Here is a 72,089-nt window from a genome sequence, read left to right as displayed (position 1 = left end):
AGAGGTTTCGTGCCGTCACACTTTACTGCAACTGGAATGTGAGGGTTGTTTTTCTGTGAGAATCTGATCTAAGAGTCTGTCTACAAGCAGTCACATTCCTCAGAATAAGGAGTGTACGTTCTGTTAAAATGAAATCGAACTGGTTCGACATTCCAATGTGACCAAAGTAATTTAAATTATGCTTAGCGACAGGTAAGGTACCGGAGGATTTGAGTTCGCTTACGAAAGGCTCAGAGACTCAGCCAAGTAATTACAAGCCAGTGCTCCTGACATCAGTGGTGGGAAAGTTATTTGAAAGACCGAATTTGTGAGAATTTCAATAAACAGAATGGATTGGGTATAACTTTGTGTATTCATGGCAATCTTATAGAGTGTTTCGAAGAGGTTACGAATAATACTATTCAGAACTTTGATGAAAGCAAGGCAGGGTACATTGTTTATCTGTACTTTATCAAGAAATTCAACAAGTTGCCGCGTGGGAAGTTTGTCAACAAAATCCTCGTTATTCAAGATGAGGTGGTAAATTGGAGTGGACATTGAAATTGTGGGAGATGGTGGATAGTGCTATTGAATGGTTGCCTCCCTGACTAGAGGCCCGTGTATAGTGGAGTGCCAGAGGGATCGGTGTTGGATGCATTGTTTGTTACCTATAGGAATGCTCTGGATGATAATGTAATTAATTGGATCTGTAGACTTGCCGATGACACTAAGATTGGAGGTGTAGCCAACAGCCAGGAAGTCCATCAGAACTTTCAGCAGGATCTGTACTAGGTGGGAAAATCTGCTAAAATTAGCAGAAGTAAAATTAATGCAGGCAAATGTAGGGTATTGCACTTCGGTTCGACCAACTAGGGTAGGTCTCACACATTAGAAAGTAGGGCAATGAGGTGTGCCGTAAAGCGAAGTGATTTAGGATTACAGGTTCAGAATTAATCGACAATTGCGGCATAGGTAGATAGGGTCGTAAGATAAGCTTTTGTCACACTGGCCTTCATAAGTCAAATTATTGAGTATACGAGATGGGATGTTATGCTGAAGTCATATTACACATTGGCGTGGCCTAATTTGGAATATTGTGTGCCGTTTTGTTCACCTACCTACAGGAAACATGCAACTATGGTTAAAATAGTACAATGAAATTTAAAAGGATTTTGGCGGTATTGGAGTACCTGGGTAAAACAGAAAGGTGGAATAGATTAGTTTTTTATTCCTTGGAAAGTATAAGATCTAAAGGAGATTTGATAGAGGTATACTAAATTGTGAGCGGTGTAGGTAGGGTAAATGGAATAGGGGAGTGGAGAGAAAGGTATCGATGAAGGCGAGAGAGGAGATTAAAGAGAGGGAAGACAATGGAGCGAGAGGGAGAGAGAAATTATAGCGGGGTATGCAGCCGTTGAAAGAGGGGTGCAGGACCAGAGTTGGAGTGCGACGGGATAGTGTAAGGGGCTCGAGCAGGGAGCGAAAGCGAGGGAGACGTGCAAGAGTGTGCTAACGAAGCTTACGGAGTGGCAGAGTCGGGGAGATGGTATGCAGATGGAGAACACAAGTGTGATGACTGTTTTAATCATCTTCTCCCTCTCCTGCCCTTCTCTTTTCACACTGCACCTTACCTAGACTCTGACTGCTCTCCCCTCTCCACTCGCCGTGCCCCAGGACAAGGATGGTGATGATCGACGCTGACCAGTCCGAAGGCTTGGCCCTCAACAACAGTTTGTCCAGAAAGCCAGCCAGCTACTCATCTTCCCTTTGATGCGGCCTGGTTATGACACCTTTCCAGCTCTATGGCCTGTAAGGGTCAGTGCTCCATTCCATCCCGGGTGCCATTTTAAAACCACGCGTCACTTCTACCCTGCTAACCATTTTAAATTGGGATATCAATCCTTTTCCGACTCCCATTTGTAATCAGGACACAATTCCTTCCCTGGTGATCATTTTCCATTAGTACGCCATTCCATCCCAGTCGGACATTTTAACGTAGGTGCAAGTCAGTGAAGAGAATACTTCAGAATGAAAGCAGAAGTGTCATCGAAGGCCTGCTGTTGCCTTAGCAGACAAGTTGAAGGAGAATCCTAACGGATGCTACAGGTATGTTCAGAGCAAAGGGATTTCAGGGTCAGAATGGGTTCTCTGGAATATCACAATGAGAGTATAGCCAATCCATATGTGGAGACAAAACGGATGATTATTTTTTGTACATCTGTATTTACTCAGCAAACAGAGACAGAGTCTATAGAAACACCGTTTTCACAGAATCTATACAGATTACAGAGAAGGATGTGTCTACTGTCCTCAGGCAAATTCCCTGGGCCTGGACAGTTGTTCACTAGGACACTATGGGAGAAAGAAGTTGCCGGATCCCTAGCAGAGATGTTTATATCATCCTTAGGCCAGAGGGCTGGATGATAGCCTATGCTGTTCAGCTGTTTAAGAGCGGCTTTAAAACAATCCAAGAAATTATAGGCCTCTGAGCTTGACATCAGTAGAGAGAAGGTTATTGGGAGTTATTCTAGCGGACCAGAAGTATGAGTGTTTGGATAGATAATGGCTGATTAAGGATACTCAGCAATTCTTCGTAAGTGGTAAGTCGTGTCAAGGAAGGTACCAGGAGTGTGGATGAGGGCACGGCAGTGGATGTTGTATACATGGATCTTAGCAAGGCATTTGACAAGGTCCTTCATGGAAGATTTGGTCTCTCGGCTTTGAGAATGAGGTAGTAAATTTGATGAGACCATTGGTTTGAGGATGAAGCCAGAAAGTGGTAACAGATGGTTGCCTCACTGATTGGAGACCTATGAGTAAGGGCGTACTGCAGGGATTTGGAAATTTTAAACACTATGCGGAATAGATTTACCGAAATGCTACTTAATTAAGAGAAAAAAAAATATGAGGAAACGATAAGGGATCTCTGGTTTCTGCCTCTGAAGAGGACTATGATAAATTTCTTGATAGAAGACTATAAGGTAATAGGAGGTATTGAGAGATTGGACAGCCAGAGATGATCGAGGGCTTAAGTGGTTAATAGGAGACACATGAGTGAAAGTAAAACGTAAATGGTTAAACGGAGAGAATGGTTTCGTTGATCTTGGAGTCGACTGCAAAGAAATGAAGGTACTAGTCGCTTTAGCGGGAAGGTTTACTAGGACTGCTCGAGGTGGGTGGGCGCGGATGGTGGGAGGTGGGAGGGTAAAACTAGACATTGAAATGATGGGAACAAGACTACCGCGGAACAGAGAGTGGAGAGGTTGTGGAGACAGAAGCTGTGAAGGCCTCAGACAAAATCAACAATTTAGATGTTGACCATGGTTCGAATAATGTCCTCAGCTGCAAATTATACAATGTATTGTATGAACGGCGAAAGAGCCTAGGGCATGAATAAGCACGTCGAATCGCTATATTTTCGACGTTAGTGAGAGGGTTGGAGGAGGAGCAGGCCTGGCAGCGGAGTACTCCACCTCTCAGTTGTTTTAGATAAAGCGGATGGGGAAGCATTGAATGAGAAGAGGTGGCGTTAATAGTTAAGAAAGCTGTCACAGTCCCGTTGTGTCATAACGGGGGCGCTGGGAGCAGACGCAAAAGCAAGACACAGACACAGAAGTATCAGGAACAGGATTACGTATGCAAAGAAAACGGGGTAAGTGGGGAAGAAATGACGCTGGACGAGACTAAGATACAGGACCTAGTCTAGGACGAGACTAGGGAAACGGGATCAGGACAAGGAAAAAGGAACTTGGAACGTGGCTGGAACTCCGAGCAGGAGACTAGACAAGGACCCAGAACCTGGATCTTGACGCGGGCTCGGACCCCGGAACTAGGCGAGGACATGACGTGGCTACAGAACAGGACGTGGAACTCCTTCACAGGACGTGGAACTCCTTCACAGGACGAGGCACATGGACAGTACGAGAACTCAAAGCCTTGACTTGGACAGGACGAGGTTCCCAACTCAACGATAGACAGTTCCTTATATTGACACAGCAAAGCTCCGGTTACGCTTCGGTGGTGGAACTTGACAAGGTTGCCGGGCAAGGCTCCGGGCAAGGCTTCAGGCAGAAGGTGAAAGGGAGGTCCAGCAACTGCAGCGGAACCCAGGAGCTGTTTATGTAGCATGCCCAAAACCAGAATCATGTGCCTCAATTAAAGCACACAACAGGACAAGGGAAAACCGGATAACCTGGAATATGGATCGATGGAACGGACCGTGAAACTGAATGCGGACTTCATGGACCGGACCATGAGAGGTTGGAGTGGAAAACTAAACTAGTGACCCGCTCTATGTGGAACGGAGTAACAAGAAAGTTATGTCTATGCTGAAGGATCTTTGGCTTTGGAGAGATTGTGTTTGATGTTTATGTTACAGGTCATTAAGCTTATCTACAGTCCACAGCCCGAAGGAGTTAGGGAAATATACTTGAAACTAAGAAAACATAACTTAGTTATATAACGTGATTTTAAACTTCCAAGTTTTATTTCAGACTCCCACAGTAAAAAAGGACAAGATGCAGTAGAGGTTGTCAAAAATCTACTGGAAATTTCTCATAAAGAAGACGATAAATGTCCTGAACGATACCTGATCTGTATTTACAGAATGAGAGAGGGCAGTTGGCAGAAGTTCGTGCAGGGAAGATTTTGCATCTGGTCGTCCTAAGGACATCAGTTTCAAATTAAATAGGCAATTAAAAATGCGCTTGTGCTTTGCAATGCTTATGTTTTTTTCACTGTTGCTTCCCTTAGTGACCGAGCTATTCCCAAAATATGTCCACAATTCGCTTAAAGGAGCTAAAGCAACATTTCCATGTTTTTTTTTATGTGCTCACTGTTTATTAATTAAAGAGTATTTGTCGAATCTATTTTCTAGACGTTATTTGAAACTACAGTACCTCCCCGAGTTGGCGCAGTTGGCAATAAACTCCTCTGGGGCTCAGAAAATCCAATGAGGTTCCTGAATTGATGGACAAGTTGTAGGGATTCAGATTGGGGAGAAGCAACAGGTCAGATGGAGTCCAATGTAGGAAATGAGTTCACCCAGTTCTGTAGAAGAGGCAGAATTGGTGGAGGATTGAGGTGGTGAGGGAGGTGTTGCAATGAGGTAGCTACTGGGTGATAGCAAAGTAAAATGCATATAATCGAACCTTTATCGGGTATACGAATGGTAATAACTTTCCTCCGTTATTTAGGGCTTCACTGAGATTACATTGCTTTTGGCACATTGGTCTTCATAAACTAATACTTTGAATACAGGAGATGGGAAACATGTTTGAACCTATATGAGGCATTTCTGAGGCCGAATTAGGAGCATCCTGTGCATCTTGGTCACCTACCTACAGGATGTTTACAGTAACGAGAAGAGAGAAAAATTACTGGAAATTTGCCCAGAATGGAGGACATGAGCCATGAGGAAATTTTGAATAGGATCCGAATTTATTTTTTGGAAATCAGAACAATGAGGGACGATTTGATAGAGGTACATGCAAAGATGAGTGGTAGTTATAGGGTAAATGCAAGTAGGTATTTGCATTGAGTTTTGGGGGCCTTACAATCAGAGCTCAAGTGTTAAGTGGGGAAGGTGAAAAGTTTAATGGGAACATGAAAGAAAACTTGTTCATACAGAGGGTTGTAAGATTGTAAAAATAGCTGCCTGAAGAAACGGTACAGGCCCGCATGTCCGACAGAATAGGGAGTGGCCTTTCTGCTGAAATTAACTCCACTCTCACTCTCATTCACCTGCGAACACTGTCTTTAACATTGCAATTAACTACCTCTGCTGCAGGGAAAAGCGTTATAACTTTTAACCTTATAAAGAAAATTTCTCAGAGTGAGAATATGCATTTTCTTTCTTTCTTTTTAAATCTTTTTATTGAATAAGTATACAAAAAGGTAAGCCATATAGGCACTAATACACTGTTAGAATATAATAAAATCACAGGAAATATTAATAAAAAAAAATACAAACAATGTAATTTAAACATAACATACCAAGATCACATAACAGTATACTAATTTTTATATCTATCAATAGAGAAAAGGAAAAAAAAAACACAAAAGAAACCCACCGTGCAACTAACTAAAAGCAAAACAAAGCAATGGGCTAACTTGAAACCAAATAGAGTTAAAAAAACTTAAAATCACGTCCTCAATCCCGACCTCCATTAAAAACAGTAAAAAAAAAACAAGAAGGGTATATATTACATTAAATGAAAATATTGAATAAAAGATCTCCAAGTTTGTTCACATTTAAATGAAGAGTCATGAAGGTTGCTTCTAATTTTCTCCAAATTCAAGCATAATATCGTCTGAGAAAACCAAAAAAAGGTAGTTGGAGCATTAAGCTCTTTCCAATGTTGTAAAATACATCTTTTCGCCATTAAAGTAAGAAATGCAATCATTCTACGGGCTGAAGGAGAGAGATTACTGGAAATTTTAGGTAGTCCAAAAATAGCAGTGACAGGGTGAGGAGAGATATCTATATTCAATACCTTGGAAATAATATTTAAAATGTCTCTCCAAAAAGTTTCCAGAGTAGGACAAGACCAAAACATAGAGTTAAAGAAGCTATCTGCCCCGTACATCTATCACAAAAAGGATTAATGTGAGAATAAAAGCGAGCTAATTTATCTTTGGACATATGTGCTCTATGAACAACTTTAAATTGAATTAGGGAAAGTTTAGCACAGATAGAGGAAGTATTGACTAATTGTAAAATCTGCACCCAGTCATCCACGGAAATAATAGATCCCAATTCTTGTTCCCAATCTGACCTAATCTTATCAAATGAAGCTTTCCTAAGTTTCATAATAATATTATAAATAATAGCCGATGCACCTTTCTGACATGGATTAATGTTAATTATAGTATCTAAAATGTATGTAGGAGGAAGCATTGGAAAGGAAGAAAGTATGGTACTTAGGAAATTTCTAACTTGTAGATATCTAAAAAAATGTATTCTTGATAAATTATATTTATTAGATAATTGTTCAAAAGACATAAGGGAACATCTAAAAATAAATCCAAAAACCGTGAAATACCCTTAGACTTCCAAATTTGAAAAGCACGATCCGTAAAAAGAGGGAGGAAAAAATATGTTACCTAAAATAGGAATCGCTAGCCCAAATTGGTTAAGATCAAAAAATTTTCTGAATTGAAATCAAATACGTAAGGTATATTTAACTATCGGGTTAGACACCTGTTTAAGGCGTTTCAAATCAAAAGGAAGAGAGGAACCTAAAATAGAGCCAAGTGTATACCCCTGAACAGATTGTAATTCCAATGCTACCCATTTAGGAATGGATAGTATATCCTGGTCAAGTAGCCAAAATTTCATATGTCGAATATTAATTGCCCAATAATAAAATCTAAAGTTAGGTAATGCTAAGCCTCCATCTCTCTTAGCTTTCTGTAAATGTATTTTACCCAGTCTCGGATTTTTATTTTGCCAAATAAATGAAGAAATTTTGGAGTCAACTTTATCAAAAAAAGATTTTGGAACAAAAATTGGTAATGCCTGAAATATATATATAAAAGTTTTGGCAATAAAAAACATCTTAACTGCATTAATACGACCAATCAAAGTTAAATATAAAGGAAACCATTTAGATGAAAGTTGGTAAAAAGGTAATCTTAAATAAATCTTTGTATTTACAAGTAATTTTAATCCCAAGATATGAAAAATAATTTTTAATCAATTTAAAAGGAAAGTTATGATATAAGGGAAATTGTTTATTAATCGGGAAAAGTTCACTCTTACTAAGATTTAATTTATAACCTGAAAAAAGACCAAATTGTGCTAATAGCTCTAAAACAGCAGGGATGGATTTTTGGGGATTAGAAATATATAAAAGTAAGTCATCAGCATAGAGTGATATTTTATGGGACTTTAAGCCCCGAGTTATCCTAGTAATATTTGGATATTCTCGAATGGCAATTGCAAGACGTTCTAAGGCAATATCAAATAATAAAGGACTAAGAGGACACCCTTGTCGAGTACCTCGAAAAAGAGAGGAAAAAGGTGAGCTTAAAGAGTTAGTACGGACCGAAGCCACAGGAGAATGATATAACAATTTTATCCAGGATATCAATTTCGAGCTAAAATTAAACATTTCAAGCACCTTAAATAAATAAGGCCATTCTACTCTATCAAAAGCTTTCTCAGCATCAAAAGAGATAACACACTCATGAACATTTTGTGAGGGGGTATAAACAATATTTAACAGTGTGCGAATGTTATAAAAAGAGTAACGACCTTTAATAAAACCCGTTTGGTCTTCCAAAATAATAAAAGGAAGTACTTTTTCTAATCTATTTGCTAATAACTTAGAAAAAAACTTTAGAATCAACATTTAATAAAGATATTGGTCTATAAGATGCACATTGAGCAGGATCTTTATCCTTCTTTAATATTAGAGAGATTGACGTTCTATTGAAAGATTCAGGAAGTTTACCAAGTTTTAATGAAGCCTCAAAAACCCTACAGAGCCAAGGGATTAATGAAGGTGCGAAACATTTATAAAATTCTACAGTAAACCCATCAGGGCCAGGAGCTTTCCCCAAATTCATAGAGAAAATAACATTCTTAATCTCATCTGTGGTAATGGAAGTATCTAACATAGAAGACATATCCTGTGAAATCTCAGGGAAGTCTAGATTATCTAAAACATCATTCATATATTTAGAATCTCGAGGAGACTCTGATTGATATAAGGAAGAATAAAAATCACAGAAAGTTTGATTAATCCCCACATGGTCAAGTATCAATCGGTCATTTTGGTTATAAATCTGATTAATTTGAGATTTAGCATAATTAGACTTCAGTTGATTAGCCAACAGTTTGCCAATTTTGTCACTGTGTACATACAATTCACTTCTTGTTTTCTTTAATTGGTTTACAATCGAGGACGAAAGTAATAAACTGTGTTCCATTTGAAGTTCAGTGCTTTGTTTATATAACTCCTCAGAAGGAGCCATAACATATTTCTTATCAATTTCCTTCATCTTGTCCACGATTACCAACTCCTCCTGCTTCAGCTTCTTCCTCAAAGCAGCAGAATACGAGATAATCTGACCACGAATATAAGCTTTAAAAGTATCCCAAAGAATGTTCACAGAAATATCCTCTGTATAGTTAATTGTAAAAAAAAAGATCAATCTGTTCATTCATAAAGTTAACAAAGTCCGAGTCCTGAAGCAACAACGAATTAAAACGCCACTGTCTATTATTTTGTGTATTGGCCTGAATTTTAATAGAAAGCTTAAGTGGAGCATGATCCGAAATGGTTATAGAGTCATAATCACATTTAATCACTGAAGAAATAAGACGAGAATCAATAAAGAAATAATCAATTCTTGAATAAGAGTGGTGAACATGTGAGAAAAAAGAAACATCTTTTTCCTGAGGATGCAAAAAACGCCAAATATCAGTCGACCCAGAATCAGAAAGGAATGAATTAATCAAAGTTGCAGATTTATTAGGTAAAGTCCGTACAGGAGCCGAACGGTCCAAAGCTGGAGATAAACAGGTATTAAGATCTCCGCCCCAGATCAATGAAAACTCATTCAAATTCGGGAACTGATCAAATAATGATTTATAAAATTCTGGACAGTCCATATTAGGAGCATAAACATTAACCAAATCTACCTTTTTATTAAATAGTAGACCACTAACCAGTAGAAATCTACCATTCGGATCAGAAATAATATCATGTTGTATAAAAGTAACTGAGGAGTCTATAAAAATAGAGACGCCTCGAATCTTAGCGTTGGAGTTCGAAGAAACGGTTTACCCTTCCAGAATTTAAAAAAAACGTAGTCTGTCCCCCCTCCGCACATGGGTCTCTTGTAAAAATAAAATTTGTGCTTTAAGTCTCCGGAACACTTTAATTTTTTTTTTTCCTTTTAATAAGATGGTTAAGACCATTAGTATTCCAGGAGACAAAATTAATAATAGACTCCATAAACCCTAAAGTCAACCCGCAAAAAGGAGGATTGACGGTAGGCTCGACGCACGAACCCGGAAAGGGAACAGAACAAATAAGAGATACCGGGAAAGAGAACGCAACCAATACTTCAATAGTGTACATAGCCCAAGAAGAACAAAACTAAAACGTGAAGCCCCTCCCACCACCCCCCACCCCATGACCCCAAGGCTAAATCTAACACAGACCAGCCAGAAAGAAGCAAGCACTAAAACTACCCCCATGACTTCCGGTATACGCTCCCTAAAAAAAGTGTAAATATAAAAAAGATCAGCTAATTATAAAACAGTAAAAGAATAAAAAAAGGTAAATCAATTAAAACAAACACTTAATATAACAGAGAAAAAGCCAGAAAATATAAAAAAACACAACAAACCCCATACCCTATAAGTAAACAAAACAAAACCAAAAAAAATTGAGATTATTAACATAAACTAGTTACAAAAACCTACAAAACAAAGTTGATTTAAAAAAACTACAAAATTTAAGGCCACAAAGGAAATACGTAAAATGACGATGAGGGAATAACCACCCAGAATCCCCTGGGAAAAAGAAAGGAATGACGCAGTTGAAAGGAAAGTTTAGCAACCATATTAAATAATCAAAAATAAACTTTTCTGCCCATATAGGACACAAAAAAATTAAGACTGACAAATTCACAATCTCCGCTCAACGGAGATAGTTAAAAAATTACGATTAAGATGTTGAAGGTGAAAGTTGATCGAGATAACTCTGGGCATCCGAAGGAGAATCAAAAAAACGGAGGGCTCCATCCAACGTACGAATCCTTAGACGTGCAGGGTAAAGCAGCGCTGGTTTAAAATCCATCTTGTAGAGTTCCGACATCACAGATCTGTAACGAACCCGTTGATCCCGGATTGGTTTACTGAAATCCTCCACGAATCGGAACTTAAGATCCAGAAAATCAATATAACCTTTAGATCGAACAAAACGAAACAGTTTCTCCTTGTCTTCAAAGTAATGAAAACGTAAAATGACATGTCGAGGCTTATCTGACCTAAGCGAGTATGATGGAACTCTGTGAACACGATCCAATAATGGTGGTTTGTTAGGAAATACAGTAGGAAATGCATCTTTTAAAAGTTGAGAAAAAATACTTCATAGGGTTATCAGATTCAACAGGTTCACGCACCCCAATCATTCGAATATTCTGCCGTCGCATTCTGGATTCTAAGTCAGAGTTTTTAAAGCTCAGAAAGTCGAGTTTCTTCTTCATTACATTAATTGTTTCTTCCATTTTCTCCATCTTGAGCTCACTTTGTTGCGTGGATTTTTGAAGATCAGATATAGCCGACTATGCATTTTATTTTAAACTCAGACTCCAATCACCAGCAGTTGTTTTTAAAAATATTTCTTACGGTTCATTTAAATAAATCAGGCAACTGCATTCGTAACTCTTTGCCAGTAACATATTAAATGAACTTTATGTGAGGTTGAGGGGAAGAAGGAATCAAAAGGAGAGTGGAGGGGTAGGCAGGGCGGCCGGAAAAGGCATAGTGTTTATAGAAGCTGGAGAATGGGAAGCTCAAGTTCTCAGAGTGTGTGGGAGGAATAGGGGATAGTGGAGAGATGGACTGAGAAGAAAGAAGTAGTGTTAAAGAGAGAGGGAAAGGGTGAGAGACAGAGGCTGGAAGGGAGACAGCACGTTTGAGTGTGAGAGAGAGCGCGAGGGATGCGGGAAAGGCTCAGAAATGAATCATGGAATCCTAGGCCGGTGCTCCTGACATCAGTAGTGGGAACGCTTTGGAGCACTGTATGTATGAGTATTTTAATAGACAGGACAGTCTAGAGATAGTCAGCATGGTTTTGTGTATCCCACGATATGCTATAGAGTTTCTTGAAGAAGTAACGAAGAATGTTTCCAAGAGAGTTCATGAAGGCACTGCAGAGGATGATACCTAAATGGACATTTTCAAGAGATTTTATCAAAGATCCGCATCGGAGTTTTGTCAAGAAAATCCACGAGCTTTGCATTCAAGATGAAGTAGTACATTAGAGTAAACATTGGCGTAGTAGCAGGAGGCAGAGAGTGGTGGCAGATGGTTGCCTTTCTCAGTAGAGGCCTGTGACTGTTGGAGAGCAGCACGTTTCGGTGCTGGGCATGGTAGCACTGAGGCCATGTCCATGTTGCTGGAGCAACAAATTTTGTTCCGTGTGGGTAACCTCAGACATGATTGTATGAGCATGAATATCTCGAACTTCCTGTAACGACCCCTTCCATTTCACTATTCCCCATTCTCATTTCCCTTTTTCACTTTTTCTGCTTACGTTCAAACCCAACTGCTGGCGGTGCCAAAAATCGGAAATAAAGCGCATCTCGTCTGGAGATTCGCAGACGGGCAGAGATGATTGTGATTTTAATTCAATTATTGCTACAACGAGAAAGTGGTAAATATCTGTTATTATTTGTCAGCCCACTGTCAAATCCAAGCTATTGGATTCAGGATTGAAAGCGGAGGCTAATATGTTCTCGATCGGTCAGAACTTCACATTTAATTGTTGAGCATAGTGCGATTAATGTGCACAGCAGCAAATACATCAGTGTAAGAATTGTGCCATATGGCATAAAAGAGCACGTGGATTTACAATATTTTCACCATTAGTGAGACGGGTGCAGTAGGAGCAGGACTGGCAGCTCAGGATTCCACCGCTCCGCTGTCAAAATGAAGCTGAGGGGGAAAGAATAAATGAGGAGGGGTGGCGTTACTAGTTAAGGAAAATGTCACATCAGGCTGGACTGGTGGAACGCCCTAATAAGTAAGGTATGCCCATGCTGAATGGACTTTCGCTTCGGAGCGATGGTGTATGATACGTGTATTACAGGCCATCACAGCCCATCCTACAGACCGAGGGATTTAGAGGAACAAATTTGATGAGAAATTGCAGAGAATTCCAGGAAACATCAGTTTGTTACGGAAGCTGACTGTTTATTCTTTTCTAGAGATGCTGCCTGTCATGTTGACTTCCTTCAGCATTTTGTGCGTTGCTCTGGATTTATAACACATATAAGGTCTCTAGTCTTTAAGTATTTGCGACATTGCCAGAATCTGTATTTGAATTGAGTAAGATCACGTTATTTCTTTTTTTTTTCTTTGCTTCTGCTCTTCGTCCGATCTTTCAGGAAACGTTTTATTTATTGGTGCTTATTTTATAAAATTTCCAACTGTATTACAATATTATATCTCCAGAGAAACAACACCAATTGCATTCTAACAAATTGTAATCAGCTGTCGTCACGATAACTGCACGATAGATGCACACTTAAGGTAAAAGCGGATGAACGGGGTGAGCAGTGATTCTGGATTTGAGCTTGTCAGCACAGCTGCAGAACAGTAACATCTGGAGTAATTATGCCCCTTGGTTCTTCGCTCTATCGCTCAGGGCCGCAATGCCATCACAGCCTATGTCGACAACAACCAAAACGAGTAATGTGCAGAATAGAGGGCTGTAGTTTCCTGATCCGATCGATATCAGCTATTACCTGATTGCAACGATCAGTAAAGGCATTGGATAAATTTCCATCTGAAGCTTGTACAGAGAGGAGAAATTTAAAATGTGGATGCCGGAGAAATGTATTTCAGTGCATGACCAGTTTTCGCCCTGATGTCCTCACTTTGCTCACTTGAGACTGCACAAGCGACAACATTATCGGTCGGATGAGTGAAGACGCCATCATCCTGGCCAGCAGTGTATATTAATTTTAGCTCAGTGATGGTTCAAGAGAAGCAGTGTTAACATCGGCGTGGTCAGTGACGTATTAGTAAAAGCGCAGACTATGCTGTTTATTAAAAGGAAGTGTATCCTTTAACAATAAGCCAGGCCCATATTTCTTTGGGTCTGGAACATTACAGTCAAACTGTCTGCTTCATTTCTGCTATCGTCCAATCCCAAACCAGGTCTTAACTCTGCAGTAGCTCAGACAAATGACCACGAGTGCGCTAAGTGGAGATTCACATCGGCCTGTCTTTCATATTACTGCCCATCTGCAGAGACAGCTTTAGCCTGTTCCTTGCAATGTTGGGTCTCATTCGAGCATTATTCACAAAATATTACGAAACCCGTTCGAAGAAATGTCCTGTTTTTACGTATTTTGTAACTCTGCACGTGCCGAACAATAACATTTTAACCACATCTCATTTGACAGTAATTAATCTGTTCAGTAATGTGCAATAATTCTCCCTTGTTGTTCCACACGGTCTGGTTAAAACAAACAAAAAAAAACATAATCTCTGCATTCAGCACATGTTTCCTAAATGTGTAAGTATGTCAAACGTATGTTTACATGTATACGGAGATTTTCACAATTAAAGTGACTATTTTATTCCTGGTGTAGGACATCAGAGAAAAAACATATCTGTCCTGTGAACATATTAGACCGTGAGGCAGAGGAATCGGATTAGACCCCCTGTCCTATCGACTCTGCTCCGCCATTTACTCATGGTTGACCCTTTTTTCCTCCTCTTCAACCCGAGTTCCCGACCTTCGCCAATAATCCTTGATGTCATGCCAATCGAGAACCTACCAATCGCTGACTTAAATAAACCCAACGACGAAGACGTCTCGATTTTCCTATGTTCACCGCTGGTTTGCCTTATCGGAACCTACTGCATATAGGCTGAACCAAATTTCATTTAGATATGTAAAAAACAAAATATGCCGATGACTTGGAATGTGAACACGGCCCAATGCGATGATAAAAAAATAAAGGGATGTACAGGGATATTGTTATGGTTTTATGGGCTCATGGTCTAACATGTAGTTTTCGCTGCGTCCACCGTGAGACTGGACATACAATGAACTTACCAGTACACTGAATAAGCAGTGGCATTCTCTGTGTGAGGGATTGTGGGACCGAATGAGTTCTGATAATAACATTACGGTGCCAGGGCTGCAGGGTAATCATTTCTCCCTAACTGCCGTGTCACTCCAGATTTCTGTCCGGAAATAATAACAAAAGCCCAGCGCCAATACCATTATGTTCCACTGTTATTTTGGTCACTCGTTGGTAAATATCTCCTCTGAAAATTTGAGCAGATATAAGCAAGTCCATAACGATACGTTGAACTGAAATAACTGTCCACGACACTTCACAAGTCTCTCGCTGTGCAGGGCGCTATAAATATAATTGATAATTGCACATTTGAAGCATTGATTCTGCGGTATGTAAGCGGTGACATCTTTATTTGTTGCAGAAGAGCGGGCACTGAGAAGTAAATATATGATCAATATTTTCTGACATCCAGTGACAGTGTGCTCGGTGATGACTGGTCATTATCTATGACAGTGTGATTGTGCTGAGGAACATTTTTATAAAGAGGGATTTAACACCCTAAGAAAGGTTTCACTGCTAACGTAGTGGCTTTTCTGTAGAAACGGACTTTGGTTGAAATTTAGAGGTTTCGGATGCTTTGGAATGTGAACCGTCCAACGGGGCTGGGTGGGTTCTGTTGTGTTCTGACGTCGGAGTGAGCTGGGGCCTTTTGTCCAGTGGGAGACGAATGAGAAGACACTGGGGAGAACAAATCCTCGGGTAGGACCCGGTGGGAGACCTGTTTGTTCGAAATGGTTTGCGAGCGAATATCGGAAGATGCTGTGTGCTTCCACGCAGAGCGAGGGCCCAGAGCGTGAGTTCAGGATGAGATCCAACTTGTGTACATTTGGCTGGTTAATTAAAGTGGGCCGATTTCCTTTATTTCTTTCTTTGCCTTAATGACTCTTCAGTTAATTAACATTCATAAAGATAATTCCTTTAATCGTATGCAGTGTGTTGTCTGTTATAACGTGACGCTGAGTTATAACAGGGTAGTAAATTACACAACACACAGAGAAAGCGGAGTTTGGGGTGACAGAGCCATTTGAATCTCACGGGTCAGGCGGGAGCAGTGTGTTTATTTCCTGGAATCACGCAGACTCGGGAATCAGGATATTTCAGGGATATTGTTATAGCTTTATGAGGCTATGGTTTGACATGTAGTTTTCACTGCGTCCTCCGTGAGACTGGACAGACAATGAACTTACCAGTACACTGAATAAGCAGTGGTATTGTCTGTATGAGAGGTTGTGGGACCGAATGAGCTCTGATAATAACATTACGGTGCCTGGGCTGCTGTTCGGGGCTGAGAAATTAGGGGCGTTTCGTAGGCGCGTGAGTGAAAGTAAAATAGAGGACTAAGATCAGGGAATCATTAGGTTGATCTTGGAGTAGGTTCCAAGGAAGGTGGTTTACACTTGAACTGAAAAGGGACTGATATCCTAGCGGGAAGGTTTCCCTACGGCTGCTGGCAGGGGTGGGGCGGGGTGCACAGGTGAGGGTTAAACTAGACCTGACACTGGATGGGAACAGGACTGCCCCAGAACAGGGAGTGGAGGGGTTGTGGAGACAGATGTTGTGAAAACTACACACAAAGTCAGGAATGAAAAGGTCCAGCATGGGCCGACTGGTGATCTTACCTGAAGATATTTCAATGCACGAAGCATTGTATGAAAGGCAAATGAGCACAGGGCCGGAATAGGCAAGTGGAATTACTATACTTTAGCCATGAGTGAGACGCTTACGGTAGAAGCAGGACTGCCAGCTCAGTATTTCGCCGCCCCGTTGTTTAACACGAAAGAGTGGGGGGGGGGGGGTGTTTGTGGTGGGAGCGTAGTAAATGAAGAGTGGTGGGTTACTAGTCAAGGAAAATATCATAGTCAGTCCGGACTGGATAACTCAGCTGGTTAGACGCTCTATGTACAACGTAGTAAGAAGAAAGGTATGCCCATGGAAAAGAGGCTCTGCCTTTGGAGCGATGGTGCACGATGGGTGTGTTACAGGGCATTAAACACCATCAAACCGTCCGATAGAAATAGAGCGTCACATTTGAAGAGAAATGGCCGAAAACCTCACGAAACATAAGGTTGTAATAACAGCTGGTTTGAACTTTCCAAGTTTTAACTGGGAAACTGGGAACCCACGGTGCGAAAGGAATAGATGGAATAGAGGTTGTCAATAGATGTTCTGGATAGTTTCTTAAACAGTAGATAAAAACCTGAAATGACGAAGACTGCGATTCTTGATCTTCTCTGAGGGAACGAGAGAGGACAGGTGGCAGAAGGTTGCCTCGGGGATCACTTTGCATCCACTAGTCCGCAGGCCATTAGTTTGAAGTTCAACAGGCAAAAACAGGCCTGGTTCTCGGGCTGCGATTTTAGATTGGAGACAGAAAGAATCTTGTTGGTATCAGAGAGGATTTTGCAAGTGTCCTCTGGGACATTCTATGGTAAGCGGAAGGTCTTCAAAAGTGAAATTTCGAGAGCGCAAAGTTTGCACGGGCCCGTCAGTATAAATGGTAAACATAACAGGGTCGGGAACCTGGAATTTCAAGTGATATGGAGGCCCAAGTGAAGAAAGGAAATGAGGTGAATTGCAGGTTCAGTAATGTGTTTATGGGGGTGTAGGAAATGCAAGAGAACGTTTATCAAAGAGAGGAGGAGGGTGAGAGAATGATATGATTTTGTCCGAGTTGAATGGTAAGGACTGCTGCACATATCTTAAGAGCAAAAGTATTTCAAGAAACGTAATTAGTCTTCTGGAACTAGGACCATAGCTAATCCACATGTGGTGCCAAATGAGCTGATGTTTTGCATCTGTATTTATCCAGGAAACCGATACAGTCTATTGAGGAAAGCAACATTGAATCATCTTCGTGGACTCTACAGAGATTGCCGAGGAGAAGGCCTTTGCTGTCTTCAGGCAGATTCCAGTGGATAAATCCCCAGAACCGGTCAAGTTGTTCTTTCAGGCCCAGCGAAAGGATGAACTTGCAGGAAGTCTAGCAGAGATATATACATCATTCTTAAACCAGGCATAGCCAATGCTGTTCCTTTGTATAAGAAAGGCTCTAAAAATAATCCATGAAATAATAGTCTTGTGAGCCGGACATCATTCGTGGGAAGGTTGTTGGAAGGTAGTTTAACGGGCGGAATATATGATTTTCCTTTTAGATATCCACTGACTAACGATAGTCCGCATGGCTTCATTACTGGTAAATCGTGTCAAAGGTCTTACCTGGAAAGTTGATGAAGAAAAAATATAAGGTGTTGTCGACATGGAATTTTCAAGACATTTGATAGCTTCTGGTAAGGTTCAGTCTCTCCGCTCTGAAAATCAGGTAGTAAATTTATGAGCCATTTTCTTTGTGAAAGGAACCACGGAATGGTAGCAGATGGTTGCCTCTCCAACTGGATACCTGTGAGTAGCGGAGTTCTACAGAGACCGGTGCTGGTTCCTTTGACGTTTACATCTGTATTAACGATTTGGATGATGATGTGCCTCAGACAGAATCAGTAATTTAAATCACACACATCAAAGTTTCTGGTGAACTTTGATGTGTGTTGCTAGAATTTCCAGCATCTGCAGAATTCCTCGTGTCAGGAATTTAATTGTTGATCATGGCGCGAGTACTGTACTGAGCTGCAGATACCTCAATGAAAGAAGTATTGTATTAAAAGGCGGATGAGACCATGCCATGAATGAGCACGTGGATTTACTATATTATCGCCATTAGTGGGATGGTTGCAGTATGAGCAGGACTGGCAGCGCAGTATTCCACCGCTCCGCTGTTTAAGATGAAGCAGAGGGGGAAGGAATAAATGAGGAGGGATGGCGTTACTAGTTAAGGAAGATGTCACATCAGGGTGGATTAGAGAACTCACCTAGTGAGGCGTTCAATGTGGAACGTAGTAATAAGACAGGTATGGCCATGTTAAAGGGGCTTTGGCTTTGGAGCGATGAAGTATGATAGATGTATTACACGGCATCACAGCCCAGACAAGTGTCCGTGGGAGTTAGAGGAACAAATGTGAAGAGAAATTGCTCAGAATTTCAGCAAACGTCAGTTTGTTATAGGAGCTAGGGTTAAATTTCCAGGTTTTGACTGGTACTCCCAAAGTGTAAAAGGACAAGATGGAATAGACGCTGTCATCTATTTTCTGGAATGTTTTCTTAATCAGTACATAAAAGTCCCAAATGAGGGAGTATGCGATATTGATTTGCATTTAGGGAAGGAGGAAGGTCAGGTGGCACAATTTTGTATAGGGGAACACGTTGCATCCAGTAGTCCGAAGGAAATTAGCTTTAAAATAAATGTGCAAAAGAAAAGCAGTTCGGGTCTGCGGTCTGCGTGCTTAAACCAGCGGACTCGAGGAGAGCCCAGCGTTCTTCCGTTGCTTAAGATAGATTCTAAATTAATCTGTGAAATTTCAGCACTCTGAGCTTGCTATCAGTTTTGGGAAAGTTATTAAAAGATATTGCAAGGGACCAAAGAATTTAATTGTATCCGCTGCGGCCCCACCAATTTCCGCACTTACCTCCCACGCTGTCTGACCGATTCCTAATCGGAGTCTACAATTCGCCTAAGGGACAGAAAGTAACATTTCCAAGCTTTATGAAATATCATGTAGGGTCATATTTTATTAATTACACAGTAATTGTCGAATTTATATTCTGAGCAGTATTTGACCTCCCCGAAATTGCATAGTTGGCAATAAACTGCACTGGGCCTCAGAGAATCTGATGAGATTCGAGCAGCGATGGACACGTTCTGTGGATTCAGCTTGGGAGAAGCAGCCGGTCAGATGGAGTCCAATGTTAGAAAGGAGGTCACTCACCTCGGTCGAAGAGGCGGTAATGGTGAAGAGCTGAGGTGGTGAGGGAGATTTTGAAATGTTGTAGGCAGTGAAGAAGGTCAAAGGTACAATGTATATAATCCAAGCGTTATTGGATATACGACTGGAAATAACTTTGCAGGATTATTTCTGACTTTACTGAGATTGCATTGTTTTTCGAACATTAGCCTACATAAATCAATACATTGAGCACAGGAAATGGGATTTTTGTTGGTGTAGTATAAGGCATTGCTGAGGCTGAATTTGGAGTATTGTGTGTAGTTTTGGTCGCCTACCTACAGGAAAGGATACAGAGTAAGAGTACAGAGAAAAACTACCAAGAGGTTGCCTGGTATGGACGACCTGACTGATAAGGTAACGGGTATGACTGATAATTATGGGGGTATAGATATAACCATATAAACATACAACAATTACAGCACAGAAACAGGCCATGTCAGCCCTTCTAGTCCGTGCCGAACTCTTACTCTCACCTAGTCCCACCGACCTGCACTCAGCCTATAACCCTCCATTCCTTTCCTGTCCATTATCTATACAATTTAACTTTAAATGACATCATCGAATCTGCCTCAACCACTTCTGCTGGAAGTTCGTTCCACACAGCTACCACGCTCTGAGTAAAGACGTTCCCCCTTATGTTACCTCTGAACTTCTGCCCTTTAAATAACAAATCTTGTTTGAATCGCCCCCACTCTCATTGGAAAAAGCCTATCCACTTCAACTCTATCTACCCCCCTCATAATTTTAAATACCTCTATCAAGACCTCCCTCAACCTTCTACGCTCCAAAGAATAAAGACCCGACTTGTTCAACCTCTCTCTGTAACTTAGGTGATGAAACCCAGGTAACATTCTAGTAAATCTTCTCTGTACTCTCTCTATTTTCTTGACATGTTTCCTCTAATTCGGTGACCAGAACTGTACACAATCCTCGAAATTTGGCCTTACCAATGCATTGTACAATTTCAACATTACATCCCAACTCCTATACTTAATGCTCTGATTTATAAAGGCCAGCATACCAAAAGCTTTCTTCACCACCCTGTCCACATGAGATTCTACCTTCAGGGAACTATGCACCATTATTCCTAGATCCCCCTGTTATACTGCATTCTTCAATGCCCTATCATTTACCGTGTATGTCCTATTTTGATTAGTACTACCATAATGTAGCACCTCACAATTATCAGCATTAAACTCTGTCTGCCATTTTTCAGCCCACTCTTCTGACTGGCCTAAATCTGTCTGCAAGCTTTGAAACCCAACTTCATTTTCCACAGCTCCACCTATCATCTGCATACTTACTAATTTAATTTACTACCCCATCATCCAGATCATTAATGTATACGACAAACAACGTTGTACCCAGTACAGATCCCTGAGGCACACCACTCATCACCGGACTCCAATCTGACAAACAGTTATTCACCACTACAGTCTGGCATCTCCCATCCAGAAACTGCTGAATCCATTTTACTTCTTCAATATAAATACCTAATGATTCAATCTTCCCAACTAACAGTCCATGTGGAACCTTGTCAAAAGCCTTACTGAAGTCCATATAGACAGCATCCACTGCTTTACCCTCGTCAACTTTCCTAACAAGGTCTTCAAAAAAATAATTAAAAAAATGTCAAACATGACCTTCCACGCACAAATCCATGTTGTCTAATCCTAATCAGACGTTGTCTATCCAGATAATTATATATACCATCTCTAAGAATACTTTCCATCAATTTAGCCACAACTGACGTCAAACTCACAGCCTGATAATTGCTAGGTTTACTCTTAGAACACTTTTTAAACAATGGAACAACATGAGCAATAAAACAATCCTTCGGCACCATCTCCGTTTCTAATGACATTTGAGATATTTCTGTCAGAGCCTCTGCTCTTTCCACACTAACTACTCTCAAGGACCTAAGAAATATCCTGTCAAGACCCGGAGACTTATCCACTTTTGGTATTCCTTAAAAGCTCCAGTACTTCCTCTGCTTTAATCATCATAGTTTCCATAACTTCCCTACCTGTTTCCCTTATCTTGCACAAGTCAATATTCTTCTCCCCAGTGAATACCGAGGAAAAGAAATTGTTTTGCATGGCCCAAATCTCTTCTGGCTCCACACATAGCTGTCCACTCTGATTCTCTAAGGGACCAATTTAATCCCCCACTATCCTTTTCCTATTAATGCAACTGTAGAAACCCTTTGGTTTTATTTTCACCTTACTTGCCAAAGCAACCTCATATCTTCTTTTAGCTTTTCTAATTTCTTTCTTAAGATTCTTTTTATATTCTTTATATTTCTGCAGCACCTCATTTACTCCATGCTGCCTATATTTATTGTAGATATCTCTCTTTTTCCGAACCGTGTTTCCAATATCCCTTGAAAAACATGGCTGTCTCAAACGCTTAACCTTTCCTTTCAACATAACAGGAGCGTAAAGATTCTGTACCCTCAGAATTGCACCTTTAAATGACTTCCATTACTCTATTACATCCCTCCCATAAAACAATTTGTCGCAATCCACTCCTTCTAAATCCTTTGGCATCCTCAAAGTTAGTCTTTCTCCAATCAAAATATCAGCCCTGTGTCCAGACCTATCCTTCTCCATAATTATATTGAAACTAATGGCATTGTGATCACTGGACCCGAAGTGCTCCCCAACACAAACGCCGTCATCTGCCCTATCTCATTCCCTAACAGGAGATTCAACACTGCTCCTTCTCTGGTTGGTACCTCTATGTATGGCTGCAAAAAACAAAAAATCATGCACAAATTTTACAAACTCCAAACCGTCCAGCCCTTTTACAGTACTTTTACAGTATGGGCTTCCCAGTCTATGTTTGGAAAATTAATATCTCCCACAATCACAACCTTCTGTTTACTCCAAATATCTACTATCTCCTTACAAATCTGCTAGGATAAATGCAGGTTGAAATTTTCCACTGAGTTTGGATGCACTAACAATCAGAGTCATGTGTTAATGGTGGAAGGTTTAAGGGCAACATGAAGCAGTTTGCAGTTGGAAGGCGGGGCTGAAGGGCCTGTTTCCATATTATACTGTTCATCATTGATTGATAACACAGATATCTGGATTAATGTCCAAATAAATATCATAAGTTAAATTCTTCACAGCTGAATTCTCCCAAAATACTTTAACAGCGTTCTTATGTTGTGAAGTCCACTCAAACTGCCCACCTGTTGATCCCACACACTCCCTCTCGCCGATCATCCATAGCTATTGTAATACACAAAATGATGGAGGAACTCAGCAGGTCAGGCAAAGTCTATGGAATTGAATAAAAATTCGACTTTTCGAGCTGAGACGCTTCGGAGAAATTAGAAATGAAGAAGCAACATTGATTGATTAGGAAGGTTTTGGTTGTTGTTCTGTGAGATTCGCAGCTCAGTGTCTCTGTACAGTCAGCTGCCTGGACACGCAAATTTCGTTCTGCTGAAATCAAATCCACCGTCACCCTTGTTCAGTTGTGAATACTGTGTCTTTAATACATTAAACCATTTCTACTAAAGTGAAGACCGATAGAACCTTTAACAGTCTAAAGAAGGTGACCAGGGGCCAGAAGCTGCATAGTTATTTTTAACCCTAATCCAATCATCCGCAGTTGTTTCAAAACATATTTTTTTTTGCCACTTGAACAAATCAGACCGTATCATCCTTAACCTTTGCAACCTTTTAACTGATGTTGCTGTGCGGCTGAGAGTGCGATGGGGAGTGCGGGTGAGGGGAAGGAAGAGGCAGAAGGAAAGTGCATGGGTAAGCATGGAGAGGGGATGGGGCACGGTGTGTGTGAAACGTGCAGATAGGGAAGCTGAAGGTGGATGAATATGTGGGCAAGAAGAGGGATCGAGAGTGTGCAGAGTGGAGAGAGAGAGGGGGGAGACATAAAGAGATATAGACAGTACAGGCAGAGCGAAATTGTGAGAGAGGGGGAATAGGAGGTAGAGTGCACGGGTAAGTGAGAGGTATAGAGCGTGGGATGTTGGAAAGGCTCACAAATCAACCAGAGGCCACACTAATATTTTGAAGCAACGACTTATATTTCGTCTTCGAAACAAAAGAGTGCAACAAGATTTACAAATAAATGACTCCGAATTCCTTTTACATATACGAAAAACAAAATGGAACAGTGACTCGGAATATAAACCTGGCCCAATGCGATGACAAAAAATAAAGCCTGAACGTTTATCCCTGACCGCCGGGTCACCTGTGATATCAGTCCACAAATAAGTACAAAAGCCCAGGGCGAATACTGTACCATCATGTTTCACTGTTATCTTATTCATTCGTTGGTAAATATCTCCTCTGAAATGTTTATCAGGTATAAGCTAGTCCCCATAACATTATGTTGAAAGGAAATCCGGTCCACATCACTTCAGACATATCCCTCTGTGCAGGGCGCTTTAAATATCATTGATATCAGCACATTTGTGATAGTGATTCTGCAGTATGTCAGTTGTGATGGTTTTATTTGCTACAAATGGCGAGCACTGAGAGGTAAACATATGGCCAATATTTTCTGACAACCAGTGACAGTGTGGTAGGTTATGACTGGGCATTATCACTGGCAGTGTGATGTGCTGACGAACATTTTTATAAAGATGTGTGTCACGCCCTGGAAGAAGTCTTTATTGCTATTGTAATGGTCTATATGGAGAAGCCGTGCTTATAGAACATAGAACATAGAATAGTACAGACAGTACAGGCCATTCGGCCCGCAATGTTGTGCCGACCCTTAAACCCTGCTTCCTATATAACCCCACACCCCACCTTAAATTTCTCCATGTACCTGTCCAGTAGTCTCTTAAATTTCCCGAGAGTATCTCCCTCCACCACTGACTCAGGCAGTGCATTCCACGCACCAACCCTCTCTGAGTGAGAAATCTTCCTCTAATATCCCCCTTGAACTTCCAACCCCTCACCAGAAAGCCATGTCCTCTTGTATTGAGCAGTGCTGCCCTAGGGAAGAGGTGCTGTCTGCCCACTCTATCTGCTCTCCTTAATATCTTGTACAGCTCTATCATATCTCCTCTCATCCTCTTTCTCTCCAAAGTGTAAAGCCCTAGCTCCCTTAATCTATGATCATAATCCATACACTCTAAACCAGGCAGCATCCTGGTAAATCTCCTCTGCAACTTTTCCAATGCTTCCACATCCTTCCTACAGTGAGGCGACCAGAACTGGACACAGTACTCCAAGTGTGGCCTAATCAGAGTTTTACAGAGCTGCATCATTACCTCGGGACTCTCAAATGCTATCTCTCGACTTATGAAAGTTAATACCGCATAAGCTTTGTTAACTTCCCTATATAACTGTAAGGCAACATTCGTTTAGTTCATAGCTGGAGATTTCCGATGCGTCGGAATGTGAGCCGTCCAATGAGCGGGGTGTGCTTTTCTGTTGTGTACTGACGCCGTTGTGAGCCGGGGCCTTTTGTTCGGCGGGAGACGAAGAGAGAAGACGCAGGGGACAACCAGTGTCGGATAGGACCCGGTGGGAGACCATTTGCTCGAAATGGATTGCGAGCGACGATCGGAAGGTGGTGAGAGCTTCCACGCAGACCGAAGTCCAGCGCGTGAGTGACAGGAAAGTTCAAGATGAACTCCAACGTGTTCACATTTGACTGGTTAATTATAATACGCCCTTTTTCTTTCTTTATTTCATTTCTTTAATGACCCTTTAGTTAAGTAACATTAAGTAAATATGATTCCTTTAATCACATGCAGTGTATTGACTGTTATTTCTTGGCACTGATATACAACAGCGTAGCAAATTACACCGCACCCACACAAACCAGGGTTTGGGGTGGCAGAGCCATCTCACGGGATTGACGGGAGCAGAGTGTGTATTTCGTAGACTTAAACAGACAACGAAACAGGGTCGGTCAGCGATATTGTTATCGTTGTATGGGTCACGGTTTTATATGTAGTTTAAACTTTGTCCATCGTGAGAATCGAGTAGCAATGGAATTACCAGTATACTGAGAGAATGTTCTGAATAGGAAGTGGTATTCTCTGTGCGAGAGACCGGGTGACCGAATAAGCTGTGATAATTACATTGCAGTATTGATGGAACTAGACAAGCAATGACATTATCTATGTTGTCGGTGGCATGTCAGAGAAAGCACTGATAACACCAGCGAGGTCTATGATGGCCCTGTAGGACAGTGACAGATTCTCTCATTGCTGTAATGGACCCATTGGAAGGAGGAAAATACGGCACTCATCTCCTCACGTCGCACAGAAGTCATAAAAGCATCTGTCTCATATCTCTTGTGTTTCTCAATCTGTGGTGAAGTATCATTATGTTCTTTGGAAACTTCCTTCTCATTTGAACAATATATTGGTATGAATTATTGTTATTTTAAACGAACATGAACCGCCATAACAGAAAAAGAACAGATATTTTTGGGAGTACTCGACAGGCATCTCACCACCACTACTACTCCACTGCCCCTATTGTACAAGAGAAAGTGTCAGACCTGGTGCGAAAACACTCAGAGTATGTGCAATATCAAAAAAAAAAACATTAATAACTTCTTAACGTTTACCTTTGACGTGTAAGGAGATGTGCAGAAGAATGGGAAAATATTGAATTTGGGGATGGAAGGGACTATGCTATTGCGTAAAATGGTGAGATCATAAATTGGGAACAGATGTACGGGGAAATGCACTAAATTAATATAGAGATTGTTAATGGAGAACTTGTATTGGGCTATGGGAGCAGACAGCTGAATGGCTCGGCCGAAGAGCATGGTTTTGTTCTGTCCTTTTAGACAATGCAGACAGCCTATTGGAGCCTGCCGCTGGATCTGGGCTGACTGGCTGAAAACAGCAGTTGGAATCTAATGCAGGCAAGTGCAAGGTGTTGACCGTCGCTGGCCTAAGCAGGGTGGGTCTCACACAGGAAGAGGTAGGGAACTGAGGTGTGCGGGAAAGCAAAGGGATGAGGGATTACATGTCCGTAATTCGTTGAAAGTAGAGTCACAGGTAGATATAGTCGTAATGAAAGTGTCTGCACACTGGCCTTCATAAGTCAAAGTATTGAGTGCAGGACTTGGGATGTTATGGTGAAGTCGTATAAGACACCAGTAAGGTCTAATATGGAATATTGTATGCAGTTTCGTTTGCCTACCTACAGGAAACGTGGAATTGTTGTTTAAAGATTACAGCCAAAATTTAAAACGGGCGATTGGAGTACATGGGCAAACAGGTCAGGTTCAATAGGCTTGGACTTCGTTACTGGAGATTTGCAGATTGCTTGTAGATTTGATGTAGGTATACAAATGTGTGAAGGAATAGACAGGGTAAAATGGGTGGAGGGATGTGTGAGAGCGGGTTTAATGGGAGCGAGAGAGGGAATTGGGGAGAAGGGAGAGGAGGGAGTGAGTGGAGAACGGTTGTGCAGAGGGGGTACGTATATATTCCCAAACCAAAAGCCGTGGATGAACCAAGAGGTACAACGTCTACTGAAGGCCAAATCTGTGGCGTTCATGTCCGGCCACCCAGGTCCGCACCGAAAAAGCACGTATGACTTTCAGAGGTAATTTAAAGGGCACAGAGGTACTTTCGAAATGGCTTCAGGCAACATCGGATGCACAGCAACTCTGGAAGGGTTTGTACGTCATTACTTCCTATAAAGCGAAACCCAACAGCATGAATGGCAGCGATGCTTCACTATCTGATGAACCCAACACCTCCTGTGCCGGCTTTGAAAGGATTAATGTAACTGCAGCTGGTAATATCCCCGATGGCACTGTGACCTCGGTCTCGGAGGTCGATATTAGGCTGTATTTAAAGAGGGCAAACCTTCGCATGGAGGGAGACCCAACGGAATACCTGGAAATGTTAGGAAAACGTGTGCCAACTAACTGGCGAGAGCATTAAAGGATATTGTCCGAAGGGGCAACAATTATACCAGTGCCTAAGAAAGGTAGTATGAACTGCTTTGATGTGTATCGTACAGAAGCACTCACATCTACAGTGAGGAAATAGCTTAAGAGGTTGTTTTGACTGGACTGAACTCTTGCATGGGCAAGAACCTGAAGCCATTGCAATTTGCCTGTCGTCACAATCGGTCAACAGCAGGTGGAATCTCAATGGCTCTTCACAAGGCCTTCTACTTGGACAATACAAACAATTATGACAGGAAGCTGTTCATCGACTACTGCTCAGCATTTAACACCATCATTCCCACAATCCTGACTGCTAACTTACAAAACCTGAGTGTCTGTCCCTCCCGCTGAAATTGAATCCTCAACTTCCTAACTGGAAGACCACAATCTGTACGGATTGGTGATAATATCTCCTCCTCGTTAACAATCAACACTGGAGTACCTCAGGGGGTTGTGTGTGTTAACCCACTGCTGTACTCTCTCTGTACCCATGACTGTGTGTCTAGGCATAGTTCAAATAGACCTATAAATTTGCTGAGGATACAACCATGGTTGGTAGAATCTCTGATGGAGGTGAGTGTGCATACAGGAGCGAGATATACCCACTGGTGGCGTGCTGACGCGGCAACAACCTTGCACTCAGCATTAGGAGACCGAAAGTTCTGATTGCGGACATCCGGAATGGAAACACGAAGGAATGAAGACCAATCCTCATAGAGGGGTCAGAAGTAGACAGAATGAGTAGTTTCAAGTTCCTGGGTGTCAAGACGGCTCGGGACCTAAGCCGGCCCAGTACATCGATGCAGCTTAAACAAGGCAAGACAGCGACTATACTTCGTCAGGTGGGTGACAGATTTAGTATATTAACCTTTGTATACTGTTCGGGTCAAATTTGACCGGTTTTGACATTAGACAGCAGTAAAAACACCCTAATTGACATTTTTAGCCGAAATTCGATGACTTTTCTTAAAGTGACCCAACATGCGCAAAAATGAAAATAATTTTAAAAAATTAAACACGGGGAAATCTGCAGATGCTGGAAATTCAAGCAACACAAACAAAATGCTGGTGGAATGCAGCAGGCCAGGCAGCATCTCTAGGAAGAAGTACAGTCAACGTTTCGAGCCGAGACCTTCGTCAGGACTAACTGAAAGAAGAGATGGTAAGAAATTTGAAAGAGGGAGGGAAAGGGGGAGATCTTAAATGATAGGAGAAGACAGGAGGGGAGGGATAAAACTAAAAGCTGGAAAGTTGATTGGCAAAGGGCATACAAGGCTGGAGAAGGGAGAGGATCATGGGACCGGAGGCCTAGGGAAAAAGAAAGGGAGAGGGGAGCACAAGAAGAAGATGGAGAAAGGTCAAGGAGTTATTGTGAGGGGGACTGAGAGAGGAGGGGGAAGGGAGGAAAATAAGCAAATAAAGAGGCAAAGAAACAAATAAATAAATAAGGGATGTGGTAAGAGGGGGAGAAGGGGCATTAGCGGAAGTTAGAGAAGCCAATGTTCATGCCATCGGGTTGGAGGCTACCCAGACGGAATTTAAGGTGCTGTTCCTCCAACCTCTGTGTGATTTCAACTTGACAGTAGAGGAGGCCGTGGATAGACGTATCAGAATGGGAATGGGACCTGTAATTAAAATCTGTGGCCAGTGGGAAATCCTGCTTTCTCTGGCGGACAGAGCGCAGGTGTTTAGCAAAACAGTCTCCCAGTCTCTTCGGGACTCACTAATATATAGAAGACAGCACCGTGAGCACCGGACGCAGTATATCACCCCAACCGACTCACAGGTGAAGTGTCGACTCACAGGCGAATGACTGTCTGGGGCCCTGAATGGTCACCCGCAACGGGATCTCACGACCAGCAGATCTTTCTCTCTTCCCCCTCCCCTTTCTGCTTTCTGCAGGGATTGCTCCCTACGCGACTCCCTTGTCCATTCGCCCCCCTCCATCCCTTCCTACCGATCTCCCTCCCTGCACTTATCCTTGTAAGCGGAACAAATGCAACACATGCCCTTACACCATCCTCCCGCACCACCATTCAGGGTCCCAGACAGTCCTTCCACCGACGTGTATACCTATATTGACAAATACGGAGATATGTGTGTCAGGGATAGACAGAAAGGGAGAAAGAGACGAAAAAGAAAGAGAGATAGGGAGAGAGAGGGGAGTGGATACAGAGGGAGAGAGAACATAGATGATATAGTGAGAGGCTGGGGGAAGAGTGGGAGAGAGAAGAGAGGTAACCTTGAGAGCGGAAGTCTGTGCATTAGGCAGAAAAAGCAAAGCGTGAAACGGAGAAAGAGAAGGGGAAATAACAAGCAACACACATCAAAGTTGCTGGTGAACGCAGCAGGCCAGGCGGCATCTCTACGATCCTCCCCCTCCTGTCTTCTCCTATCATTTTGAATCTCCCCCTCCCCCTACAACATTCAAATCTCTTACTCACTCTTCCTTCAGTTAGTCCTGACGAAGCGTCTCGGCCTGAAACGTCGACTGTACCTCTTCCTAGAGATGCTGCCTGGCCTGCTGCGTTCACCAGCAACTTTGATGTGTGTTGCTTGAATTTCCAGCATCTGCAGAATTCCTGTTGTTAGGAGAAATAACAATATGTGGAGTGTAATCACTCTCTTATCTAGAGACTAGTGTTTTGCTACAGAGACGGTGAGTGGTCCACATTGGCTCTGTGTTGACTTGCTGTATTAAGTGTGCGCTTGTCCGGAGCCTGTACATAACGAGAGATGACACGAGATATTGACATCCACAAGAGCCAATGCTTGAGAAGAAAAACAACTCATGAGTTTAAGGACTCCAATCGGAAATGTTACATCCTCTAGTGTAGCTACCTTGTGCAAACAGAAGCTCATTAATTCATCTGGACACACTGCATCAAGAACAACATCAAGAATGAGTCTAGAGAGCATCTGAAGCCGCCACCTACTTTGCCTACTGGGTAGTTAGTTGATGAAGCCCCTCGCTATTCTCCGCAAAGCTTCCAACTCAACATGAATCACACATGCAAATATAGGAAGCCATCTGCTAGCTCGGTGCTTTGATCACCCCCACATTTATAAAATTAGACGGAGCTGCATCTGGCTTGTTAGCAACAAAATGACCCTCAGTGTGTGTTCCAATAAGACTATAAGGCCCTGAGACATGGAAGCAGAATTAGTCCATTCGCCTGTCAACTCTGCTCCGCCAATCCATCATGCCTGATGCAAGATCCCACTCAGCTGCATAAATCTGCCTTCTCGCCATAACATTTCATGCCCTGACTAATGAGGAAACTATCAATGTTTCCTTTAAATATATCCACGGACTTGGCCTGCACATTTGTTTTTGGCAGAGCATTCCACAGATTCACAGCTCTCTGGCTAAGCAACATCATTCTTCCTTTTGCTCTAAAATGATTCCCTCAAACTTCAGGCTGTGTCCTCTTTTTCTGGAGACTCCTACCATGTGAAACATCGTTTCCACATCCACCTAAACTAGTACTTTCAACATTATGTAGGTTTCCATGCGATCAATCCGCATTCTTCTAAATTCCGCTGATTACAGGCACAAAGGTGCAACACCCTCGCATGTTCACCCTTCCTTCCCGGAATAATCCTCGTGATCCTCCTCTGTACTCTCCCCAATGAGAACACATCCCTTCTGGGATATGAGTGGCAGCGCTCCAAGTGCGGACTGACCTGTGTCTCACACGTCGTCAGCAATATCTCCTGTTTTTTTCTTTTTTTCATATTCTATTCCCCTTGAAATAAATAGAAGCATTACAATTGTTTTCTTTACCATAAACTCAATCAGTAATTTGACCTTCTCGGAGATTGGCAAGGGTTTCTGAAATCCCTTTGCACCTCTCATGTTTGAATTTTCTCTGAATTTAGATAACAGTCTGCACTTTTCTTCCTTTAACCATTCGATACTTTTCGATCTCTCTCTCTCTATCCTTGTATCTATCTGTCCATCTATCTATATGCTGCCACAAAGCCGGTAGTTTTAACTCATATTGAGTAACAGTGATAATAAACCGTATTCTGATTCTGATTGTTAATGTTTACTTCAATGGACAGAAGACTGTTCCTCCACAGGAAGTCTTCCTGCACTCTCTGAGACCAAAGCTACCCACAATACACCGGGTACATCAGCAAAAACAACACGTGAAATTGGAAAGGACATGCCCGGAAAAATGGAGCAGTGGCCTATAGACCTTAATCTACAGATTAAGTCAGCAATTGTTCCCCACTTGCATGGTGGCACAACTGCTCAATCTGGAATTAATCTCTCTTCATTTAATAATGACAGTCGTCTGCACCGCAGTGGACGTATTATATTTAACATTACGATATTCCATCTACACTTTCTCACCCAGTCTTTCAAGTGACCCATCACCCCTTATGGCCTCCCAAGACCTGCTTGGCACTCCCAGCTACACACTGATGAGTATGGGCAGAAACCACGGGAATTGGGCATGTGCCCCTCCCCCGTTAAAGGACTTTCATTGTTGGGACCTGAGCACCACTGCCGTGATTTCCCACTATTCACAGCTTGCCAGTGTGCCAATGATTACATCAATCCCACTCTACATTGTGTGGATATTAATCGAGACTCCGCCTTTAATCTCAACAACATCTCCAACACGGTGTTATGTCTGATACTGAGTTCCTTTGGATGGGATGAAGACGAAGTGCAAGGCAAAGCGAAGGATGGGTCTCTATATACCAGACCAATATCGAGGGGTATGTGTAAGAGATTAGATTACATTATGAGGACATAAAGTCCTCTTTAATTGTTATTTCGTCATGCATGCATTAAGAAATGATACAATGTTCCTCCAGAATGATATCACAAGAAACACAAATCAAGACTGAAAAGCTGACAAAAACCATGTAATTATAACATATTGTTACAACAGTGCAAAGCAATATCGTAACTGTATAAAGAACAGACCACGGGCACGGTAAAAAAAAAAAGTCTCAAAGTCCCTCGAATGTCCCATCATCTCAGGCAGACGGTAGAAGGAAGAAAATAAAACCTCTCCCTCCAGCGCCGCAAACTTGCCGATGCAGCACCATGGAAGCACCGGACCACAGCCGACTCTTGAGTCCGTCCGAAAACTTCGAGCCTCCGATCAGCCCTCCGACACAGAGCACCGAGCGCCATCTCTGCCGAGTGCTTCGACCCCAGCCTCGGCAACAGGCAATAGGCAAAGCCGAGGATCTGGGGCATTCCCCTCCGGAGATTCTCGATCGCACACTAGCAGCGGCAGCGAAGCAGGCATTCCAGAAGTTTCTCCGTGATTCTCACGTCTGTCTGATAGACAGAAGAGAGAGAGAGAGAGAGAGAGAGAGAGAGAGATACAGAAAGAGAGAGAGGGGGAGAGAGAGATACAGAAAGAGCGATTAGGTGACAGAAAGACAGAGAGAACAAGAGTGTATAGCTGAAATACTAAGAGTTTAAGAGGCGTGAAACCGAGAGAGAAAGGGAAAGAACAGTAGATGCAGTATAGTCTCTTGACTCTCATAGCTAGAGACCGCAGTTTCACTGCAGAGACAATGAGTAGTCCGCGTTACATCCGTGTTGTAATTATGCACTAGGTGTGTGCTTGTCCGGAGCCTCTGTTTACTGAGAGATGACGCTGGATATTGACATCCACAACAGCAAATCAGCAAGTACATGACAAGGAAATCAACTCCTGCATTGGCTGTTCTGGATTGCAACAGCCCGTATCATCTTGCCGTATATAGAGGCTCCGGACAGGTTCACACCCAGTACAGCAAGTCAGCAAGTTAACAAACGAGGTAAGTCTGTCTACTTATCGTTTTTGCAGCAGAACTTTAGTTTCTGAATATTAGGGACAGGGGATTATACTGCAAATATCGTTCTCTCTCTCTCTCTCTCTCTGTCTGTCCCTCTTTCTCTCTTTCTCTCCACTCTCCTCTCTCTCTCTCTCGCTTTCTCTCTCTCTCTCCCTCTCTGTCTCTCTCTCTGTCTCTCTCTCTGCTTGTCTCTCCCTGTCGATCTCACTCCCTTTTGTTTGTCTGTATTTATCTCCTTCCCAGCCTCCTTAACGCACACACTCCCCACCTCTCTGTCTGCCTTACGGACCCTTTCCTGCTCTTCCTCCACCCCCTCCACCCCATACTGTTCCTCTTCGTTCAGTCTCTATCTCACTAATTCAGCTCTGCTCTCTCTCTCTCTCTTTTCCAATCTCTCCCTCTAGCGTTGTCGCTGTTTCTCATCCCCATCCCTCGGCCTCTGGAGAATTCTTACCCACCTCCCACCCTACCTGCCGTACCGTCTTCATTCCACCAAAATAAACTTGGTATTGGGCGGACCACGATGCCAGAGATTTGGGTGCGATTAAAGGCCAAGACTCGATGAATGATTACACAACAAACAGTGGGATTAAATTCATCTCTGGCGGGTTGGCAGACTGGGAGTCTCGGGAAATGACGTTCAGTGGTGCTCTGATCGCAAAGACCAGGCCATTAACTGAGGCTCGTGAGGTGTGGTCACTGGTCCTATTTCCGTGATGTCTGACCACACTCTCCAAGGTGTAGCTATGAGTCAGTGGGTGACGATAGCAGATACATAAACATAAGCCCAGCTGGCTTGGTGCCGAAAACTGAGTCATTACTAAATGAACAGAGACCTGTTGACAGTGATGTCCAGAGTGTGTAGCTGTGCCAGCACGTCACAGATCATCCTGGAGTAACAAATCCCGAACTCACTGCTGGTCTTTATACCTAGGCAGCCTGATTACTGAAGTGAGCAAAGTTCATTCCAGTTGAACGCGCCATTGTTGCAGATACACCAGAGTACTGCTGACAGTTTTGGTCTTCCAAAGTGCAGGGACAATCCCCTGTGGAAGGATGCTGGTCTGTCCTTTTAAGGAGGAATTAACAATCAGAATCAGAATCAGGTTTATATTCTCTGAGATACTGCGTGATTCTGAAATTTGTGTTTTTGTGGCAGCAGCACAGTGCAAAGGCAGAAAGAATGGCAAAAAATAAATAAAAATGGTTGGATAGATTTACATTTCGATAGATAGACAGATAGACCGATGTATAAATAGATAGATCGATTCATTCATTCATTCGTAGATTGAGATAAATGGACAGATAGATAGATAGATAGTCGGACAGTTAGTTATAGAGATTGAAGCGTATCCAATTGACAAGCACTCAGCAGGTTGGAGACAGGGAGCATATTTTCCTTGCTTCAAGTGTTTTGGATCAGGGTTGCCAAACACACTCCGAATGATGTAAAATATCACGGACATATAGGCGATATGTTTTGCTTGTTGCAATAGTGCAACATGAAGACAGAAAGGTTGTAAATTAGAATAAATACATATTTCGCTCGGGCACCAGCTGTAGGAAGAGGAAGTGGTGACATTTTAGTTCCAGTGAGCTTCACTAGAACTGAGGGGAGAGAGGAAAGCAGTGAGCTTGGGCATTGGAGAATGTGGATCAGCTTTGTAGGAACAAAATAAATGTCTCATTTCCGCTGAGATTGGATCATCTCATGCGGCAGGGAAATTATTTTATCTCAAATACGGAGATTCAGGGAAAAAAAAAACTTGCTATGAAGCCCATATAAAAGGGTATCTCCGTCCCGCAGTTTCTTTCCCAATAGCCCACCTCTTCCAGCACCCATCCTTTTCCGCCTCTCTCCGCCCCTTCTCTCGCCCTTCTTCATTCCCTTCCCCACAGTGCTGTGTGCCCTTATTTTTCTAGTGTGGAGGAGATTAACTAAGACGTTCGACCCGATGAGAATTATATCCCGTGTATCAGATATTTCAATAGAGCACAATATAGATCCATGATGCGGGTAAGCGGTTCGGCAGGGTTGTGTAGAGACCAGTTTTTAACTATATATTTGCTGGGGGTTCTGGAACCTGGAATACGCCGCAGAGTGTGTTAGGTGGAACGGTGCGTGGATGTTGAGACCATCGTAGTCCCTAGCATCGGGACCAACACACTGAACTTGTGGCTTTGTAGCCTGGTATTAAGTACTAAAATGGTTTCAGTGTGTTAAAGGGTTGCTTGCTATACAACCAAGTGAACGGTCTTAATGCATTGGCAAATTCTGGGGAGTGACTGATTCTATTTCCCACAGTGTGATCATGCTGTCTCTATTTCTGCTGGTTGCCGCACTTGTCATCGAGGAGGGATTGGGTGACAGGTAAGGTCTAAGCCAAGTTCCATTCCGTCCGCAACCCTACATCTGTCGGTCTGCCCGATTCCGTGCCCAGCTCCGCACCCTCCTCAGCCACATCGCCGTCCCTGTCCCGGCTCTGTCGGTGTCCTGGTTGCCTCGCCTTCTTCCCCAATCCCACGTCCCTGCACCAGCTCCGCCTCTCCAAACCGCCCCGCGTAAATCCCTTTCTCTCTGCTACGTATCCCGGGACAAGAACGACAACAGAGGATAAGGATTGAACATTTGCTCCCAGTCACGTCACTAACAGGAGACGCTTTGTTACATGCACTACAAGTGCTCCTAACCGAGCTCCTTTGATTAAAAAAAAAAGAAAATAAAGCAATCGCAGTCAAAAGCCGAAAAAGGAGAGTTACTCTCGCACGTCCGACGACCAACCAATTCAACACGTCATCGAGGGGCTGCATACGCCTTTGCCACATGATCGCAATCGACCTGATATAGTCCCACCACTCCTCAGCCGCGTTTCCCTCGGCGCGACCTCGTGTTTTCAGTCCCAATCTCTCCCAGCCACATTCACTTTCTCAACTCAACACCTCCGTCCAGCTTCACTTGCTGTGTAGACTCTCTGGCATTCCATACGTCCACACTCACTAATCCTCTGTCCCAGCCCACCTTCCGCGCATCTCTCCTGAGGACCCCTTCTGCCCCGTGCTGTCTACAGAGTTCCCTGTGGCATTCAAGCTCTGCCTACCTTACTGATAACCGCAGCATTTTCTATCGCTGCTGTACCCAGCGCCGCATCATACCTTTGCCCTGCTTTGCTCTCCAGCACAGCATACCTCACCAACCCAAACTCCTTCCCAACAACCCGCCTCCCACTTGTCCAGTGCACCCCTCTCTCAGTGTCGCTTCCTCTTACACTGGTGGTTTTTGGTCTGTGAGACTCCGTTGGCTCACTTCTGATGATCCATTGCCCTGTGAACTGTGTGGGATGACTGATTCCTGTGCTGCAACTGAGCTGTTTAATTCTCTCAATGTGTTTCTGCTTCCAGTCATTGTCTGGATTCGGATGTCCTGTGCACCACTGCGGATTATCAGGTAACGTGTTCGCGAACATCACTGTTCCCTCCCTCCTTCAGACCGAGCCACCGTCTCTCCTTCAGCCGGATCTGTTCATTTATCGGATAACCCATCTCATCTCCAGGCAGCCACCTAGTCGCCTATCATAGCTCAGCATCTTCATCTGTGTATCCAATTAGCAGCCGGCGACTTGCATAAACCACACTCTTCAGGAACAGCCATGAGCATGCTCCTTCTCGTCACGTTGCATCAGGACCTGGGGTGAATCACATACGATCTTTCGTCACTGGTTCGGAACCCTGGAAATCCTTACCCCTCATACAGTGGTATCTGTAGCAACAGAAGAACAACAGACAATTAACCCCCACTTTGGCCTGGGAGGGAATGTGTGAAGGGTAAAGCAACAATTATAGGAAGGTTGCGCATTCTTTGAAGCGGGTATAGAAGCGCTCTACTAGATTACTCTACCTGGTTAGAGGGGAATGAAAGCATACGGACAGTGAGAAGGGAAGGGATATTAGTTCACTTAGACACTTGATTACGAATTTAATAGACTAGACGCAATACGGTGATCCGAAGGACCCGTTCCTGTGCTCTGGTGTTCTATGTTCTATATTCTATGCTATATAGAACCATAGAACTATAGAACACTACAGCACAGAAAAAAAGGTCATTCGTCCCTTTTAGTGGTGTGGCTTTGCTAGTCAGGAAAATGTTACAGCAGTGCTCAGGCAGGACAGATTAGAGGGCTTGTCTACCGAGGCCATATGGGTGGAACTGAGAAACAGGAAAGGAATGACCACGTTGATGGGGTTGTATTCTAGACCACCCAATAGTCAGCGAGAGTTGGAGGAGCAAATCCGCAGAGAGATAGCAGACAACGGCAGGAAACATTAAGTTGTGATAGTAGAGGATTTAAATTTTACACATATTGCTTGGGACTCCAATACTGTTAAAGGTCTAGACGGGTTCGAGTTTGTAAAATGTGTTCAGGAATTTTGTTTTTCTAATCAATATATAGAGGCAACAACTAGAGAGAAAACAATATTAGATTTCCTATTAGGAAACGAGTTAGGACAGGTGACGGAAGTGTGTGTAGGGGAATACTTTGGTTCCAGTGATCATAACACAATTAGTTTCAACTTGATCATGGATAAAGGTAGATCTGGTCCTCGCGTTGAGGTTCTAAACTGGAAAAAGGCAAAATTTGAAGAAATGGGAAAGGATCTAAAAGGCGTGGATTGGGACAGGTTGTTCTCTGCCAAGGATGTGATTGGTAAGTGGGAGGCCTTCAAAGGTGAAATTTTGAGAGTGCAGAGTTTGTATGTTCCTGTCTGGATTAAAGGCAAAGTGAATAAGTGTAAGGAACCTTGGTTCTCAAAGGATATCGGAACTCTGATAAAGATGAAGATGGAGATGTATGACATGTACAGGAAAGAAGGAGGAAGTAAGGTGCTTGAGGAGTATAAAAAGTGCAAAAATAAACTTAAGAAATCAGGAGAGCTAAAAGAAGACATGAGGTTGCCTTGGCAGTCAAAGTGAAGGATAATCCAAAGAGCTTTTACAGGTATACTAAGAGTAAAAGGATAGTAAGGGATAAAATTGGTCCTGTTGAAGATCAGAGTGGTCGGCTATGTATGGAACCAAAAGAAATGGGGGAGATCTTGTCGGTTTTTGCGTCTGTATTTACTACGAAAACTGGCATGAAGTCTATGGAATTGAGAGAATCAAGTAGTGAGATCATGGAATCTATTCAGATTGAAGAGGGGGAGATGCTTGATATCTTGAGTCAAATCAGAGTAGATAAATCCCCAGGACCTGACAGAGTATTCCCTCGGACCTTGAAGGAGACTAGTGTTGAAATTGCAGGGGCCCTGTCAGATATATTTAAAATATCGGTATCTACCGGTGAGGTGCCGAAGGATTTGAGGATAGTTCATGTGGTTCCTCTGTTTAAAAAATGCTCTAAAGATAATCCGGGAAATCATAGGCTGGTAGTAGGTAAATTATTGGAAGGAGTACTAAGAGAAAGGATCTACAAGTATTTGGGTAGACAGGGACTTATCAGGGAGCGTCAACGTGGCTTTGTGCGTGGTAGGTCATGTTTAACAAATCTGTTGGAATTTTTCGAGGAGGTTACCAGGAAAGTGTATGTTGTCTACATGACCTTTGACGAGGTCTGGCATGGGAGGTTAGTTAGGAAGATACATTCGCTAGGTATACATGGAAATGTAGTAAATTGGATTAGACATTGAATCAATGGAAGAAGTCAGAGAGTGGTAGTGGAGGATTGCTTCTCTGAGTGGAGGCCTGTGACTAGTAGTGTGACTCAGGGATCAGTGCTGGGTCTATTGTTATTTATTATCTATATCAATGACCTGGATGATAATGGGGTAAATTGGGTCAGCAAATTCGCTGATGATACAAAGATTGGTGGTGTAGTGCACAGTGAGGAAGGTTTTCAAAACGTCCAGAGGGATTTAGGACAGCTGGAAAAATGGGCTGAAAAAATGGCAGATGGAGTTTAATACAGACAAGTGTGAGGTATTGCACTTTGGAAGGACAAACCAAGGTAGAACATACAAGGTAAGTGTTAGGGCAATGAGGAGTGCAGTGGAACAGAGGGATCTGGGAACACAGATACAAAATTCCCTAAAAGTGGCGTCATGGGTAGATAGGGTCATAAAGAGAGCTTTTGGTACATTGGCCTTTATAAATCAAAGTATTGAGTATAAGAGTTGGAATGTTATAGTGAAGTTGCACAAGGCATTGGTGAGGCCGAATTTTGAGTATTGTGTGCACTTTTGGTTACCAAATTACAGGAAGGATATAAATAAGATTGAAAGAGTGCAGTGAAGGTTTACAAGGACGTTGCCAGGACTTGAGAAACAGAGTTACAGAGAAAGGTTGAATAGATAGAGGTATATAAAATTATGATGGGTATAGATAGAGTGAAGGCAAGCAGGTTTTTTTTCCACTGAGGCTAGGGGAGAATAAAAAGAAAAAAAAAACACAGGACATGGGTTAAGGATGAAGGGGGAGAAGTTTAAAGAGAACATTAAGAGAGGCTTCTTCGCACAGAGAGTGGTGGGAGTGTGGAATGAGCTGCCACATGAAGTGGTAAATGCGGACTCACTTTGAACATTTAAGAAAAACTTGGACAGGTGCATGGATGAGAGGTGCATGGAGGGATATGGTCCAGGTGCAGGTTAGTGGACCTAGGCAGAAAAAAATGGTTCGGCACAGCCAAGAAAGGCCAAAAGTCCTGTTTCTGTACTCTAATGTTTTATGGTTCTATGGTTCTAGTCTGTGCCGAAACTTCATTGCGCTGCTCCCATTGACCTGCATCCAGTCCATAACCCTCCAGAGCTCTTCGATCCATGTATCTGTCCTAATTATTCTTCAAACTTAAGAGTGAGCCCGCATTTACGTCAGCTGGCAGCTCGTTCCACACTCCCACCACTCCCTGAGTGAAGACGTTCCCCCTAATGTTCTCTTAAAACCTTTCCCCTTTCACCCTAATGCCATGTCCTCTCGTATTTATCTCTCCTAATATAACTGGAAAGACCCTAATCGCATTTACTCTGTCTATACCCCTCATAATTTTGTAAACCTCTATTAAATCTCTCCTCATTCTTCTGCTCTCCAAGCAGTAAAGTCCTAACCTGTTCAATCTTTCCCTCTAACTCAACTCCTGAAGACCCGGCATATTCTAGTAAACCTGTTCTGCACTCTTTCAATCTTACTGATATCCTTCCTATTGTTAGGTGACCATAAATGCACAGAACACTCCAAACTTGGCCTCACCAATGTCTTATACAACCTCACCAAAACATCCTAACTCCTATATTCAATACTTTGACTTATGAATGACAGGATGCCAAAAGCCTTCTTTACTACCCTGTCGACCTGTGACGCCACTTTAAGGGAATCATGTACCTGAACTCCCAGATCGCTTTGTTCCTCCGCACTCCTCAGTGCCCTATCATTTACTGTGTATGTCCTACCTTGATTTGTGCTTCCAAAATGCAACACCTCACACTTGTCTGCATTAAATTCCATCTGCCATTTTCTGGCCCATTTTTGCTGTTGGTCCAGATCCCTCTGCAAGTTTGAAAGCCTTCCTCGCTGTCCACAACGCATCGAATCTTAGAGTCACCAGCAATTTTGCTGATTCATTATAATCTAGATCACTGATTTCGAAAACAAATAACAATGGTCTCAGCACAGATCCCTAAGGCACACCACTAGTTACAGGTCTCCAGTCTGCGAAGCGATCATCCACTTCCACTCTCTGTCTTCTCCCACACAGCCAATTTCGAATCCAAATTAAATATTTAAACATACAGTAAATCCGGCGTTTGCATCGGCGCCCAATATATTCTAATGTTGAGTGGCGGGCAGTTTGCAAGGATCGGCACACTTCTGCTGCCGCCTTCGGAGGCCCACAAATTTCTAGCCTGACACGTACGTCCACGGAATGTACAAGGCCCACCGGAGCACCCGAACTAACCCACGCGATTACAGAGAGAACAGCGATACTCTTTACAGCCGGGTGTGCAGTGATGGTCGTGTGCATAGAGCTATAAATCTCTACGCTAGTCGCTACATTACGCTACCGCCCTGCCGGAAGTCCCAGAAGAGACTGATGCAACACACACAAAATGGTGGTGGAACTCAGCAGGCCAGGCAGTATCTATCATAGATGCTGCCTGGCCTGCTGCGTTCCACCAGTATTTTGTGTGTGCTGCTTGAATTTCCAGCATATGCAGATTTTCTAGTGTTTGCGTTTTTAAAGGGCTGATGTCACAGGTGCGGAGTACCTGGTGTACCTGCTCAGAGTTACTTGTGGCACGTTGAGCCCTTCGCCTCGTCAGTGCCGTGTGGCTGTACTATTTACCCTGAGGTTATGGTGCCACTTCACTGTCTGCTAATCTTGCTTCCCACCCCTCTCCGAGCCCCACACCACAGTTCCAGACTTCCAACTCCGCACACTAACAATAGCATCGTATATCGACAGATCCGGCGTTACAAGGAATCGGTCTGGGTTGGAGCACACGTGGATGCTAGCATCAGTCGCGTAGTTGACACTTTCATGCAGATCCTAATCGACTATACAGTGCGGGGCAACTCCGCAGGTAGGTTGGGAGTGTGGGTGGGTTGGGATGTCAGGAAAGAAGTGGTGACTGTCACAACCCAGCTGTTTCGCAGCTGTCCGCTCTGCATCTTCACCATTGCAGGGCGACCCAGTCTATGTGGCAGCGAGCAGCTGCATACCGCTCCCCCTCGCGATGTGCCTGCACAGTCATGTGGAAGTCTTTATCAAGTAATCGATCAGTTGAAAACAGCGGCATTTTTTTTCCAGAAGATTAAGAGTGTTTGCAGTCCAAAGGCCTGAGCCATAATCCATGATGAATTCAGCTTTACTGGTAGCACCATATTCCAACAGAGTGTTTGTGAATGTAGAACGGTTATGGTAGATCAGAAAATCGGAGAGGATTGAAATCACAGCCGTGAATAAATTTCAGTTTAATAAAGAGAAAATTACAGTATCACCGAACATAAGAGTACAACATGGCACAGACCCTCCGGGGCACGATGATGTCCTGACACTTTATCCAGCGTGAGATCAATTTAACCCTCTGTCCTGCGTAGCCTCCCTTTTAATTTCTCATCCGTGTGCCCATTTTGGAGTTTCTTCAATTCTCCGAAAGTATCTGTCTCATTCTACGCCCTTGGCCGCGCGTTCCACACACCCACCATTCTCCACGTACAGGAACCTGCATCATATTTCACATATATACCCCTCCAATAACCCTCCCATCTGCTCCCTAGTGCTAGTCCTTATTATGCTCGGCAAAAGTCCAAGTCTTTTTCGTCGTCGTTGTCGTCGTCTTCTTTTCTTCTTCTTCTCCTCCTTCTTCTTCATCGTCCTCTTCCTTCTCTTTCTTCTTCTCTTCTTCTCTTCTTCTTCTTCTTCTTCCTCTTCCTTCTCTTACTTCTCTTCCTTCTCCTCCTCCTTCTTCTTCTCCTCCTCTTCCTCTTCTTCTTCTTCTTCTCCTCTTCCTCTTCTTCTTCTCCTCCTCTTCCTCTTCTCCTTCTTCCTCTTCCTTCTCCTCCTACTTCTTCTTCTTCTTCTTCTCCTCCTCTTCCTCTTCTCCTCCTTCTTCTTCTCCCCCTTCTTCCTCTTCCTTCTTCTCCTCCTTCTTCCTCTTCCTTCTTCTTCTTCTCCTCCTTCTTCCTCTTCCTTCTTCTTCTTCTCCTCCTTCTTCCTCTTCCTTCTTCTTCTTCTCCTCCTTCTTCTTCTTCTTTTTCTTCTCCTTCTTCTTCCTCTTCCTTCTTCTTCTTCTTCTCCTTCTTCTTCTTCTTCTCTTCTTCCTCTTCTTCTTCTTCTTCTCCTCTTCCTCTTCCTTCTCTTCCTTCTCCTCCTTCTTCTTCTTCTTCTTCTCCTCCTCCTCTTCCTCTTCTTCTTCTCCTCCTCTTCCTCTTCTTCTTCCTCTTCCTTCTCTTCCTTCTCCTCCTTCTTCTTCTCCTCCTCTTCTTCTTCTTCTTCTCCACCTCCTCTTCTTCTTCTCCTCCTCTTCTTCTTCTTCTTCCTCTTCCTTCTCTTCCTTCTCCTTCTTCTCCTTCCTCTTCCTTCTCCTTCTTCTCCTTCCTCTTCCTTCTTCTCCTTCTTCTTCTTCTCTTCTTCCTCTTCTCCTTCTTCTCCTCCTCCTCTTCTTCTTCTCCTCCTCTTCCTCTTTTTCTTCTTCTTCTGCTTCTTCCTAGTTGCCCAAACAGGTTCACAGGTCACTGACAGGAGCACGGAGAAACCTTTATCCTGGGTTTTTACAACTACCTTTCAGCCATGATTCACTGATGGCCACAACATCATAACTGACAATTAGCAACTATGGAACAATATCATCCACCTTGTTTCTTATACTCCGTGAACTGAGATATAGCACTTTGAGTGCCGTATTTGTTATCGCTTTTGATTGTGCATTCCTAATGCACTGATGCTCACCCTGCTGACTGCAATTTTGGCTTTTCATCTGCTGCTCTTCCTAAGAGTCTGACAGCACGCTTAAAAAAAATCCGTCCTACCGTGAGTCCATTCATCAAGGTCCCACACGCTGTCAAATTAGATTAAATCCTCCCGAACAGTTCCATCAAATGGGACAACGAGAATATTGCCCGTCCCTGCGACATGTGCAACTTTTCACTTTTCTACAGGTCATTAATTCCCCAGATGAAATCCCAAATGTAAAAAATAGCGAGCCCAATAGACTCCCAATTGGAACACAACTGGGTGCCTGCATTCAACAAGAAACGGCTTACTTTAGTCCCACTCTTTGCGTCCGACCAAGTAGCTACTGTCCTATCCATGCTAGAATGTTTTCTGTAATACCACGGGCTCGTAGTTTGTTCACCAGCCTCATAAGTGGCATCTTGTCAAAGGGCTTCAGAAAATCTATGTACACTGCATCATTGAATTCTCCTTTGACTACTCTGCTTATTATTTTTCAATTATTTATGCAAATTGGCATAGGAACAAGAAGATCGGATCGCAGTTCAAGGATTAGTGTGGGAGCAGTGGGTTTGAATTCATGGGAAATTGACACCAGTATTGGGGAAGAATGGAGATGTGCCTATGGGACGGGCTCCACCTGAAACGTGATGTGACCTGGATACATAATTAGGGCTGTGGACATGGCTTTAAACTAAATTGCAAGAGGGTGTGTTCAACAATTTGGATAAGTATGCATAAAGTAATAAAAAGAAAAGTGTCGATAAAATAAGTAAATGCAAAAGTTAAAAAAGGGAAAAGTACGGAGTATCGAACAGTCAAGCACAAAAGAGCAAATGATTAAAATATCAGTGTCAGGGCAATTCATTGGAATTCCTGCAGTATTCGAAATAAGGTCAATGAACTTGCGGCACAGAACCAAGGGGTACTATTTAGTGTCTGTCACAGAGACTTGGTTACAAGGTGATGAGGATAGGGTATTAAATATCCAAGTATATAAGGTAATACGGATGGATAGACAGAAAAGTACGGGAGGTGGGATAGCGCTCCTATTCAAAGATGAGTTCAGGGCTATAGTGAGAGGCGATGCAAGATTTGAGGAGCAGAATATTGAATCCATCTGGGAAGTGATTAAGAAAGGGAAAACATCACTCGTGGGAGTTGTCTGTCGGTCACCGAATAATAACATTACAGTGGCAGAGCAATAAACAGAGAAATATCTGAGGCATGTAAGAACGGACAGCAGTTATCATGGGGGTATTTTACTTGCACGTAGATTGAGCAAGTGATTGGGCGAGGCAGTCCTGAGGAAGATTTCACAGAGTGCAACCTTAATGGTTTTCTTGCACAATACCAGACAATGAAAAACAAAAGAACAGAAAGAGTGTTACTCTTACTCACTCATCTTTCAGTTAGTCCTGACGAAGGGTCTCTGCCTGAAACGTCGATTGCATCTCTTTCAATAGATGCTGCCTGGCCCGCTGCGTTCACCAGAATTTTTTATGTGTGTTGCTTGAAATTCTAGCATCTGTAGATTTCCTCGTGTTTGCGATAGAAAAAATATTGTGTTTTTTTTTTGATAATTTTATAAATCGGAAAAGGTTAGCTAAAGTGAATGGATGTCCCCTGGATGTTGGGAAGCGGGAATTGATGTCGGGTAATCAGGAAATACCCGAGACTTGGAATGACCATTCTGTGCCTGTCTTCACCGTTGAGCACACATCTAATATACCAAAGAGAGCTGTTATGAATGAGATAGGAGGTAAGGACCTCGATATAACCGATGGCAAGAAAGAGGTGGTGCTGAACAAACTTGATCAGGGTCCGTCGGAACTGAAAAAAATGGTAGAAGTTATAGTAGATGCTTACCAAAATGTACTGGACTCTGAGCAGCTCCCCGTAAAACGGAAGACGGCAAATGTCACGTCACCATTAAAAAAAAAGGATATAGGCAAAAGGCATGTAACTATAGGCCAGTTAGATTAACATCCGTAGCTGTGAAAATGTTTGAAGCCATCATTAGCAAAGAAATAGCGAAACATCTGGAAATAGATGGATCCATCAGGCAGACGCGGCATAGATTCAGGGAAGGTAGGCTTCGCTTGAGAAACTTACTGGAGTTATTTCATAATTTAACGAGCCCAGTGGATAGAGGGGGACAGATGGACGTTATTCACTAGGAGTTCCGGAAGGCGTTTAATAAGGTAAAACATGAAAGACATACATGGGATAACGATGCATAGAGTTGGGGTGCTGTATTAGCATGGATAGAGGGTTGATTAACTCAGAGGAAAACAGAGAGTCGGTATACGTAGATATTACTCTGTTTGGCAATCAGTTGTTTGCAGTTTGCCGCAGGGGTCGGTGCAACTGTTCAGGATGTACATGAGCGATCTGGAAGAGGGGAACGAGTGCAGTGTGTCTACGTATGTTGATAATACTACACTGAGAGGAAAATACAATTGTGCAGAAGATACGGAGAGTCTGCAGAGAGATATAGATAGCTTCTGTGAGTCGGCAAGGGTCTGGCTGGCGGTCTACAATTTCGCTAAATGCGAAGTCATCCAATTTGCAAGGGAAAATGGAAGAGCAGATTATTATTTAAATGTAAAAAAAATGCAGCAAGCTGCTGTGCAGAGGGACTTAGGAGTGATCGGGCATGAATCAGAGAAGGTTGGAGTGCAGGTGAAACAGGCTATCAAGAAGGCAAAAGGAATGCTGCTCTTCATTGCAAGAGGGATTCAATTTAAGAGCTAGGAGGCCATTCTGCAACTGTACAGGGTATGATCAGCTTCACCTGGAGTACCGTGTGCAGGTTTAGTCTCCTTATTTGAGGAGGAATATACTGGAGTTGAGCGCCCTGCAGAGGAGATTCCACAGATTGAATCCAGAGATGAGAGGGGTGAGACGATGAGACGAGATTGAGTTGCCTGGGACTCTACTAGCTGGAATTATAAAAGCGGCTAAATTAATCCTCTATAAGATAAACAACAGGAATTCTGCAGATGCTGGAAATTCAAGCAACACACATAAAAGTTGCTGGTGAACGCAGCACCTTTTATGTGTGTTGCTCTATAAGATAAAGGCGGGATGGTTGTTTGCACTGATAAGCGAGAGTACAACGAAGGGATATAGCCTCAAATTCGTCGGAATAATTTAGAACAAGATGAAGAGGAAATGTTTTTCCCAGAAAGTGGAGAATCTGTGGAATTCTCAGCACAATGGAGGCGCGGAGTCTACCTCAGTAAATATTCTTTAAAACAAGTTTGGATAGATTTTTATATAGTAGGGGAATTAATTGTTATTGGAGAAAGACAGGTAGGTGGAGATGAGTCCATGACCTCATTGAATAGCGGAGCGGGCTCGACCATCAGAGGCCGACACCTGCTGCTATTTCTTATCTCTTTATGTTCAAAGAATCCAACAGATTTTTAGGCAAGATTTTCCATTGAGAAAACTATTTTCTGACTAAGGCGTTTTTTTTTCATGTGCCTTAAAGTACCCAGAGACTTTATCCTTATTAATCGACTCCAACGTCTTGACATGCCCTGAGGTCAAAGTAATCGCCTACAGATTCCTTTCTTAAGCCTCTCTCTCCCTTTTTGAAGAGTGGTTACGATTTGCCATTTTACAGTCTTCCGCAACCATTGCAAACTTTACTTATTCTAGTACTATATCATTACTAATTCCTCCACATTCTCTTCAGCCACCTTTTTCAGAACCCTAAAGTATGCACCATCTGGTCTAGACGATTTATCTACCTTCAGCATTTTCAGCTTCACCAAACCCTATTCTCTGTCAATGGCAACTTCACGCACCTCATGACGCCTGACAAATGGAGCATCAAGCAAAGTGCTACTGTCTTCCACAGTGACAGTAGAGACTTTGTACATCTCCCATCAGCTATTTTTCACCATTGCAGTTCCTGAGTTCTATCCACAATGATTCAACACCTGCCAACCATATGTTACTCCTTTCAATTCTACTTGCAGATATTCGCTGCCCCCTCTGCGTTTCTGTCTCTCCTCTGGATACAATCTGTAACTTGGACATTTAGTTCACAGCTGTCATCTTCTTTCAATCATGATTCATTATGTCCATAACATAAGACCAGAGGACCATAAAGCATCGGAGCAGAATTAGGCTATGTGGCCCATCGAATCTGCTCGGCTATTCAAGAATGGGTGATCCTTTCATTTGTCTCCTCCTCTACACCAGTTCCCGGCCTTCTTCCCATAACCTTTGACGTCATGTCCGGTCAAGAACTTATTAATCTCTTCCTTAAATACACACCGTCAGCTGAGCTCCATAGTCTGCTGGTAACAAATTTCACAGATCCGCCACCCTATAGTTAAAGAAATCTCTCCGACTCTCTGCTTTGAAAGCGCTCTCCTCTAATGAGGTTGTGCCCTGTAATTCTAGACTCTCCCAACATGGGAAATATCTTTACAACGTCATTAGGACCAATCATCGTAAGTCTTACACAGTGAGCAGTACGACACTGAGGAACAAAGTCATCTGGCAACACGGTTCTTAATTTATTGAAGCTGGTGTCACAAGTTGATAGGGTGGAGTGCCTGAACTGTGCTACCGCTTTCTATTGAAATTCCTGTTTGAGATTCTAATGAAAGGAATACATATTTACAACTTCCTTTATCACCCCCCAGGATATCTGATGCATAGCAATGGAATATTTCTCCTTTCATTCACCAGAGATGGAAATATTACAATGTACTTGATGCTTCCCGAAGAACATTGGGAAAACCCTCCAACACCAACGAACCCACAAGTGAGGACCATCTGCTACCTGATCAGACGTTATATTGTGTCCGGCCCGCAGGCCGAGGGCGGAATGTGGTCGGGAACTAGATGAGGATGCTTTCACTGTAGGATGATGGTTAATTGATTGCATGTGTTTCCGCTACTGAAGTTAGGGACAAGATTGGGGTTCGAGGAAAGCTAGCGTCGGCCCATGTGTGGGATAATCAATGTTTTCCAGGCCGGTGAGGAATTCTGCACCACATAACGCTTTTGCCATTCATTATTAAGGGAAAGGATTTTGGTTCAATGAAAGGCAAACGATAAAGGACGCCGAATTCAGCACCGTTACCTTATGGGGAAATTACACCTGACAAATTAGTTGGAATTCTTTAAACAGGCAGGTTTAACAAAGGCGAGTCAGTGGCCAGACTAGGGTCAGTGGCTGTAGTGAACCAGAATGGTGGGGGCGTTGGGGGGTTTGGTCTCATCTGGAATATCCCGGGATGCCGAAGAGGCGAGAAGGAAACGTGTCGCCGTTCAGTAGAGTGGGATGTATGTGAAAGAAACCGGAGGGGATCTCTGATATAACCTTACATCTGACTGAATGGCAGTGCAGCGTCGATAGATGGGTGTGTATCGGAATGTTTCTGTTGCAATTTCTACGATGTTTTTATCTTGCAGGCATTTATAACTCGTTTCCCAACAATGGACGTTTTTGTCAGTAGGATTCGTCAGAGTTTCCTGAAACGGGCATATTACTTCAATCGTACGCTCACTGAGCAGAAAGCCAATTTCAACAACTCCTTCTTCTTCGTAGCTTTCTGCAAAAGGTAGGTCACACACCGAGGCGTATAGTTGAGTATGTTGTGCAGCTAATGCATAACGGGGCACAGAACATTCTCTCCTCGCCGTTTGGCAGAAGGGAGGGTGAGCTTCTCAAATTTTCCTGGCAGAGTTCTGAACAATTGTGCTGACTTCATTTTTTGTGATTCGGGAATTCAAAATACTTCGAAATATCATCCTCAATAAACTCTTGTCAGTGACTAAGAGAGGCGAAATGACATCTAATCTGTCGTCGATAACCAGAAGATGTGGGAGCTTTTGTGCCATTCAGCGCTTCGGTTCTGTCCACCGATAATGGCTGATTTATTATCTTTCTATCCTATTCCACTACCTTCTTCCTGTAAACTTTGATATCTTTGCTGAACAAGAGCCTATCAACCTTCACTTTATACTCGGCCTTTTCTCCTTGGAGCGACGGAGGATCAGAGGTGACCTGATAGAAGTGTGTAAGATGATGAGAGGCATTGATCGTGTGGATAGTCAGAGGCTTTTTCCCAGGGCTGAAATGGCTGCCACAAGAGGGGACAGGTTTACGGTGCTTGGGAGTAGGTACAGAGGAGACTTCAGGGGATAAGTTTTTTTTTTTTTACGCAGAGCGCAGTGAGTGCATGAAATGGGTTGGCGGCAACAGTGGTGGAGGTGGATACGAATCGGATGTTTTAAGAGACTTTTGGATAGGTACATGGAGCTTAGAAAAATAGAGGGCTACTGTTAACCCTGGTAACTTCTAAGGTAGGGACACGTTCTCCACAACTTTGTGGGCCGAAGGGCCTGTATTGCACTATAGGTTTTCTATGTTTCTATGTTAAATATCCACGAGTACATGTACTCCATGTCCACCTATGGCAATGAATTCCTTGGATTTAACACCCTCTGGTTGAAGAAATGCTTCATCATATCTCGTCTAATTGGACACTCCTCTATTCTTAGGTTTTGCAATCTGGTCCACAATATCTCGGCCATTTAATACTCCGTGAGATCCCAGCTCATATTTCTAACCTCCTGTGAGTACAGGACCTGACCATCCAACACTTCTCTGAAGATAGCACTTGCATTCCGACAGCATTCTAATGATCCTCCTCCTCACCCTCGCCAACTTCAGCACACCCTGTTCTCTATATGGGGTCCACCCCTCAAAGCAATACGCTTAATGTGGTATGGCCAATGATTTATAAATCTTCAGCATTGCATCCTTGCTTTTACTTTCTAATCCTCTCGCCATGAATGCTAACCCAGTATTTTCCATCCTTACTATCAACTGAACCTGCATGCTAACATTAGAGAATCCTACACGATAACACCAACATCTCTTTGCACATCTTATGAATGGATTTTCGCACCGTTAAGGAAGTGATTTGCGCCTTTAGTAATTCTACCAAAGTGCATCACCATCAATTTCCTGACACTAAATTACATCTGACAAATCCTTGCCCAATTTCCCAATCCGTTTTCGTACTTGTGAATTCTTCCAGCTTCCTCAAACGAGGCTCCCCCTCCACTAATGTTGGTATTGTATGCAAATGTGGAAGCAAAGCCAGCTATTCACTCATCCAAGTCATTTACATATTACGTGTAACGACGCGATCCCAACACCACTTCCTGAGGAGCAGCACTATTAACCGCCAGCTAACCAGATAAGTCTCCATTTCTATCAGATAAGTCTCAGTTACTTTCTTTGTCTGCGGTCTCACGTGGGAGACAATATTCATCTTCAAGGATGGACCTTCTGATATTTCATTCTCCCGACCTACCTCCAGTCCAGTCAGCCTCCGAATCTACGTTCAGGCCTTTCAGATTCCCGATCTAACTTCAGTCCATTCAGCTTCCAACCTATGTTCGGCTTCCATATCAAACTTCAAACCCTTTCACCTCCCAATCTATCTTCAGTCATTTTGACCTCTCAATCTAACTTCAAACATGTCAGCTTCCCGATCTACCTTGAGGCCTGTCAACAGACCAATCTACATATGCAGACTTTTCTGTCTCTCCATTTAACTTCAGATCTTTAAACTTCCGGATCTAACTTCGGACGTTTCAGGTTCTCTGAAGACCATAAGACGTACTAGCAGAACCGGGTTATTTGGCCCATCGAGTCTTCTTCAGTATATCATCATGGGAAATCTTATATTCCTCACAGCCCCAATCTTCTGCCTTCTCCCCGGATTACTTCAGACCTTGATCAAAGAAGAAAGAATCCTTTGCAATCGATTCCGGCATCTTCCCATTCAATGAGGTCAGCTTAACTGGCATATAATTTCCTTTCTTCCTCTTGAGGAGTGGAGTGACATTTCCAATTCTGCAGTGCTCTGGACCCATTTGAGAATCTATTGTTTCCTGAAAGGTCACTGATAATGCGACAAACAATCTCTTTAGTGATGTCTTTCAGAACCTTGGCGTCAGATCCTGGTGCTTTGTCTACGCTCAGACCTTCTTAGTTTCCCAAGAACTTTCCCTCTGTTAATGGTAACTTCATACACTTCATGACTGCTGACATTTGGAACATCCAACGAAGACGGGTGAAAAATACAGTTTTCCCGCTATTTCCTTATCCCCAATAACTACCTCTAAGGCATCGTTATACAGCGGTCCAATATCCACTGTTGACTGTATTTTACACTTTATGTATCTGAAGAAACTTTTGCGATTCTCTTTAAGATGATTGGCTAGTACACTTTCGTATTCCATCTTTACAGTCTTAATGTGGTTATTAGATTTTTTTTGTTCTGTTGGTATAAGAAAGCTTCCCATTTGTCGAATTTCCCACTAATACTCTGTTTGGCTATTATGTTGGTTTTGCTTTCTCTTGGTAGTAACGGTTGTGTCATGTTGCTTTTAGACTACATCCTACTCTTGGGAATGCATATATCCTGTGCCGTCGGAACAACCTCCAGAGATTCCAGTCTTTCCTGCTCTATCCTCCTCACTGTCAATGTTATTTTCCAATCAATTCATATCAACTCCCCTCTCTTGCCTCTGTACTTCTCTATACTCCTCTGTGTAGTGATACATCTGACTTTACCTTCTCTGTTTCAGATTTCAGGGAAAATACGATCATATTATGATCAATTGTTCCATAGGATTCCTTCATCTTAATCTCTCTAATTTAGTCCTATTCATTGCGCAACTTCCAATCCAAAATAGCCGATCCCCTAGTCGGCTCAGCCAGGAGCTGCTCTAATAATTCAAATTCTAAACATTCCACAAAATTCTCCTCTCGGACTCCAGCACCAACCTGATATTCCCAATCTACCTGCATTAAAAAAAAAAACTCATTGAATATGCGCTTTTGGCATGATTTTTTTCTCTCTCGTTGTAATTTGTAGATTACATCCTTACGGCAGCTTGGGGCTCTGTATACAACTCCAATGAAGTCTTTTCACCTTTGCTGTTCCTTTGCTCTATCCATAATGAGTAAACAGTTTCCGAACCTGTGTCATATCTTTCTAATGATCTGATTTCCCTTGTTTACCAACAGAGCATTGACAACCGCTCTGTCTTCCTGCCTATCTTTCGATATAATGTGTACCCTTTGGACATTATGTTCCCAGCTGCAATCTTTCTCCAGCCGCGATTCAGTGATGCCTGCAACATCATACTCGACAATCTGTAACCGTACTTCAAATTCATCTACCTTGTTGAGTAACACCTCAGTACTGTAGACACGCTTTTCAATTTTACATTGCAGCTGATCCTGTTGACTGCATTTTTGCCCTATTATCATAATTTCCTTGCTAACAGTCTCACTACACACTGCTTCTGTTTGTAAACCAACTACTTCATGTTTGGCACTGTCACTTCGATTCACATCACCCTGCTAAACTAATTTAAACATATCCGTATTAACTTTTTTACCCTGCCCGTAAGGACTTTCGAATTCCTAAGGCTGAGGTGCAACCGTCCCTGTTGTACGGGTCACGCCTTCCCCAGAAGAGATCCCAATGATCAATAACTTTAACCCCTGCCCGCTGCATCATTCCTCAGCCACACATTCACCTGCCAAATCAGTCTGTTCCTACTTTCACTGGCACGTGGTACAGGGAGCAAGAGCTGATCACCCTTGAAGTCCTGTTTGTCAGCTTCCTACATAGCTGCCTAAAAACTCTCTTCATGACCTCTTCACCTTGTCTACCTATGTCATTGGTGTCGGTGTACAACAGGACTACTGGCTGCTAATCCAGTCCCGTGGGAATACCTTAGACTCGACACCAGACATCCCTAATTGTGACACCAGGAAGGGAAAATACCATTCGGATGACTCCAGCGCGACAGCAAAATATGGTTTCTGTTCTACTGAGTGATGAATCTCCCATCCACACTTTATTCATAGAAACATAGAAACATCGATAACCTACAGCAGAATACAGGCAATCTGGCCCCACAAAGTTGTGCCGAACATGTTCCTACCTCAGAAATTACGAGGCTTACCTATAGCCCCCATTTTAAGCTCCATTCCCTATCCAAAAGTCTCCTAAAAGACCCTATTGTATGCGTCTCCTCCACCGTTGCCGGCAGCCCATTCCACGCATTCACCACTCTCTGCGTGAAAAACTTACCCCTGACATCTCCTCTGTACCTACTCCCCAGCAGCTTAAACCTGTGTCGTCTTGTAGCAAGCATTTCAGCCCTGGGAAAAAGCCTCTTACCATCCAGACGATCAATGCCTCTCATCATGTTATACACCTCTGTCAAGTCACCTCTCATCCTCCGTTGATCCAAGGAGAAAAGGCCGAGTTCACTCAACCTATTCTCATAAGGCATGCTCCCCAATCCAGGCAAAATTCTTGTGTATCTCCTCTGCACCCTCTCTATGGCTTCAATATCCTTCCTGTAGTGAGGCGACCAGAACTGAGCACAATACTCCAAATGGGGTCTGACCAGGGTCTTATAACACTACCTCTCGTCTCCTAATTTCAATTCTACGATTGATGAAGGCCAATACACCGTACGCATTATTAACCACAGAGTCAACCTGCGCAGCTCCTTTGAGCGTCCTATAGACTCGGACCCCAGGGAACCTCTGATCCTCCACACAGCCTACAGCCTTACCATTAAAGCTACATTCTGCCATCATATTTGACCTACCAAAATGACCCATTTCACACTTATCTGGGTTGAACTCCGGACGCCACATCTCAGCCCAGTTTTGTATCCTATTAATGTCCCGCTGCAACCTCAGATAGCCCTCCACACTATCCACAACACATCCGAGGTTTGTGTCATCTGCAAACTTACTAACCCATCCCTCCACTTCCTCATCTAGGTCATTCATAAAAATCACAAAGAGTAAGGTTCCTAGAACAGATCCTTGAGGCACCGAATTCCATGCAGAACATGACCCATCTACAACCACTCTTTGTCTTCTTTGGGCAAGCCAGTTCTGGAACGACAAGGCAATGACCCCTTAGATCTTATACCTCCTTACTTTCTCAGTAAACCTTGCATGTGGTACCTTATCAAATGTCTTGGTGAAATCCATATACACTACATCTACTGTTCTTCCTTCATCAATGTGTTCAGTCACATCCTCAAAAATATTCAATGAGGCTCGTAAGGCACGACCTGCCTATGACAAAGCAATGCTGACTATTTCTAATCATATTATGCCTCTCCAAACGTTCGTAAATCCTGACTCTCAGGATTTTCTCGATCAACGTGTCAACCACTGAAGTAACATTCAATGGTCAGTAATTTCCCGGGCTATCCCTACTCAATTCCTTCAATAAGAGGAAAACATCGTAAACCTCCGATCTTCCGGAACCTCTCCCATCCCCATTTATGATGCAAAGATCATCGGTAGAGGCTCAACAATCTTCTCTCTCGCTACTCACGGTAGCCTTGGGTACATCTCATCCAGTCCGCGGGACTTATCCAACTTGATGCTTTCCAAAAGCGCTAGTACACCCGTCTCCTTAATATCTACATGCCCAAGCTTATCAGCCCGCTGCAAATCATCCCTACTATCGGCAAGATCCTTTTTCCTTGGTGAATACTGAAGCAAAGTATTCATTAAGTGCCCTCCGGTTCCATGCACACTTTACCACTCTCACATTTGATTGGTTCTGTTATCTCATATGTTATCCTCTTGCTCTTCGCATATTTGCAGAAAGACTTGGGGTTTGCCACAATCCTGTCCGCCAAAGCACTCTCATGGCCCCTTCTGGGTCTCCCAATTTCTTTCTTAAGCTCCTTCCTGCTAGCCTTATAATCTTCTAGATCTTTACCATTAGCTAGTTCTTTGAACCTTTCGTAAGCTCTTCTTTTCTTCTTGACGAGATTAACAACAGCCTTTATACACCACGGTTTCTGTACACTACCACCCTTTCCCTCTCTCATTGGAACGTACCTATGCAGAACCCCACGCAGATATCCCCTGAACATTTTCTACATTTCTTCCGCACGTTTCCCTGAGAATATCTGTTTCCAATTTATGCTTCCAAGTTCCTGCCCGATAGCCTCATGTTTTCCCTTATTTCAATTAAACGTTTCCCTAACGTGTGTTTTCCTTTCCCTCTCCAATACTATGGTAAACTAGGTACAATTGTGATTACTATCTACAAAATGGTCAACCGCTGGGAGACCTGACACTTGACCAGGTTCATTTCCCAATACCAGATCAAGCACGGCCTCTCCTCTTGTAGGCTTAGAGACCTATTTTGTCAAGAAACCTTCCTGAACACAACTAACAAACTCCAAACCATCTAATCCCCTCACTGTCGGTAGATGCCAATCAATATTTGGGAATTTAAGATCTCCCACCACAACAACCCTGTTATTATTACTCCTTCTCAGAATCTGTCCCCTACCTGCTCCACGATGTCCCTGCGACTATTGGGTCGTCTATAAAAAACATCCAGTTGTCACAATGGGGGGCGTTGGGAACGAGGGTGGACCCAAATGCAAGAAACATCTTGAGAGGTTAGCAGGCTGGGGTCTTGGCTCTTGAGTCTAGCAGGTCGGGACTAAGGGTTTGGGTTAGGACTTGGAATCACAGACCACCAGGGCCAGGACTTGACATGAGACTCGGATGCTGCCAGGACCAGGACTTGATTTGGTACTTGGAGGCCGCCAGGGCCAGGACTTCACTTGGTACTTGGATGCCACCAGCGCCAGGACTTGGTACCTGTATGCCGCCAGGGCCAGGACGTGGTAGTTGCATGCCGCCAGGCACAGGACTTGACTTGCTACTTGGTTGCCGCGAGGACCAGGGCTTGACTTGGTGCTTGGATGCCGCCAGGGCCATGACGTGGTACTTGGATGCCGCCAGTGCCAGGACTTGGTACTTGGGTGCCGCCAGGGCCAGGACGTGGTACTTGGAGCCTCTGGGTATTGGCGAGCTCTAGACTCGGCCCGGGAACAGAAGACAGCGGCTCTTGATTCCCTCCGGCGGTTTAAGGGACTGATCCGCCTCGGTAAGGAAACTTTGCAGGCTCGCTTTGGCGAGGTAACTTGACAGGGTTGCTCCGGTGAGGAAAGGCGACTTCCTGGCACTCGCTTCGGGCGGAGACTAAGCTTGCTCCGGCCAGATGACGTTGGCGCGCCGTACCTTTAGTGACTTTGCAAACGCTTTCGCACGAACGGCAGAAAGCCGGAGACTATAAACTGCCGGTTCAGCCGAGAGTAAATTGCCTCGTATCACCAAGCCTGAGGGACACGGGAAAACTGGGAACCAAAGGGAAGCAGGGAGTCAGCGGTCCGGATCGTAACGTAAACAAAGTAAATTTAAAGGGACCCCGATCCTGACCATGACATCAGTAGAGTTATTGACCCCTTACAATTCATAACCTCCAACCACAGAGACTCCGTTGTCAATCCCTCCCTGAATTCCCCCTTTTCTGCAGCCGTGAATCTATCTCTGATCAATATTTTCACGCCTCTACCTCTTTTGCCTCTCTCCCTGTCCTTTCTGAAACATCTAAAGCCTGGCACTTGAAGTAACCATTCCTGCTCCTGAACCATCCAAGTCTCTATAATGGCCACAACATCATAGCTCCAAGTGCTGATCCATGCTCTAAGCTCATCCGCTTTATTCATAATCCTCCTAGCAGTAAAATAGACACATCTCAAACCATTGGTCTGAGCGTATTCCTTCTCTATCACCGGCCTATCCTCCCTTTCACACACTCTCCAAGCTTTCTCTATTGGTAAGCCAACCTCCCTTTTATTCATCCCTTTAGTTCTGTTCCCACCCACCAGCAATTCTAACTTAAACTGTCCCCAGTAGCCTTAGCAAACCGCCCCTCCAGGATATTAGTTCCCTAGGGGAGATCAACCACTGTTGTGCTGCACGCAAACTTGTTGGTGCGCTTAGTTCTCCAAACCGGTAGCTCCGATCGATCACGTCGTCTTCTGGGCCTTCTCCAATGAATCCCACTTTCTGAGTGGTTGCTCCTAAAATCAGATAAAAAGCCTGAAAAAAAAAAGACAGACTTCCCTCAAAATCTGAATCGCCACCGGATTAAATAAAAACTCTTTTGCTGCACCCCTGTCCTCAGGAAAAAATGGCTGGAAAATATGTTCATTTTTAATCTTTTGCCTGTCCCTGACTGAAAAGTATCACCGCTTACGCACTACCGCTTGCTGATTGGTCTCTCCTCGATTCCGAAAACATGAACAACTGACGAGAAACTCTACAATCAAAGTCTCAGTCGCACTGATGAAAAGCTATCTCTATTTACGCACTGGATTGTGCAGGGATTGCAGCCCTGGAGGTTCGGTTTGTCAGCTTTATATCGAGCTCCCTAGAAACTCTCTCTGGTCCTCCTCACCTTGTCATTGTTGCTCACGCTTGCCCTCGGGGATCCCTTGCACCCGAGCTGAGACATCTCTACCGAATGAGTTGTGGATCATTAACTGCTGCTCCAGTTCCGTCAAACTTTCCCTCAGAAGCTGCAGCTCGGTGCACCGGGGCAGACTTGATTATCCTGGTGTTTCTAATTTCCCGCATCGCAAACACAGAACACTGCCCATGTAGTAATTCTCGCCAACAGAATGGAGAAATAGGAACACAATGATAAAGTTGTCAGATGCTTTGCCCTCGCCTGAGCCTGGGGATCTTAGACTGGCGCTATTTAAAGCCGAGCACACTCAAAGGATCTGTAGTGATACCTGAATTTGAATTTTCTGCCTTTTCTAATGAATCCACCTCTGTTGATTGAAAGGCCACACAATGCATTCCCCTTGAAAATTGGTCAAGTTACTGGTGCCTTCTGCATTGACAACGGATGCAAAGTATTTATTGTGATCATAGATCATTTCCCTGAATCATATTCAAACCTCTCCAGCATTATGTTCAATTTGAATGTTTTGTCCCTTCTCCCCTATCGCTTATTGTTTCCTTATCCACAAAAGAGTTTTTCCAGGGTTATTTTTCTTTGTCGTCTAAATCGCACAAAGCGAGGTGCTGAGATCTCACGTGATCATTCACGGCCAGCTCTTCAACCCAGTTCATGTGCTCAGCCGTTTGCCCTGTTTAATAATCACCCGAGTTCTGGCATATCTCCGAGCTCCTCTCTCTGCACCAGCTCCGAACTCGCCTCTCTGCACCCTGCCCGTCGTAGTGTTGCGTCGCTGAGCATCCTGCTTTGCTGGCACGTCCTCTAATTCTTTGTTTTCCTCACATCCTTCAAACTCATTTATTTTCAAACTGACATGCTCGAAAGTTTTTAAAGCGATTCAAACCAGTAGGACGCTCACGCAGGATCGGGAAACGAACGAAATAATGGTTTGATGAGCCGAGATATAATTATTTCTATTTTTGAACACAGGAACCGCGTAAAAGCAATTCCTTCATCGCAGGAAGCGTCTCGTTACGGGTAAGTGGATATTGAAGATTGTGACTGTGCGCGGGGCGATAAGTGAGCCAAAAGAGCTGCTGTATTGGGTGGGTGCTCAAGCTGACGGAAGGGTTGGGAGTGCTCCAGTAATACCGTGTGACCTTAGCTCGTTTAGCAGCCTCATGTGCGGCACCTTGTGAAAGGCCTTCTGAAAATCTAAGAAAGCAACAGCAATTGACTTTCTCAGATTTAGTAGAGCTGTCGAAAGTGGTGTGAAACAACATGGCAGTGTAACAGAAAGCAAGATGTATTGTTGACCATGATCCCGCGGGTTTATATACAGACGATGGGTTTAACGGGCATGTAATGGAGGAGAAGTTAATGATTGGGTAGAAATGTAGACAGAACAAAGAGTTAAATTCTGCCACAGAGGCAAAATTCAAAAGGACTAAAACTGCTAAACTGAAGGTGCTGTACGTATTGCACGTTGCAATCAAAATAAGGTGGACGAACTCGTGGCGCAATTAAGGATGTAATATTTAGGTCGTGGCGGAAAAAGAGCATAGCTAGGAGCTTAACATCAAATGATATACTGTGTACTGAAAGGACGGTATCGGCGATGTTGTGGATCTGTTGCTTTCAGACGGTGTTACATCATTATAAAGAGGTGACATAGCGTCAAAGTGTGTTTAACCGTTGTAGCTGGAGTGAAGAAACTGAAACTGGGAAAAAATATTGTGGGAATCATATATAGGCCTCAAATTAGTAGCCAAGATGTGTGCTTCAGATTGCAAAATGAGCTGGAAAAGGTATGTAAGAATTGTAATGACACATTTGTAATGCAGGACTGCAATATGCAAGGGGATTGTGAAAAAAAAAAGATTGGTGTCGGATTGCAACACAGGGAATTTGTTGATCGCCTACAGGATGGCTTTTTCGCGCGGCCTGTGCTCAAGTTTAGTGGGGGAAAGACAATCTTGGATTGGTTGTTCTGTAATAACACAGGTCGCATTCGGGAGCTTAATGTAAAGCACCTTTAGGAGGCAGTGACCATAATATGATTAAATTAATTCTGCAATTTGAAAGGGAGTAGCATGACTCACATGAATCAATATCGCAATACAGGGGCAGGAGGAAAGACTTTGCCGAGGTGGATTGGAGGAGGATACTGACGGGCTTGACAACAGAGCAGTTGTCTGAATTACTGGGAATAATTCACAAGGCGCAGGATAGATATGTGCCGCAGAGGAAAGTGTTCTCAAGCGGCAGAGATAGGCAACCGTGGCTGACAAACGGCGGTAAGGATTGTATTAAAAAAAGGAAGCACATGTAAGGTAGCGAAAGTGAGCGGGAAGTTGGATGTTTGGTAAGTTTCTTATTTAAATATCCAGCAAAAGGCAACTAAAAAGTGATGAGAAGGGAAAAGATGAAATTTGACTGCAGAGTAGCCGATAATATATTGTAGGATATCAAAAGTTCTTTTTTTTTTCAATTATCTTGAGTAAAAGGGAGCTGAGAGTTGGTAATGGGCCACTGGAAAATTATGCTGGTGATGTAGAAATGGAAGGCAAATCAATGGCAGACGGACTGAATTTGGGTTTACATCCGCTTCATTGACGAAGACACCAGCAATGTTCCAGTGGTCCGTGAGCGCCAAGGAGCAGGCATGAGTGCTATAGCTATTGCAACGGGAAACTGCCAGACAAACCCAAAGAACCCAATATGGGTAAGTTCTTGCGCATTTTCATGCGAAAGTTGATATTTCCCTGATTAGTGAGAGCATCAAAGGATATTGAGAAGGCCGGTTTATGGGGTGAGTGTGGTCCGGGATCAGCCGTTATGGAATGGTGGATCAGACTCGGTGAGATGAATGGCCAAAGTTTGCTCATGTGTCTTATATGTTTATGCTTTTCTTGTGTTATGATCAAGCCTTCCTTTATTTCCTCAAAAAAATACTAACAGATTTTTCAGTCATTATTCCCCTGAAGGAAACTATGCTGAATTGAGCCTAACACATAACGTGAGTCCAAGTACATCAAAAGTGCACTCGTAATAGCAGCATCCAACATTTTACCAACGACTGAAATAAGGGTCACAAGCCTGTAACTTTCAGAATGTATCGCCTCACCACCTCCGCTGTTAATGTGGTGATTTTAAAATGGTTTCGTTACCACTTCCAATGCCCTTTTCCTTCTCGCAACTTATGTCCTTTGCCTCACGTCGCCTCTCTCTGGAGCTACAAATCACCCCTCCACCACCTTCATTCCCCAATGGCTTTATTTCTCTTTCACCAATCAACTTCCCAGCTCTGCACTTCACCCTTCCCCCTTGTTTCACTTATCACATTGTGTTTCTGTCCTTCACTCCCCGCAACACACCTTTTCCATCTAGTGCTCAGTTTTTTTTTCCTCCAGTCCTGCCGAAGTGTTTCAGCCTGAAGCTTCGAGAGCACGTTTTTTTGTATAGATGCTGCCTCCTCTCCTGAATTCGTCCAGTATTCTGTGTGTGTTTCTTGGATTCCAGAACCTTCCTCTTGTTCACAAGATTCTCTTTGATATTTAATTCTTGATTTCCCGTCTGTTATGGAACAATAGTGGGAATGGCTGAACGGCAGTGTTTCGTACGGTATGTGCGAGATGGAAACTCTTGGAGATCCCCAGTCTCCCGGTGCACATTTGCACCAGGATAACCGAGCTGCAGATCCGCAGTGTCATAAGGAACTGGAGCTGCGGGTCTATGACCTTCGACTCAAACTTGAGAATGGGAAGCTGATAGCTAGGATCTATAGGCAGTTTATCACCCTGAGGTTGCAGGAGAAAGGCAACTAGGAGACTGTCAGGAGAAGGAAAGGAAGTGTCGTCGCTTCCCCTAATGAACAGTATACCAACTTGGATGCTGTTGAGAGCATGGACGAGCAGCACTGACCGGCCCTTGGCGCTGTATTTGGTGCTGTGGCTCAGAGAATAAGAGAGCTGAGGAGACTGCAGTGGCGATAGGAGAATCCATAGTCGGAGGAACAGAGACAAGATTGTGTGGGCGCGATAGCCAGACTCGGATGGTATGTTTCCTCCCTGCTGACAGGATCAGAGATGTTTCTGATCAGGTCCAAGACATTCTGTGGGGTGAAGGTCAGCATTCTGGCAGCAATAACGTAGTTATAACAAGTGAGGAGGTCCTGAAGAGAGAATTGAGGGAGCTGGATAAAAAGCTGAAAAAAGGACCTGCAGGATAGTAATAGCGTGATTACTGTCTCGATATCGTCAGTGGGGGAAGAATACGATGTCTTGACAGGTGAATGCGTGGCTGCGGAATTGGTGTAGGAGTCAGCCCTTCAGATTTATGAACGGTTTCAGCTAATTTGGCAAAGAAATGGCAGTCAGAGTGCGAGTGCCGAACATGAGGTATTTGGTTTCCAGACAGAGACAGTAGGCAGTGAGACTGCGAGCACGGAGTGCTCTGACGATGCGACAGAATGGCAGTGGACAACATGAGTTGCAATGCACAAACGTTTGTAAAAAGGTGAATTCCGTATTGAAGGTGATATACGGAATAGGTGAGATGGTCTTGTGTCACAGTTGACGCGTATGACGTTATGGCATCACTAAATCTTTTTTTGAAAGATGACAGCTTGGAGCTTACCATCCAAGACACAGGTTGTATCGAAACGACAGACAAGTAGGCACAGGGGGTGGCATACCTCTGCTGATAAAAACTCAAATCGACTAATTAGAAAGGGTTACCAAAGGGTCTGAATGTTTTGATTCGTTGTGGGTAAATCTAAGGAACAGCAAGGGTAAAAAAAAAAAAGCTGATATACAGACTGACAAGCCCTTTCGATACAAACTGTCTCTTGGGCGGTAAGGATATGGTCTACAAAGGAAAACGGGATAAAAATGCATGCAAAACATGGAATGTTAGAATAGTCATAGGGAATTTCAATATGCAGATAGATTGGGAAAATCATTTTGGTGCAGGATCCTAGAGTGGACATTTCTAGAATGGCTACAAGATTGCTCTTCAGATCAGAGAGTTTAAGGTAATAGCCGTCATGGGGAAAGTGATCATACTATAATAGAATTTACACTGTCACTTGAGACGGAGAAGCTAGAGTCAAATGTATCATCATTACAGTGGAGTAAAGGGAATTGCAGCGGCATGAGAAAGCAGTTTACTAAAATTAATTGGAAAAGACCACTGGGACAGCTGGAGACAGAGAATCAATGCTGGAATTTCTGGAAACAATCAGGAAGGCGTGAATGTATACAACCACAAGTGGAAGAAGCCTTATAAAGGAAATGCGTCATAACGTTGGCTGAAAAGAGATGTCAAAACTAGCACAAAAGCAATTAGTGCGAAGTTAGAGGATGGGGAAGCCTTTTTAAAAAAACAACAGAAGAGAAATAAAAAGTTATTAAAAAGGAAAATATGGAATGCGTAGCAAACTACTAAATAATATTAAAGACGATGTCAAAGGTTTGTTCAGATACATAATGTGTACAAGAGAGACGTGAGTGGATATCGGACTGTTGGGAAATGATACTGGAGAGCTAGTAATAGGAGACAATGAAATGGCGGACGAACTGAATATATATTTTGCATCAAACGTTACTATGTAAACTCGAGCAGATAGAGAGCCTCTGTGGGCAGAAATGTCAGAAGCTGCCATTTCAAGGGAGAAAGTTCTTGGAAACTGAAAGGTCTAATGTGGATGTCTCCTGGACAGGATGGCATACATTCCAGGCTTCTGAGAAGGTGACTGAAGAGATGGTAGAGGCATTAGTTGAGATGTTTCAAGAAAGAAATCCTGGCACTGTTGCGAAGGAATGGAAAATTGCAAATGTCATGCCCCTCGTCAAGAAGCAGGAGAGGCACAACTAACGAAATTGTAGGAAAGTTCGTTAGACATCAGTGGTTGGTAAAATGTTGGAGTAAGTTGATAAGGATGTGGTTTGGCGTTTTGGAGGCGCATGTAAAATAGTCACTTGTCAGCATGGTTTCCTCAACGGAACCTCTTGCCTGAAAATCTGTTGGAATAATTTGAGAAACTAAGAGAAAAACGGTATGTTGTGTACATGAATCTTCAGAAAGTACCGCTCGTGAGGTTGCATAATAATGTAAGAGTCCATGGTATTACAAAAACTACACTAGCATTGATTTGCAGAAGGCAAATTGTGGGAAAGAAGGGAGACTTTTCTGTTTGGCTGCCGGTGACTAGGGTTGCCCTCAGGGATCTGCGTTGGGACAGCTTCTTTCTTACGTTACAGGTCAATGATTTTGGATGAGGAAACTGTCATTTTCTTTCGTGGAAAATTTGCAGATCATACGAAAATAGGTGAAGTTTCAGAAAGTTTGGAGGAAGATGAAACCCCACAGACAGACCTAGACAGAGTAGGGAAATGCACAAAGAAGTGGCAGATGGAGTACTTTTCAGAAGGTTGATAGTCAGGCAATTGGCAGAAGAAATAAAAGGGCAGATTATCTTCCAAACGCAGAAACAAAACCAAAAATCTGAGGAGCACATGATTTCGGGTGCCCTCGGGCAAGAATGTGAAGTTAAGTTTCCCGGCTGAATCGGTGGTGAGGAAGGCAAATACGATGTTAGGCATCTATTTCCAGAGGAGTAGAATAAAAGAAAGCAAAGACGTATTATTAAGGCTTTATAAAGCAGAGATGAGGACTCACTTAGAGATTGTATACAGTTTCGGGCCCCTTTTCTAAGAAAGGATGTGCTGACATTTTTGAAAATTCAGAGGATGTATGAGGTTCAGGAAAATATGTCCAGGATTGGAAGGATTATCATATGAAGAACATTGGATGGCTCTCGGCCTCTACTGTCTAGAATTCAAGCCCATGCAACGCTTAATTGCTTTGATAGGGAAACTCTGGAAGGCTTGCATCCCATTGTACGGGAATCTGAGGCCAGAGCCAACAGGAGAATAGAGGGATGTCCTTTAGAAAGGGGATGTGGCGGAATGTCTTCAGCTAGACAATTGTAAATATGTGGAAATTGTTGCCACGGGCAGCTGTGGGGCCAAGTTATTTAGTATATTTTAGGCACAGCTTGATTGAACCCTGATTAGTCAGGACATGAAAGGATACTTGAGAAGGCAGGAGATTGTGACTGAGAGGGGAAAAAATGGATCAGCTATGATAAAATAGTGCAGCAGACTTCATGTGCCAAATAGCCGCATCCTTCTCCTATGTCTTATGATCCTAAGCTCTTCTGATTTTATGGTATTGGTGACCAATGTACCAGATACAACAAAGTATTGGAAGGCAAAATGGAAAATAAGAAATAATAATAATATCTGAATAAGCAATAAATATCAATATCGAGAATATGAGGTGGAGAGTCACTTTCAATTGGTCCAATATGCCCTGAAATCTCTCGTTTCTTCTCCTTATACCTTAAAATATGGTCTTCTTGGAAATGTTGTGCTCCCCTTGACTGCACACGTCGCGCAGCTGTCGTCTCGCCTGGTTATTAGAGCCAACACTCCCAGTCCCTGCAGGTACTATACGGGAAATGTGCTCACACTTTTGTCCTGTTTTATGAGAACAAGGAGATCTTACCCAGGATATCCTTCCCCGACTCTGCCCAAAACTTGGACGCCTTCGTTTCCCGTGCTGTTATGTTCACTAACTCTGGAAAATAATCCAATGAAATACAGCGATGTCCGGGGTAACTTGTCTACTTATTGTTCTATTCGTGAGGTACTCACATATAACGTATTGCCATAATGGCGTATATCATTCAGGTACCTCCTATATATAACTCACAATGAATTATGTAAATAAAGAAAACGTAATAACAATATATGCACAGTGTTACGAAAATGCTTACAATCTGTTCGGCCTCACACATCCTACAGTCCCTCACCTCACTTTAGTGCTGAGTGTCGGTAACTTATGGACCCTCTGTACCGTCCCACTTAAAATAGCACCTCAACCCATAGTGCGCACAAAGAGAAGGCTGAGTGAACATTGCACCGTTTCTCAGAGAGTTTTTCACATAACCAACTTTTGTATCTTCTTCATATTCTTCAAATAGAAGATGGTTCTGGAAAAACCAAATCTTTATCGGCAGGCAAGTGGAATTCGAAAGCTGTGTTTGTCTGGAGGCATTAAATGAACCAGGCCCGTCGCAACATTGGGTGTGCTTTCATGCTGCCGGAAGGGTGGGAGGGAGAGAACAAAGAACATAGAAGAATACAGCATTGGAACAGGCCCTTCGGTCAACAATATTGTGCCGAACTGGAAAGTAAATGAACCAAACCCCCGCCAAACGAATCCCTCTTACTTACACAATGCCCATATTCTTCAGTCTTCCTCACAATCACAGGGTTTCCTATCTTACCATCTCCTAAACCTCTGATGTATTTGCCTGTACCACCACGCCAGACAGCACAGTCCAAACATTCACCACTCTCTGGATTAAAAGTTACCCCTCACATCGCCTTCGAACATACCCTCTCTCGTCTACAATCCATGACCTCTGTTATTAGATATATATACCCTGGGAAAAAGAAGCTGCCTGTGTACTCTATCTGCGCCTCTCACAATTCCCAGTCAGCTTCCTTCGCTCCAAAGCAAACAAAAGTTGTCGTGTCTAATGTTAGCACATGGCTTCAAAACCAGGCAGCATCCTGGTAATCCTCTTCTGCTCTCTACCCAAACCCTCAACATCCTTCCTACGGTGGCATGACTAGAATTATATGCAATACTCTAGATTTTCATAAATTTACAACATAACCTATTGCCACTTGTACTAAATATCTTAACTAATAAAAGCAAACATTGCATAAGCTTCCTTAACCGCCTTATCGACCTTTGTAACTGTTTTCGAGGTGCTATGTACTTGGACTCCAAGATCTCTCTAAGCAGCAAAATAATTAAGGTTTTTTTTTCAATAGCAGAGTACTTGCTCCTCGCATTTGCCCGACCAAGGTGCAACATTCCAAATTCATCGGGGTTAAACTCCTTCTACCATTTTTTCTGTCTGTATCTGCAACTGATCAATGTTGTGCTGTACGTTTTGCAAGTTTTTTCTAAACTATCCACAACTCCACAAATCTAGGTATCATCCAAAAACTTACTAACAAATCTGTCGACATTTGCATCCCGCTTATTTATTCACATCACGAACAGAAGGGGTCCCAGCCCAGATCCCTGCTGAGCTTCACTAATTAGAACTCCAGATTCAAAAAGGCCCTTCAGCAACTAATTCTCTCTTGTAAGAAACTAACGTGAGACTCATGTGTAAATAGTTTCCAGCATTTCTCTTTTTTCCCCTTTTCATGTAGATGTAAAATGTTAGCCAGTATTCAGTCCTCTAGGATCTCTCACGTGGCTAGGGAGGAAATATTTGCCAATGACCGTGCAATTCTGTCTCTTTCTTCCTTCTCTAACCTGTGGAAATTCCATCAGGTCCTGGAGACTTATCCACCTGAAAACTCATTCGGAGGCCCAACACTTCCTTCTCCTACTTCACCTCTAAACACCTAACATATTTATACACTGAGCTCCGATCTGTTGCTCCTCCATGTCTTTTACCTTGATAAATACGGAAGCAAAATACTCAGTGAATACGTCACTTACATTTTCCGCATTGAAGCAAACATAGCCTTCTCTAGCTCCCCAAAGTGACATGATTATACACTGTCCATAGTTAGTCATTTGCTGTTGATGTTTCTATTGAATACTGCTTAATTAAATTCACTTTAATCCTGCTTGCCAGGGACTTTTCACGTCCCCTTTTGGTTTTCCTCGTTCGCATTTTTCGTTCTTTACTGGCTTCGTTATACTCTCGATTTCCACCGTTTGATCCGAATTTAGGGAGCTTTACATACGTTTGCTTTTTCACTCCAGCACCTCCTCTCGCTGGAGTGTGCACGTTTGGATTTAATAAAGCATCCTGGATACATTTAATACATTCTCCCCGTCTATTACTCGCACTGAGAATGTACATTTTTGTATCGGGGAAGTTGAAGATCCCCATGAGATCAAACGTGTAATTTTACACATGTTGTTATTCACATTACATGACTGTTCATTAATGTTCTAGCAGCTATTGCAGAGCCTGTAGTGCAAACCAGTCAGTGTGATCGTACGCTTTCTATTCCAGAAGCCTCCGTCGTCACGCTGGTCCTCCAAGAACTGATAAAGTGTGACTGCTGCATTGTGTGTGTCTGTGTGAGAGGGCAGATAAGCTGGGCCGGTGCCCCAGCGAACCGCAGTAGGGCTCCACGGTTTGGAGCAAACGGAGGAAAGGAGTTTGGTGGAAAATTTGAACTTGATGTTGAAGCTGGAGGGTCAACGTGTCCAAAGGGAAGGTAGTTTGATGTCCCGGTGCTGCCTCTGAGCATATCGGGAAGGGATCAGTGTTGAGTGTCAGTGAGATGTGGATTGTGGGTGACAATTAACTTCACGATGTCGGAGCATTAATTATTTTTCTTATTTTTCCACCTTCTCCATCAGGGTATCGTATTACTTCAACTCGAAGCTGTCACGGTAAGTGGCATCCGAAAGCTCTGTCCGTGATTGTGTTAGTTAATGAACCAGAGACGTTACAGTACCAGCCTTGTGCTCACGCACGGTCGGGCGGGGAGCGAAGCGGCGAGAAAGAGAAGAAACTCTCCTCACTTTGCTCTTTCAAGGGAAGGAACGGTTTTGAACAGCTTCCTTCGGCTCCTGTAATGTCTCCACGACCCCGGTGTGGTCACTGATCTCTGTCCCTACCCTGAGCTCCTGAAACATTCCCCAGGCATGATCCTCCCTATTATAAACTGTGCGGACCATCCTAGTTTATCCTGTACATAGATAAGAAAACACTGAACAGTGCAGGTTTTTGTAAACCCTTTGGTCCTTGATGTTTTAGCGCCTCTAAACTTGTTCTCCGACAAAGCCGTCTATTGCTCCGTTATCCGTGTGCTAAGAAAATCTCTGAATTGATCCTAATGCATGTGTCTATACTACCACCATTGATACTGCGTTTCACACACTCACTACTATGCGTAAAAACACACTTTTGGCAGCCCCTTTCCATTACCAAAAAATCGCTTTAAAATTCCCTCCCCTATTCAGATGTTTCCAATCTGGGGTGTAGCACAATTTCCCAGTGTGGTTTAACTCGAGTTTTATAGAGCTGCAACATTACCTCGCGGCTATTGAACTCGTTCCCCGGGCGGTTTATCCTAAACCATCCATAGACACTCTGAACCATTCTATTTAATGGCGCGGAAACATTAAGGGATAATGGACGTCAACGTTGAAAGTGCTTCTGCTCTTCAATATTTTCAATTACAGTAAACTGTCATTAACCATGGATTCTGCAATCAAATACGGCCTTTCAAAGTGTAATTCTTCACTCTTCCCATATTCAACTTGACCTGCCATTTCTCAACCCAGCTCTGCATCTATCAATGCCCAGTTTGTAACTTGAGATAACCCACCACATGATCCATAACAGCATCCATGTTTTGCCTGTTTACTATGTCTATCCATTTCCTCATCCAACTCATTTGTAAAATTCAGAAAATCCAGGAGTCACAGAACAGATCGCTACGGATCACAGCATCTCATTGACCTCCAGGTGCAATAATCTCCAACTGCTAGCCCACTGTCTCTTGGGCATGCCAGTCCTACCTACACAGACAAGATTCTCTGGATCCCCTATCACGTGACTTTCTGAGTGGGCCAACAATGAGGAATCTTATTAAACATCTTAATAAAATTCATGTATACACCATCCTCCTACAAACCATTAACATGGTTTTCAGCATCAGAAAGAATTCAATCACGTTCTTGAGACATGACCTGCACCTGGCAAGACCATGCTGACCATCTCTAATCAGACTCTATTTCTTCAAATACCTGTATATACTGCCTGGATATCTATTGGAGCATGTTACACACAATGGTATAAGCTTTACTGTTCTATGATTCCCGCCATTATCCCCATTAGATTCTTTGAACAAACAGTAAACATTTACTCCTTGAAATCCGCCGGTACGACTGAAGAGGGCAGTAGGACGCAAAGTCCATCGCCAAAAGCGCCTGAAGACCTTACTGCTCTTCCCTTAGAAAACTGGAGTATATCTCCCCCGGCACCAGGGACTTAATTATCCTCAGGTTCTTGAAAGGATTCAGCTCATAAGACCAGAAGATACAGGAGCAGATTCGGCCCATCGAGTCTGCTCCGCCATTCAATCATGGACTGATCCAATTCTTCCAGTCATCCCCATTCGCCCGGTTTCACCCCATACCCTTTGACGCCCTGGTTAATCAAGAATCTATCTATCACTGCCTTAAATACTCCGAACAACTTCGCCTCCAAAGTCGCTGGTGGCGACAAATTCCACAGATTTACCACCCTCTGACTGAAGTAATTTGTCCGCATCTCAGTTCTCAAAGGACGTCCTTCAATCCTGAAATCGTGCCCTATTTTCCTGGAGTCCCTTACCATGGGAAATAACTTTGCCATATCTTTCCACGCCTTTTAAAATTCGGAATGTTTCTCCGAGATCCCACCTCATTCTCCTGAGCTCAAGGGAATGCCCCCGAAGAGCTGCCAGACGTTCCTCATGCGGTAACCCTTTCATTCCTAGAATCATTCTTGTGCAGCTTCTCTGAACCTTCTCCAATGTCAGAATATATTTCTAAAATAATGAGTCCAAAACTGCCCAAAATACTCCAAGTGTGGTCTCACGAGTGCCTTATAGAGCTTCAACATCACATCCCTGCTCTTATATTCCAAGTGAAGTGAGGTACAATAATAGCAGGGGTGTTCTGGTGGGAAATTTTAATTTCCCAGATATTGATTGGCATCTTCCTAGAGTGAAGGATTTAGATGGGATGGAGTTGTGTGTTGAGGAAGGGTTCTTGACACAATATGTAGATGAGCCTACCAGAGGAGAGGTTGTACTTATTCAGGTATTGGGAAATGAAACTGGTCAGTTGTCAAGTATCACAGTAGAAGTGCATTTTGGAGCTAGTTATCACAATTCTCTCTCCTTTACCACAGCATTGTGGAGGAATAGGAACAGACAAGTTAGGGAAAGGTTTGATTGGACAAGGCGAAATATGAGGCTATCAGGCAGGAAAATGGAAGCATAAATTGTAAAAAAAAAACGTTCTCAGGGAAGCGTACAGAAGAATTCTGGAAAATGTTCAAGGGATATTTTCGTGGGGTCCTACAGCGGTACGTTTCAATGAGACAGGGAAAGGATGGTAGGATACAGGAACTGTGGTGTACAAAGACAGTTATACTTCTAGTCAAGAAGAAAAGGAGAACTTGCGAAAGGTTCAAAAACTAGACCGTGATTGAGATGTAGAAAATTATAAGGCTAGCAGGAATGAGCTTAAGAATGAAATTCGGAGAGACGGAAAGAGCCATGAGAAGGCCTTGTGGGAAAGGATTAAGGAAAACCCCAAGGCACTGAACAAGTATGTGAAGAGCAAGAAGATAAGTCGTGAGATAATAGGACTAATCAAGTGTGACAGTGGAAAAACTTGTATGAAACAGGAGGAGACAGTTGAGGTACTTAATGAATACTTTGCTTCACTACGGAAAAGGATCTTGACGATTGTAGGGATGACTTGCAGCCGACTGAAAAGCTTGAGCATGTAGATGTTAAGGAAGACAATGTACTGGAACTTTTGGAAAGATCAAGTTGGATAAGTCACCGGGACCTGAAGGAATGCACCCCAGGCTACTGTGGGAAGCGAGAGAGGAGGTTGATGAGCCTCTGGGGATGATCTTTGCATCATCAATGACGGCGAGAGAGGTTTCGGAGGATTGGAGAGCTGCGGGTGTTGTTCCCTTATTCAAGAAAGGGAGGTGAGATAGCCCAGGAGATTATAGACCAGTGAGTCTTACATTAGTGGTTGGTAAACTT

Source organism: Mobula birostris, chromosome 13, assembly GCF_030028105.1.
Source record: "Mobula birostris isolate sMobBir1 chromosome 13, sMobBir1.hap1, whole genome shotgun sequence".
Taxonomy (NCBI): domain Eukaryota; kingdom Metazoa; phylum Chordata; class Chondrichthyes; order Myliobatiformes; family Myliobatidae; genus Mobula; species Mobula birostris.
This window is presented reverse-complemented; position numbering follows the sequence as displayed.